This window comes from Camelus ferus, chromosome 11 (genome assembly GCF_009834535.1).
Source record: "Camelus ferus isolate YT-003-E chromosome 11, BCGSAC_Cfer_1.0, whole genome shotgun sequence".
NCBI lineage: Eukaryota > Metazoa > Chordata > Mammalia > Artiodactyla > Camelidae > Camelus > Camelus ferus.
The window spans coordinates 15,141,608-15,213,696 of NC_045706.1; the positions used below are offsets into that span (position 1 = coordinate 15,141,608).

The window sequence follows — 72,089 nt, forward strand, 5'->3', positions numbered from 1 at the left end:
CAGGAATTCTTACCCAGGGTTCAAACGACTGTGACACTGATCATGTATATGTATCTTTCTGGAGCGAAGATAATAACCCTTTTTTTTTCTTTTCTTTTTTCTTTTGTAATCTTCAAGGGGCTGATGACCTAAGAATAAGAAGATTCTTGTCCAGATGTGATTGGATGCCAGCGATTTTAAAGTAAGTCCAATCTTGAGATTCCCTGAAATCAGCCTTGTGTTAATTAAAGATATTTTCAGAGCTGGTGTGTTGCCTCTGATAAGCGATGGATTGGCTGTTCAACATGCTGGCTCTTGTTGATTGTTTCCAAAACAGTTGTCCACCAGTCACTCTCAAGCCTTTGGTCGTTCTTAATGTCTGCTAACAGGATATAGCCTACGATATCAGAATCTCCCTGTAATTGCCACTGTTTAAATAACTGTGTTTACTCCTCATTTTACAAGTATTTATTGAGTAATATTACTTGTAAATTAATTGATTTAACATATTTGGTAGATTTAAATATGTTGGCCTTACCTCCTCTAACCAGTAATGACCTTCTACAGAGAAATAGCCCACAGTACAGGTCCACAATTCCTAACTCTCAGTTCCCACATCTAGAAAGCTTTGAAGATGGAATTTTTTTCCATAATGCACTTGAGAGTAAATGTGACCTGACTTGAACTCATTTGGCAGCAAAATCTGACCTGAGCTGGTGTGAGGCTATTTATAGTCATTATTTATCGACTTAGTATGAATAATCATACATTTCACTGCAGAGACATTCATGTTTGATTATGGAATGCTGACCTGGACCCTGCTTAGGATGTTATGAACTATGTTGGAGATGCGCCATATTGCCTTCCTAAAATTACAAATTCTGAAACACATCTGCCCTTACGGGGCCTCAGATAAGAGTGTGTGGACCTATACCATATATTTTGCCTAAAAATGTTTTGGAAGTTGGTATATATGTTTCTAGGTGGTCCCTCTTAAAAGAAGAACAAAATACTTCTCTCATCTCTCCAAACTGGACTGACATACAGTAAGTTGTCTGTCTGATCTTTGAGAAACGGTCTTTAAGGAGCACTTGTTCACCCTGTTGCTGCTAATGCTTTGAAAGTTCAGGGAGAGGAAACATAAGCAAAAGTAGCTGCCTGGTTTGGAGACCTATATCTGTATTTTCTATACGGTAGAGGGCCCAGTACATAGTAGGTAAAAATAAATGAATATATGATTATAAATTGATTTGTGATACAGTCAAATGCCAATATATTATTTTATTGGTTGAAAACAAAATGTCTGAGAGTGCAATCATCTTTTATGACATAAATTTCAAACTTTGCTCTAAAATTGTAATCTAAAATGTGTTAGGTTGTGAACCCAATCCCTCAGTGCCATTGCAAAAATCATCACTTTTCTCCCACAATTCAACTCTTAGTCCAGAGTTCCAGCCTAGGATGATCTAAGAAAGTGGCATTTTCAGAGGCAAATTTAGCTAAGATGTTTCTGACATGTGGATCAGGAACCTGCACATAGAGTTCAAATTCCTCTGATAAGCAAATCAGAGAAAGAAATTTTGAATGGCTAGCTAGACATGCATTTAATGTATTTAAGGAAAAGGATTAGATCATTGAATGAAATAGAGACAATGCTATTGCTCTCAGAAGGATGAATAGAATCAAATACCTGGGTCCCCATAATGTAGACACAGAACCAGGAGCTCTTCTATGGGGAATATACTTTAATCTCAGTGTTGTAGGGGAGCCAGCAAAATCTCCTCCCCACCCCCACACTCCAGTAACTCAGACATCATGGACAAGAGTGGAGATATGCTGTCCTTGTAGAGAAATAGCCAGATCAACAAGACTTGACTGTGACTTGGTTAGATGTCCTAACTTCTACAAGGGAAGAATGTATCTGGGGCGGGGGCGGGGGCAGGGGGAAGTTGGGAGTGCAGAGGCTATTGGTGATAGAAAAAAGAGAGAGACAGAGTCAAATGTTAGCAGTGCTCATCCAAGCTCCACTTTTGGGAGAAAGGAGAGTTGATCTTAAAGCCAGAGACTTCCAGTATTCCAGCCCATGGCAGAAGTGGATGCACAGCTAAATCTTAGCCTGATGCCTTTAATGTTAAATGGTGCAACCAGCTTCCCTTGTTCTGACCCTGCGCTTACTAATCAACCTTTTGATGATAACTTTCTTCCCTGGGTGTAGACAGAGAAGATTTGATCATGCTCAAGGGAGTGTAATAGGCCTGTGACAGCAACCTTGTAAATTATTAAACTGGCTTTCTGATGCTATAGATTACTCGCAGGAGCTGACCCAGAGAAATGCATTCTTACCAAATAGGTTTCTGAGTGTTTAAGGCTAGGGATCTGTAAGTGCTGGAAGGTCATGGCCCCCAGAGGTGTCTCCCTATGTCAGACTCAACATTGCTCCCCAGCATCTCAGTTGGAAGCTACAAACAATAATCTGGGCAAGGTAATAAAACTGCAATGCTATTTTTAAAATGAATTCTATAACACAACATTGTAAACCGATTATACATCAATTCAAAAACAAAAAGAACCCTGCAGTGTTGAGTACATACATACGTAAAAAAAGAACACCAACTAAAATCCTAATGCTTTGTCAGAAAGCAAGAATCCAAATATTTTCCCTTGAAACAGCTAAAGATTCAACATGAACACTATTTCTTGTGTTAAGATGGAAAGATAATGACTATGGCGCTGTTGGAAAAGTTGGGAAAGACCTGGATGGGAAATGTAAACTTGGAGAGGGCTATGATATTTGTCTGCTCCAAATACATTTTTAATGGATATACTGTCATTTCTTATAGGACAGGAATGCAGAAGTAAAATTTAAAACTGAAATCTGTATGTTAGTGAAACAGAATCTGATTCTCTTAGCTATGCTGACTGCTGGGGCCCAGGGAGAAAACTTGGGGTGGGGAAGGGACTTTTCCCCTTGTAAAGTCTAGTAAGAAAAATGGCTGCAGACCTTTCCGTTAGAAAGGAGCGAACCCCATTTAGGATAGAATACAATAAGTGACAAATAAATCAAGTATTTTGCATGTTGACAACTGAACCTAAGAGCTGAGAACATGCAGTTCTGATTCAACAACTCTAGCGAAATGCCTATTTTTAAAGAATAATGATGTACACTTTCATCCAGTGCGTACCACTTTCATACTCATTGCAGTTATGTGGCTATATACATAACTCTAGCAATCTATGTGCCATTTCTAGAAATAAACTCATTTCTTAGAAATACTTGGGAAACAATCTCATTGTTTCCTATGACACTAGCAGAGAATGCTCCATATATGTTGCAATTTGAGGCTTAGCACCTTTTCCCGGAGAAACTATGATTTATGTCTGATTGTGAAGACCTGGATTTCAAAAGAAATAGAGGGGCTATGACACATCTTCTTGAGGTGCACTGCTCTAGTGAGGCCTATTATCACTATGTGCTTGGACTGTTGCAGAAGCCAGGGAACTTGGTTCTCTGCCTCTAGGTGAATTCAGTCAATGAAAATTCAGAGTGTATGCTTTATGCCAGGTGATGTTTTAGACATAGGAGAGTCAAAGATGCAAAGACAAGGCCTTATCCTAATGGAACGTCTCGTCTTGTCAGGAAACAGATAAGTAGTTTGGTGACATGACTAGAGATGGGTTTAGGAGTCAGGTACCGAGACTTGATCAAGACTGCTCACCTGTTGTCTTGAACAAACCACCTGAGCTCCTGTGCCCTCCCTCCAAAGGGGGCAGAACAACCTGCTGGCGTTTACCAGGTCCTCAACCTCATGCACCCAGAAACCTGCTTGGTAAGGATATATTTCTCTGGGTCAGCTCCTGAGGCTGATACATGAAAACCAGAAAGCCAATTAAATAATGAACTCATATTTGTTATAGGAAGATTACATAAATATTGGCCTTTTGATTTAGAAAATATGATTATTGAATTTACTTAACTCAGAATCATTTTGAAGATTAAGATGTGATGTCCACCAATCTGCCCCTGATGCCAGGTTAATCTTTCTAAAACACTGCTTTTATCATGACACTCATGCTCATAAATCTTCATGCTCCCGGGCAGGTTAGAGTTCAACACTTTTGCATTAAACTGTTGATCTGTTCCCAAACTACTTTTCCAATTTCATCTTCTAATTACTCCATCAACATGAACTGTCCGCAACTGGCTATTCATTGTCTAAAAATTCATCTCAGTTATCTGTACCTCTCTGCTTCTGTTCATGCCGTTTTCTTCCCCTTATGACTTCTCACGGAATGGCCTTTCACACAATTGTATCCCCTTATCCAAGATCTACAAGCTTCTAGCTTATGGCATCCCATCTATCCACTCCCTCCTCTGAACTCTAGGGCTGAATGTCAGTACGGCAGCCACCAGCCACACGGAGCTTTTGAGCACTTGAAATAGTGGTGAGTCTCGATCAGGAAGACTATACGTGTATGGTGTGTATCAGATTTCAGAGATGTAGTATTTTAAAAAAGCATCTCATTCGTAGGTTTTACATCAATTCCATGTTGAAATGATAACACCAGCTTCACCTGTTTATTTTTTACTTTAAGAAATGAGGCTTCTACAAGATGTAAAATTAAATATACAGCTTGCATTGTATTTCTATTAGATAGCGCTGGGCCAGATCCCTTACTTTTAGCCCACGTGCCTGGCACTCAGCCACACCTGCCTCATTCTTCGTCACTTTTCACTTGCGAATGTCTAATCTCCTCAGCCAGAGTGTGAGGGCCTTGGCTCAGAGTTTTTTCAGTTGTACCCCATACAGCACACTCAGTACACAGTCCCAAGTCTTTTAGGAATAAACACATGAATCACAAGTCAAAGACTAATCACAGAAATCTTCCAAATAGTTAGGTTCCCCTGGTGTCTTCTCAGCACTTCTAATGTGAACAAATTATTTACCCATATAGATAGATGTTCTAAATGTTCTAAAGAGACTTGTAAACATTCGCTGTTTGGGGAAGGAGCTCCATTGGTTGCCTGGTTTGAGTACCATTTATATTGCCTGTTTTGTCCTGAGCTGGCAAGGATGCTTTCTGCTGCAATGTAAGGGCTTATCATTTTCACATTACTGTTTGTCCCTTGGTACAGGATTTTTTTCAGATCCTCAGAGTTTTTTAGCTCTGGTGATGCTGAAAAAAATTAGTAGTACAACTAAAGGAAGGATGGGGTGCTGATGTCACCAGGCCAGGTGCCATGCTTAACACTGCACTGTCCTGTATTTCGTTTTAGTCTCCAGCCAGGAAATATCCCTGTAACTGGGATAATTCCCACTTGAACAGCAGAAAGAACGAAAGCATTTGAAGTTGTTTATAAGAGTGAATGGAATGAGCAACATAGAAGCTGGGGTGGGGGGGTGTCACTGTTTTTCATCTGTATCATCAGAAGGGTTTTAATACAAAAAATAGCAGCTCAGTCATCAGTTTTCAGATTCCATGGAGATTATTAATCATGAGTCAAAACAGCGAGAGGGATTTCGGTTAGCTATAAAGGAAACGTTTGCTGATAGGACCGGCAATAAATGATGGACCAAGCCTTTAAATCCACATTCAGTCTCATCAGTGTCAGTGGTCTGTGCTGAGCGAGGTGTACCCTTGCTTGAGTGTAGGACTATTGTCTACTAGACATACCAAAGCCCTTCCTATGTTGAAGATTCTGCAATTTTTCTGAGTGACTCAGTTTTATTTAGAGAGGCCTATTTTAAGGGGGAAAAAACACACATTATATCAGGATTGATCATAGAATCATTTAAGCACGAGGAATTCCTTAAAAAGAGTATCTTACTAAAATGTTACCTTTAATGGCTTCAGAAAAAAAATCCCTGCAGTGCAGAAAATGTCACTGGAACATCTATTAATGTTTACTCTTTAAACACATTTTTATCTAAGACCTCAAGATCGCAGGTGAGTTTCTTTAGTTAAGATAACAGGTATTTTAAGCCTGTGAAGTTCCTGTAGATTCGTCACTGTTTATTAAGTTGGGAACAAAGAACACCAATGCCCTGCAAGCCACAAAAGAGAGGTAAGCAAAAATACAATCTCCCATTACTCCCAGCACTTTCCATCTCTGAATTGCTATCCTGGGAAGAGGGGAACAATCCAAAGGGTTGGATTTAGTGTTTACAATTCAGTGCAAAGTCGTAGAGTTGAGTAACTTTCCAAATTGACTTGCTTTTCTCAAAGTGGCTGTGGGTTCAGAAATTAAACAACCGCTTTTGCTTAGCACAGAGCAAACAGGTTTTTTAATCCGATGTTTGGGAAGAAGATTATTTTATTCAGTTGTGGTTTTTGCGGAATTTTAAGCATAATAATACGTGAAGGACTGTTTGTTGGGATGCATGGTATTATATGTATTCTTGCCATTCTTGGTTGTTCTTTTCACTTAAAAAAAAAACAACGGATTTTTGTGGGTGGAGCTTGCAGGGAAAGGGAAAAGAAGTTCAGGAGGAAGTATTTGAAATGATAGACTTTGCAAAGCTCTAAGTGCCTCTTATCAGAGCATCTCAAAGGGATTTTACAAACAAAGGCTACAGATGGGGCTTTGTGGGAACTGAACCTGCATTAGGAGGGAGACCAGCTGACTTCCCCGAGGTCACTGGGCACAGCAGCCAACGCAGAGGAGCCAGAGCTGCTAAAGTCTTTGGACCATCTTCTTAAACAAGTTTTCTGCTCTCCTAGAGTAGAACTTGACCCACAATTCCCACAAATCAGCTAGCCTGGTAATTATGAGGAAAACGAATTTACAAATAGTTGCAGGCGGAACAGCTAATGTTAATTGTGCCTTCGTGGTTGGGATGCTGAAAAACTGACAAAGGTCATACAGTTAAGAACTGAAAAATAAAGAAAAAACAAAAATAAAGGCTGTTAAGAAAGCCCCACGCCCCAGATATTAAACTCAAAATGAGGACTTTTTATAGGAAAAGTACCAACAGTGGTTTAACATTTTTTTTCTACTCATAATTATGAGCAATGCTGAAATTCTCAGGAAGAAATCCAAACTTAAGATATTTAAAATGCATCATAGGTCAGCTTTGTATCATAAATAGGAATAAAACAGTGTGATCTCGCTGATACTAATTAACAGCTATGAGCCAGGGAACATGGAGAGAGAAGAAGACAGGAATTGTAAGCATTGAGAGATGTTGAAAATCTGAGTTTTAGGAAACCGTTCATGAGAAGTTAATTCTGCTATTAAGACAATTTATCTAGAACTAGATGTTCTAGATGTTTCTAGTTCCTGCAAGGAGAAATGAAGAAGTGCTTAAGAGAAGGGCTGGGATAGATGGTAAGTCCAAGATGAGAACTGGCTTCAGGTATAGAAAGTGGAGATGCCTTCGGAGTGAAGGCAATATGCAAATGAAGGCAAAGGTTTAAAGGGTGTTGACAGTTACTTCCCTTGCTTTCTTGGGTGCTGGTCTCTTCACTGCAAAGATTGTGCTCTAATATTGTCAGCACAGTGTAAGGTTCTCCTCGGGGCTGGTGTTTTCCTGTCTGTCATTAGAGCAATTGGATTTGGAAGCCTATAAACTGCTCCGTCAAAAGACCAAATCTTATTGATTCAGAATCTATCTCCCTCTTCCCACCAAAGGGTAAAAAGACTATTGAGGAGGTAAATTAATCCACAGAGTATCTATTTATAGTATTAACACTTCTTTGATTACATTATATGGACTATTTCGTAGAGACTCTTTAAATGAGAGCAGGATAAAAGTTGGAATTTCAGGAGACGTATTTCTCAGAAAGTTGGTGATGAAGTTTGTTTAAAAATGGTTGCAATGTAGCAGTGCCATTTGGGAAACACTGAATCACAAATTAGGAGACTCAGAAGCAATAGTCTAGATGGAAATTTAAGTAATGTGGAGGGTGTGTGTGAAGGGGAAGAAAGAAATTAATTTAATTCCATTTGCTAATGTGACTGCAGCACAACTATTTTTAGGTATAATCCAAACAGTGCATATCTTCTCCATTTTGATTAGTAGCAAATTGGCAGGGAGTCAAAAGAATTAGTATTTCTCAGCACATTATGCCAGAAATGTACAAATAAAACTAAATTATCTGTGCCAACGTGTTTAATTTGAATTACTGCTAAGGTTTTATTTTTTTTCCTTCCAAAGAACTAATGGGTCCAACTTTGTTTAAAAACATTTTTTTAAGCCTTTCACATATGGCAGCAAAACTTAATAATTTTCCTTTAGACCCTTGCTTAGAAGCTCTTGCTGAAAACTTGTATGCTAATATCATCCTGAGATTTTTGAGTGCAGAATTTCCGCCTGGCAATTTTACATATCACCAGAGGAAGTCAGCACGTTCAACAAAATGTGAAATTAAAATAAGCTAGGAAAATGTGCTTAACAAGGAAAGGTTTCACAATAGCCACTTAGAAGTTATTAATAATTCCAGTTCCAGAGAAAGCATGAACCAAAAAAATAAGCTCTATGTGCAAAGTTTCATATTGGCAAGTTCACCAAAGGATGAGGCTATCTGCGATACTAATTATGTGTTTCTATGCTGGAGGGAGAATTTATAGATGCTGGAATGTCTTGTTACACAGAGAACTTTACAGTGTGCAGCCTAAACATTATTTCAGATGCAGCAAATCAGTGAATCTTGATCATGTGTCCACTGTTTTAATTTTAAGGTTTATGTCTTTGGTATTTTGTTACACACAGACCCTCGGGATACGGCTGAATTTCTTCACATTCACTGCCCTCCTCCTGTCACTTCTGCTGTGCGTTATCTCGCCAGATTAAACAGGATGGGCAGTTTTCCCCTCCCACTGCCGGAGCTATTGCGATTGGCAGCCCATGTTCCCACATTTCTATTATAAATCAGTGTCTCTCTTCTTCAAAAACAACAAAAAGTTTTCTTGGGTTGTTGGTATCACTGACTTGGTCTGTTTCTGAATCCTTGTAATCCTCACTTAGAGAACTCAAGGAATCACAGAAAAATCTTTTTTATATTCCATACAAATTCGTATAAACTGGTCCCAAGATTATAGTGGTTTTCTTTAATTCACCAAAGAGTTCAGACCTGTCTACTAAGCAGTGAAATTATATATAGTTGTTATTAAAGTTTATAGGACTTTCATGATTTTAAGACCTAAAGTTTGATGGGTCTATATGTAAGTCTGGGGCTGGGAAATTTTCTTTTTATTTTAATGTGAAGGCTTAGCTAGACAAAATTGGCAAGTGAAGCATTAACCAGGTATTTGAGTGTTCTTCAGATGAAACTGTAGACATTATAATTTTCTAGTAGAATTTAAAATAAAGAGGAACAAAACTCCCGGCAAAATGCATCTTACATACTCAAAGTGGGGGCAGGGAGGACAGAAATGGTTGGTATCTGTTCCTAGGGGAAAGTATAGTGAGATTTCATCCCAAATTGATTTTACATTCTCCAAAATAAGCTTAAGTATTAACCTCTGTATTTTAAAATAACTTTGGCATTCTCTTGCCCCTTCCTCCACCTTTTCTTTCTTCTTTTTTTTGCTGGAGAAACGGGTTAAACTTCATAGTGACTTTTGTTGAAACTGATACGATTCATGCAAACTTCTGCTTGTCTCTGAAACTAAAACGTCTACAACATTAACTTTTCTCAGCAGACTCTCCTGGTCTTTAGAATATCCCACTGCAAAAATAATAATAATAATAATAATAATAATAACAACAAAAAAACGGAGAATCAGTCCTGGCTTTCCTTAATAGAGAATAATTTGTTCATGTTAAATTTCCTTATGAACCGAAACTTTATACTCTTCACTTTGGTTTCTTGTACGATCATGAAATGAAAAGTTTGTTTAAAAATACAAAGAGGAAAAGTTAAAATTATTTTGGAGAATGTAGTATTAATCCCAGGTTGGAATTTTACTATACTTTCCTTTAGGAAATAATTTTATGAAAGCCATCTTCTCCATTGGGGGTGTCATAATTTGTTAGAAAATTTTAAAACTTCATTTACTTTTACCTGTTACCTGCCCACCCAGAACATCTGATGAAACGGTCTATTTCGTGACACAAGAAAAAACAAATTTACTTATATGCTCTTTTATAAATTCGTGCTGAACCGCAAAAGCATTTTGCATTCTCGACAGCCACTGGGGAAATCTGCACACGCTGATCATCTGCAGGCTGTGACTTTCTATTGGAAAACAACCAGCCGTGGATGCCACTTACCGAATTCCGAATAGGCAATGATGGTTCCACGAGTGGGTCTTCTTTCCTGCGTTTCTGTGCAAAGTTGCAGCTGAGTTACCTGGCTCAATCACTTTTTTTTTTTAAGAAGATACACAATCCCAAATGTTACTTCTTAAGTCAAGTGCTGCAGATGGGATCTTGAAAACACCTACAAGTAGTCTAGAATACTCTGAATCTGGCTGTGAAAATTTAGGGCAAGTCTGCGGCTCTCAGTAGGTGCCTGCCTTATTTGGTCTAGAGACATTTTGCTATGCTATTGAGTCATGAAAAGCTATTAAAAGAGCTCTATGGGAAATCCAGCCTATATTTTGAACAAAACAAACTGTCTTTCCCATTATCACTGACCCCTTACAGACACACAGTATGTAATCTTTTTTGTGCTTCATGGGTATTTATTGCACATGGACCAATTCCTCACATAGTAGTTAGTTGCACCAGAGTATAAATACTTGGTAAAACACACAGAGGAAATAGTATTTACACACAAGTGCTAAATTTTACCAGCAGATTCACATGGGCCCTTGGACATAAAAAAATAATAAAAAATCCTTAAGATAATTATATTTATAATATGGATACAGTTACAGTACCATGATAAAAGCGTATAAAAAGGTATTTTTCCAATAAATCATTAGCTCAGTAACATAATAGACATCAGAAGTAGAATCTGAATTTTATTTGTTTTTAAGATCTGCCCCCACCCCATTAAAAATATTTAATTTCTTTTTGTGCAAGTAACATCTTCTGTGGACTTTACAATTCCTAATACTGTGCAAAAATGCCATTATGAATCACGCCTTTTTTTTTTGTTTTTTGCTTTTACTCACATGTGCAGTAATCTGAACTGTTTCCTCTTTCTTTTTTCTTTCTCTGTCCTGTCTTCAATGAACAGAGCCACATGCCACAGAGGCTCAGCGCCTGGTCCTTCCAACTAATATTGATACATAAATAAGCTGTTTAATATAAACAAGGCTTTCTATCTTGCCGTGCAATGTGCACAGTGTGAGGTAGGAACCCCTCAGCCTGACCACCGAGGCGCTCGGGGACAGCCGGCTTGCCCTACAAAAGGAAAGCAAGGTGAGGCTTGTTCCAAGAATAGCTTAAAATTTCCTGAAACGCGATTTTTGCACCCATCCTTTCCCTTTACTTTAAGAACAGGAGAAATAATTACTCAGGAGTTAAAATGAAATTTCTCTGGAAAGCAAAGGAAACGTCCTGACAAGCTCACTCCCTCCTCTCCCTGTCAGGTTGACGGCTCCTGTTCCCGGGATGGGATGGAAGCCAAGTTGAAAGACTTTTATCTTATAATGCTTCTCCCTTCCCTTCCCCGGTCTTCGCATAAAGTGCTAAAAACCACCGGGGGTTAAAAAAAAGACGTATATATATAAAGCTGCATCACAGGCACACACAAAAGAAGGCCGAATCACAAACAGAAAAAAGAATCCAAGAAAAATCAGCAAGCCACTCTTCCAAAGCCTCCCCAAACTTTCCTTTCTGTGCAACGGCCCGTGGCTTTTCTGTTTGCCTTGGACGATGCAGACGAGGTTTGCCGGCTTCGAGTTCACCTGCTTTCGGTCTTAAGTAAACACTGATCTCCTCTTTCTCCCGGGAAGCCATTCGGGGGCGCCCGGGCTCTCTTCCTCCCGGGGCGCAGAGCCCGCGTCCCGGCTGGGGAGGTGGGGAGGAGGCGCCGGGCCCTACACCTTGGATTCCGAGGAGCAGCCCGGGCGGCTCGGCTCGTCCAGGCTCGAGTCGCTGTCCGCCGCCGCCGCCCCACCGTTGTAACCCGCCCAGGGCTCCAGCAGGCGCGCGGGCGGCGCGGCCCCGACGTCGTCGTCTTCATCGTCGGAAGCGGCCCCGGGCGACGGCGGCGCCCCGGCCACCGCCAGGCAGCCCGAGGCGCGCGGCGGGTCTCCGGTGGCCGCGTGGCTCCCGCAGGGGGTCCGGCGCGCGCAGCAGAGCAGGCGCTGGAAGGCGCTGCGGAAGTCGGGGCTGCGGCAGTAGATGATGGGGTTGAAGGCCGAGTTGGCGTAGCCCAGCCAGTTGAAGAAGACGAAGAGGCGGTCGGGCACCAGGTCGCGGTGGAAAGCCTTCACCACGTTGACCAGAAAGAAGGGCAGCCAGCAGAGCGTGAACACGCCCATGATGATGCCCAGAGTCTTGAGCGCCTTCTGCTCGCGTAGGGCCACTAGGCGCGAGGGCCGCCGTTTAGTGGCGCGCCCGTTGGCCACCGGGGCGGCGGCGGCGGCCGGGAGCGGGGACCCGGGCGAGGGCGCGGGCGAGGGCGGCCGCGCGGAGCCGCCGAGGAAGCGGCGTTCGCAGCTGTCGATCTTCTTCACCTGCTTTTGGGCCTCGCGGAACACCCGCAGGTACACGAAGGCCATGATGCACAGGGGCACGTAGAAGGAGACGACGGACGAGGCGATGGCGTAGGCCCGGTTAGTGACGAAATCGCAGCACTTGGGGTCGTTGTAGCAGCGGCGCGCCTCGTCGCCCTCTGCTCGCCACCAGTGCATGAGGATGGGCAAGAAGGACACCAGGGCTGAGATAGCCCACACCGTGCACACCAGGGCCCGCGCCCGCGCGCGGGTCAGCAGGCTCTGGTAGCGAAAGGGCGACGTGATGGCGAGGTAGCGGTCCAGGGCGATAACACACAGGGTCTCGATGCTGGCCGTCACGCACAGCACGTCCACGGAGGTCCAGAGCTCGCAGAAGAAGGAGCCATACTCCCAGCGGCCCCACACCACGATGGTGGCCCCGAACGGCACCACCAGCAGCCCCATGACCAGGTCAGCGCTGGCCAGGGACATGATGAAGAGGTTGGTGAGGGTCTGTAGCCGCGGCGTCTTGGCGATGGCCACGATCACCAGCACGTTGCCCGCCACGATGAGCAGCACGATGAGCGCCATCAGAAGGCCCATGCCGGCCGTCCACTGCTGCGACAGCGGCGCGGGTCCCTCGCTGGCCGGGGTTAGCAGCGAGGCGGCAGGCGACGACGGCACCAGCAGCCGCGCCGCCGTGGCCGCGCCGTCGGGGAGCGGCGCGGCCGATGACAGGTTGCAGGGCTCGGAGGCGCCCAGGGCGAGCGCCCCCGCGCCCATGCCGAGCTACGGAGGCCGGGGGCGGGGGGTGTGGCGGAGTTGGGCCGCGGTGGGGGAATCCCCCAGAGGCCGGGGCGGCTGGGCGCGCGGAGGGAGGTCGCGGCCAGGTCAGGGCAGCCGCGGCGCGGGGCCGGAGGCATGGGCGCCAGGCGCCTTCCCCGCCGGAGCTGTGCGCTATCGCCGCCGCCGCCGCTGCTGCTGGAGCCGCTGTCGCTGCTGGAACAGCTGCCGGGACCTCAGCATGTTTCTGAGCGCGCGGAGCCCGCAGCCCCGGCACCCAGCACCCACCCAACCCTGCTCTCGCTCCCTCAAGCCAACCCCCAGGGCCTCGCGTCAGGCTCCTGCAGCCAATCGGGGGCAAGGCACGCCCCTATCTAATTCCCCCCCCCACCCCAGCTCCCCGCACCCCCTCCCACCGGCAGTTCCGCGGCTCAGTGTGGTCCGGGGCAGATCGCAGAGCGAGCGCTTCCCCGGCGCCCGCGGGTTGCTGCGCGCGCGCTCCTTCCTGAGCCAGCTAGCTCCAGCGCCCAGTTCGCCTCGGCTCGCTGCTGCGCCCGGCTCCCACTCCGCCCCCTCCCGCGGTCCCCAGTCTCTCCTGCGCCCCGCTTGCCTCCGGCGTTTGGCTCCCTCCTGTGTCCCCGCTCAGCGAGCCACCCCTCTACCTCCAGTGTCCAGGTTTCCTGCCGATCGGAGCGCGCGTTCTCTTTAGCGGGGAGAAGACCTTGGTGTTCCCGAGAAGCGCCAGAGCGCCTTGGACGGTCTGTCCGCTGGGGTTGGATGAGTCTGGCTGCAAGATTGTTTGTCGGGTTGGGCAGCCTAGCAGGGTGTGTGTAAAACCCTTCCCCCGTCAAGAGGGGACCCAGCCAGCCTGCGTCCTGCCAGCTCGGGGGATCGGAGGCGGGTGTTAGCGGTTAGAGGAAACTTTCCAGCAAGCGCCTTGCTAGAGCAAAACGCGCATCTGTCAGGAACGCTCTCTGGGAGCTATTCTTGCAAGAAGCTTCTGTTGTTGCAGTGCAGCAAATGCAGAAAGGGAATGTTTGTGCATCTGACAGCTAATGTTGAGGACCAGTTGGAAAATCACACAGTCCCCAGTCCCAGCTGATGGATGTGTGAGTATGATGCAGCAGTGTGTGTGGATAATGTAAAGAGAGAGGCTTAAGGAAGCACGAATGTTAACGTAGAGTAAATGACACCGCCACGAAGCAAGAACACATTTAGTTACATTTCCGACTTCTCACATTCAGTAATAACACCTGGGTTTTTGTCTTTTATTACTCACACGATTTTATAATTTGAGCTTGGTCAATGCAAACAAAAAGGTACATGAGTTCTGGTTGATGTAATCAGTTGCGATGTCAGATTTCTTGGTCTCTGGGTTGTTTTCTCTTTTGCCCAAGTTCCCGGATTCTCAAAACTCTAGGATTAGTTTTGGTGGGATGAGAGGAGAAAATATGTAAACACTCAAGATGATTAAAATCCGGTAGCATTTAAAGTTATGTCAGTGGCTTTTGAGTTGGCAACCAAGTGGGTGTGAAATTAATGAGTCGTTAGCTCAGCTGTCAGTGGATTATATGTGGGGACCCACCAACAAGACAGCCATCACAATCACACAATGCAGCAGGAGGTCTGCAAGCCCCCTGCCTAATTTCACCACAGTAAGGTCCTCAGCTCAGCCTTGAAGGTAAAAAGCCTATAGTTGAATCCTTGAGAAGTAAACAGCTTCTAATCACCCATATGAAGGTACATGAAAACATTATATAATGCTCACACATCTTCCTAGCATTGGAATAAAAAGAACAGCGTCTGGAAGATACATCAGCCTCTGGACCAAACTCATACTCTTACCTTGTAGAGAGAGACTGACTCCTGCAGCCGTCTAAGTCAAGAGCTAAAGGCAGTGCTAAATCAGCTTATAAAAAGCCAAGCAGTTTAACCACCTTCTCTATATCCAAACATATAAATTTGCTTTAGGCCCATACTTGATCATCAGAGTGTTAAGAGGTGGGTGGGTGCGGGTGATTTATTTGTTTATTCACCTCTGCCCTAGGACTTGTCAGCCGAATTCTGCCAACTTGGGGAGGTTGGAAAGGGGGAGCATGGAAAGGAGAGGCTTAAGAAAAGGCGCAGAGGAGAACTGCTCCCTGAGTCCCGTGTAGGGCCCTAGTTACCTCAGTCACTGCAAACCTGTCTCCCCTTCTGACTTTTTTCTGTTCCTGCCCTCAAGGGGCAGTCTTAAAATAGCCAAGGGGTTGGAAAGAGTTGGATTAGGCTGCCCAGGAAACAGATCCTGAGTGCTGGGCTGTGGAGAGGGGTGTAGGCAATGTGGGAGGAGGCTTTCTATCCGGCGCCATCTTTCTGTCAAGTGATGTTACCAGAATATTGTGTGCCAGGCGTAAGTGCCCCTGAAGGGCGAAGGGACTGCATTTCTTTGAGCGACAAGGCCCGAACTTGGTTGTAGACATTCAGTGCGGAAGCCTGGATGTCAATAACATTACCATAAGTGTAAATACGAATGTATTTGTATACATTATGTAGACACACATGTATTGGTATATGTATGTAGGTATATAAACACAGCATAAATGTCAGGGCGTGAGATTTGAATTGCTGAAAAGCTCTCCTGAAACTTTTTTCCCCTGCTCAGTCAGAGGTAAACCGAGTTTCCCAGAACTTCTGAATTATAAGTACGTTAAATCACAAACATCCCGGACCAGAAGGTGATTTGAATAGGCGTTCCAACATTGGGCTGCAGGCCTGAAGGGATCCCTGAGGACTCCTGGGGCTGTCCTTCAGTTGAATGGATGGAAAAGTTTGGAATAGTACATTCAACTTGAGTTAGCTTTCTTTTAAAATAAAATGTTCTCAGATCTTCCTTAATCCCTACATTTCATGACACTTTAAAAAAAATGTTTTTGAGCTAACAATTTTTTGGTCCTTAGACAGGACACAAGATTAAGAAGAAAATATTTCCACTTATACAGGTATTAGATGTTACAAGTTCAAAGTGAGTAACTCCTCTGTTTTTTCATTCCCCAATCCCAACTGTCACAATGAATCTGTTCTTAGGAACCTACACACTTGACACTGCTTTAGCAGGCAACAGAAAGCTCCAACAATAAATGCCAGTCAGCACCTTGAGAGGCAGTGGGCTTCCTCCTGGGTATTTCCTGCGCCTTCCTCTATCTCTCCCCATCCCACTACCTTGGCCCCACACCTGAGCCTGCTGTGGGTTCTCTCTGATCTCCCGGCCCCTGGTCCTCTCGATCCATTTAATCTGGCATGCCATGGCATAAGTAATATTTCTAAAATGCTGCTTTGACCAAGATCCTTTTCTGCTCAGAAACCTTAATGCCTCAACGTAGCCTTCAAAGCCTCCAGAGTCCAGTTCCGAATAGCCTTTCCAGCACTACCTCCTGCTGGACTCTCCATGTCTCCCTAACATGCAGTTCCGTATTCTTTTTCCTTTTTTTTTTTTTTTTTTTTTTTGCATCTATACCCTTTCTCATTGGGTTCTTTCCACCAAGAATCCCCTCTCCCATCTCTGTCTCATTGGATTCAGCTTTCAAGATCTGGCCAATATATTTTTTATTTTACAGTCATCCCTGCCCACTGTTTCTGTAAATTATCTCGCCTTCCCCTGCCTATAGTAGTTACTTTGTTAACTACGTTTCATGTGCCAATTAACGATATGTTGCCTGTTATTGTTATTTAACACCTCATATCGTTTCTTAACTTTTACAGGTTTTTTTCTCTTCTCGTATGGTTTGTAAGCTCACTGAGAGCCAGGACTATCCTGTACATTTTTATATCTCCCAGGTTTACTAATATTTACTTAACATTAACTTTGCCTCATAAATATTTAATGTTCAATTTATTAAAATTTCTCTTATTTACTGGTATGAGAAATAACTGATTGCTTTAGGAGTCAGAATCTTTCCTCATGCTTCAAATTTAGAGTAATAGTTCGTATTCCTATAGCCTAGTCGATATTTTCATATAAGCATTTCAAAATATAAAATTTACAAATACAAGGTAGGCTCATGATATAAATAAATTTGTATTACACCTACTCAGTAATAAATAAAGTGGGACCTAGGTAAGAGTTTTTGCAAGTCCATGCAAGTCCACATAACAAAAACCACTACCTAGTCTTCATAAATATTCAGGGCGAATGACCTTTCCCCTTCAGTTATGATACTATATATCCAGATATTTCTGCCCCAAGCTGACAACTCGAATCTGGTTTCAAATTCTAAATCAAGTTACAAGCCTGTACAGCAGTGATTAACGGACATCCAATCTACCCATGGTTGTAAGCCACAAGCTTGGCGAAGACATTTCCATTCTTTAGTTAACTTTGCTAGAAAATGAGGTTAAAATAATTGTGAGGAGCCTAACTAGACAACTGCTGGAAAGTTGGCCAGAGGAAGTCTGGGGGGAATTTCTAAGTAAAGCCCCATGAAGTGTATCAAATCAGTACATTAGCATAATTCGCCTTGAGGCTGATAATGGGTGGCAGCATTTGTTCATCAGAGCTCTGGTGGCTGTTTCTGAGGAAATACATACAACTGTTCCCATAAAGCAATGCTACCGTTGAAACATTCACTCAGTGCTAACTAACCAGAGAACAGCCTGCACCCCTGGCTGACACTTAAGGTCGTATACCGGTTCTGCAGCCACAGTTCACACAGGGACAAGCAACTCTATCCATTGTGATAAGAAAGAACACAGAAGACGGTGGTGTAATCACAGCAAAGTGTGGACTATTTGGAAAATTCAAAAGCTCTCCTCTCTCCTCCTCCTCCTTCTTTGCCTCCTCCTCCTCCTTCTTTGCCTCCTCCTCCTCCTCCTGATATGTCTGCAGAGTACATTGAACAATGCTAATGTTATTATTGGCTGGAGCCAATAATAATATTTTTCAAAATGTGGATGTGTTGGAAAGTGTTCAGACCTGGTAAGCAGATGATCCAGGTTTGTGTCCTGGTATTGTCACTTTTAAGTTTGACCTTTAGCAGCGGCTTCATCTTTAAAATGGACTCGGTACTCCCTCCCTCCCAGGGTTGCACATAGATTAAATGAGGTGATGTATGTGAAAGCTCCCTGATATCTCGTATAGCTCCCTAATTTGTAACTCATCAAATGCAATCTCATTCAATCATTATCATATTTCAAACCATGAAAAATGTCAGGATTTGCTTGTGTGGGAAGAGTCAATCCATTTAAATAAGCTCCTCTTTATCGGTCGACTCCTTTACTCTCACACTAGATCTTTCTTTAACTGAACTATAGTTGATTTACAATATTGTGTTAGTTTCAGGTGTACAGCAAAATGATTCAGTTTTATATATATATATATATATATATATATTCTTTTTCAGATTATTTTCTGTAATATGTTATTACAAGATACTGAATCTAGTCCCTTGTGCTGTACAGTAAATCCTTCTTGTTTAAACACACTGACTAATAATATGATTCAGAAGCTGGATAATAGTGAACAACTTTTAAATGCCTTTACCTTTGGCAAATCATCTTTTTAAAAAAGTTTTTGCCTCCATTTTTGTGCCCTTCCTTAGTATGTATCCTATTCTGTTTTTAACAAAGTGTTTGCTTATATGATTCTCTGACAAAAATTCCTTTAAAGTATTTCATTGGTGAAATATTAGCAGCAGAAAAAGGATTTTTTTCCCTTAACTATTTGATGCCAAAACTAGTAGCTTAAAAAAAAAAAAGGAAAGCTATACAAAATAAAATTTATCCAGCACTCAAGTTCTGTTCCTATTTAGTTGTATAATGAGTAAAAATTGATCTTTCATCAGCTGAGATCTCACCTTAAAGTCCTGGCGGCAATGGGAGTGTTATTGTTACCCATGGAAAGCACTGGACTGAGAGCTGTCCTTCAATCTGCCCAAGGCCAGAGCTTGTAGTGACAACAAGCTGTGCTAACTATTGAAAACTCACCGTGTTCCTGATAAAACGATTATATTGTAAAAAGCCGAGACGTTTGTAGCAACAAGAATTCCACAAGCCCTTGTTTGAAGATTCTAAAGGGTAGAAACGATACCTTTTAAATATTTTAGCACCTGTTTATTCTGGCCAGGTAGTTGGTACTTGGTAAATTCCTGTGGAATAGAGGAACCACTTAAAAGCTTAGGTATAGTACATTCTCTAAAATTTAAAAAAAAAAAGTGTTTTCCATTCATCCATGGGAGATGGCACCTGGGCCATCCAACTGAATGAAACTGCCAAAAGGAGCCAATGGTAGAAGCTGGTCATCCTGCCTCTGGGTGACAGACCAAGTCATCTGCATTTCTTTCTTTTCACTCATTACTTTGAGTGGACCCAACAGGTGTCTTCTTCCATATGTTTTTCCACTTCTTTGTATTGTATATATGTTTTTGTAGTTAACTTCCTCATTATTCACGTACTGTATAAAAGCTTATCCAGACCCAGTCAGCAGAGGCCTGGCAAGTCCTTTGCCTCGGAAGGGCAGTGTCTGAAGACCTTAGTGGGATAGTGTTGTTCCTACTTTGGTTTTGATCACCACTGTGGTCTGGCTTCTTGCTTTGAAAATAAATATCAAATCTTTGGCATGACATTTATTTTCCACAATGTCTCAGCTTTGCAGCTCCTTGAATGAAACCTGTTAGACATCTTTATCTTAGGAAAGCTTTCTGTTTCCAGAGCATTATCGCTTAGTTAAATGTTAAGGGGGCAATGACCTTCTTTGCAGAGACCTCTTCTAAATATAAATTACTTTTCACACTGGTGGAGAAATGGCTGGGTTTTACCCTTCCTGTTTTAATATGAAGAAACTGAAGCATAAGGAGAGAGACGTGCTTAAGGTTTCAAGGCAAGGGGAAGGGACTTCTTGATTTTCCTGTGTCCTGAGCTAATCTTTAATTATCAGAAACTGCACCCTTAACAGATTTTGACCTACCTATTACTGCTTGTCAGCATAATTTAATTGCATGATAGATTTAAAGGGCCTCGAACAAGTCATGGGGTCATTTTTTAAAATAAATAGACCAAATGAAGAGACCATCAAGCAATGTCTGTATTTTCCAATTGGTTTAAATATAATAGATCTAGAAGAATAATCATATTTATCCACACAAGTAAAGGTCTCATTGTTAGTACATTTTAGGGTGAATTTCTAAAAGTGCCACATGAATACTAACTCCAAAGACAAAAAGAACACCAAAGAAAAGAAAAGCAATTAAGTGATTTGGGTTTTTTTGTTTTGTTTTGTTTTAAAATCTATTACCAGAAAAAGATTTCACGAAAGACTCTTACTGAGAATCAAAGGCCCCAAAGTTGTGACAACCTTGCGGATTTTATTTAAGAGTCGAAATGAAACTGTTTGGGAGTTTGGAATGGAAAATTGAAAAGCAGGCTCAACTTGCTTGGTCATTTCCACGTCCTAATACCTTTTCCAAACCAGGTGGCTATGTCATGGACACATTGCACTTTGAGGCTCTCTGAAGAGCCTGGAAAATGCACTAAAATGGTATTGGCATAGCCCTGAAAATATTTTTATTTCTTATTCTGAAAATATCTAAAGTGATGATTTTACTCCGACTTGTCACCATTTCCATCCCACTCCTTACCTTTCTCCTCTCCTGCTGCCATTCACTCTGCAGGCATTTCTGACATCTCCCCCATTACTAATTAATAGAGATTACCTGCGTTTTCATAGCTCTATCTTGAGGATGAAAATCTTGGTTAAAAAAATTCCCACACATACATGCTCATATGTCCAGTTTTCATAAGTACTTATCTGAGAGATGACTTAGAATACAATTAATTTTTCAAGCAGATTAAAAACCCATAGTTAACCTTGCAGAAAATAATCAGTATTTTATAGCATAACCAGTCTTGACAGGAGAGTTTGAAAAAAATCACTGGCTTACGCATTCTTTAGATACTTTTTATTACATAATTTCAAATTTTGACATTTTAGCAAGATTACACTGATTTTAGTAATTAGTTTTGACATTGACCTCCCTCTGTACACCCTCATGATTAAGAATGTAGGCTCTGGAATCACACTGCCTGGGTTAAAACGCAGGTTTTGCCAGTTAGGAGCTGGATGACTCAACAGGTTATTTGCATGCCTCAGGCCTCTGTTTCATCATCCATTAAATGGGGATAATCATCCTACCTACCTCTGAAGAGTTGGGAGGATTCGAAAAGACACGTAAAGCATTTGGCATAGTGCCTGGCTCATCGTTAAGTACTTAATAAACATTATCTGTTCTTTTTTCCGTTTTTCTCCCCCGCTGCCCCCACCACGAAAGGATTGTGGCATAAAGCAGAAAAATCCTCATTCTTCACAAAACCAAGAGTGGTAAAGGAGGCAGCTCCTAATCAGTGGAAATTGAATAATTGAATTTTATTTTTAAGTGAGAAGATGTAATAATGAATCTAATTTGGTAGATACTCTTTTGCTTTCAAAGGCAAGTTTATTCCTTTGTGGTCACTTAATCTGATTATCATTCCTTTTGGGGAAGGAGAATTTCCCAAACTAATTTTACATCATGAAAAGGTCATTGAAGAGACTTCCATCCCATGGTATAACCATATTCCAAATATATGAAACAGAAACAATGACAGAACAAAGACCCACTAGGCTCTTAATAGAGAAGCTTATTTCCCGAGCTCTAATTGATCCAAGCTGCTGTTTTTTATGGGATAAATTCATAAGATCTCAAGGAGACCAAAGGATTCTCTAATAACTTGCTTTGTGTCAATAGAGCACAACCCTTCAGTTGTCCTGAGGACAAGGACTCTGGACCACCGCCCCCCCCCCCCCAAAACAGAGGGTGAAGAAGCAGGCAACAAAAGAAATTTTTCCAAGTCCATGCAGTTTAACTCCTGGGAGAATCAGACCCTAACTCAGAACTATTCATTTTCTTTCCAAAACAGTTTCAGTGTCTTATCTGGTCTCTTTTTTCGTAACAGTTTAGGAGAAGCAAATTGGAGTGAAGGAATGAGGATGATGCTGGGGGTGGAGGGGGCTTCTGGAACTTTCTATTAGAGGAGAAAACAGGGAAGCCAGTCACGCCATTTACTGCAGAGACAGTGTTCTGTACCCCACAGTCACTGAGAGTCCTGTGTCATTCAGATTAGCTTCAGCTTGTCCTCAGCTTGAGACTATGGAATGTGTGTTTTGGAAATATTTTCGTTGAAAAACAGTTGTATGAAAATTTGGGAACTTCTTATTTTTCCAAAACACCTCAGTTGTCTGGAAAGTGAATTTATATGGACTATTTTATTCTCCAATGGTGCTGGATCAGTGAGGTGTAAATTAATTTGTCAGAAGTCCAAAATCAGGGTGTCAGCAGAGCCGGTCCCTTCTGAGGGCTGTGAGGACAGGACCTGTTCCAGGTCTCTCTCCTTGGCTTGTAGGCGGCTGTCTTCCCTCCACTCCTGTCTGTCTCTGTGTTCAAATTTCCCTTTTTGATAAAGACACCATATTGGATTAGGACCCTCCTTGAAGACCCCGTTTTATCTTGATTACTTCTGTAAAGATCTTATTTGGAGATCCAAATAAGGCCACATTCTGAAGTACTAGGGGTTAAGTCTTACTGGGGGTTAAGACTTCAATATATATTTTTGTGGGGGGACACATTCAAACCATAACAAGGTGTTACTATAAGTAAGAAAACTTGACCCCGTATGCCCAGTCTTTAGTCACCCGCATCTTATCCATGCTGTATCTGTCATGTCTTCTAGGACAGAGAGCAAGCACGATGACCTCTCAAAACTCATACTAAAGATGGCTCTGCAAATAAATGGTACCCAGACCCCAGTGAGAACAGTCAAGTTTGTCGCAGAGTTGCAGTCTGTCACAAAGTCGTGAGTGCCACAGGTTGATTGTGATCTAGTTCCCAAGTTTTCTGAGTAAGTAACCGGGGTCTTAGATGGAGGGGCTTGGGGGGAAGGCAGAGGGAGCGTAAGGCATAGCCCTGTTAGGTCTGTACTGAAGGTAGGAAGGGGTGGTTGTGTAGACCCCTTTCAGCAGGTTGCTCTGACACTGTGTAGACACACTCAGAGTTGCTCTTCTCAGAGAGCAACATGCCTGTTATTTTTCCTGAGCTAGAATGAGTGTAACAGACAGCAAATAACTGGGTAGGAGAGATACAACAAACCTTTATAACCGAAGAACAAAGCTGGCCTTTGAGGCAAGGTAAACCAGGTACTCACTTATATAGCATCCATTGAAAAACAGGATTTTTATGACCTTGAAGTAGTGATTTTGATTGACAGAGTGATTCAGACCCTAAAATATTCGTGAGCAGAGATTTGACTACAAAATAACTCCCTTCAGTATATCGACTTAGATTTATTAAGGAATCTGAAATTCACAAACAGCCTAATTTTATGTCATTCCTAAGCTGTATGTCTCATTGTCCTTTGTGGATACCAGTGATGGAGCCAATAATGTCTTAACCTGCTCATGGCCACGGATCAGATCAACCTGACCTTCATGCCAAAAAACCAAAACTCCAAAATCCGTCTGATTAAGCCCCAAGAACTCAACCTGATAACTTGTCATTTGGTACAAAGGATGGCTCACCACTGTCCTGAATGCCTCTCCTGCTGGAGCTGAATGGGGAACTGGATGCCCAAGTAGGAAACTCTGGGGATCGTTCTAACATAATACTGCATCCCATGTGCAGTGATGCCAACTCCTCCTTACAGATCTGTCTGCTATGTGTGTGTTATGTCAACAGCATGGATTTAGATGTACATGAAACTATGTTTTTTTTTTTCAAATGTCACATCTAAGTGTGTTCAATGGCTGGGTTAGCTCAGGAGAACGACCTTGTGTAAGATGGTACTTAAAGAAAAGCTCAGATCTGTGGATCTGAGTATTATGTGGTCATCTGTTTGTGCAACTGTATTTTTAACTTAATTTATGATGAGCAAATAATTTTTCTGAACTCCCAAGCTGTCTTTCCATACTTCAGTTTGGTTTCTTTTCCTCTCAATTTCCTTCAGAACACATTACAGAGAACTTTCTTTGGAAACTTCATAATGCTTCCATGACAGTTAGCAGCACCCATCAGAAAGCACCACACTGAAGGACAAAAATTAAAGACTTGAAATAGAAACATTGCACATATGTGTTCTTTCCAACTTTGTATATAGTAGTTAGTATTTTCAGATCTCAGACTCCCAATTTATCCCTCCACCCCCCTCAACCCAGTAACCATAAGTTTGTTTTCTATGTCTGTGAGTCTGTTTCTGTTTTGCAGATACGTTCTGTTCATCTGTGTGTGTGTGTCTCTCTCTCTCTTTTTTTTTTTAAGATTCCACACATGAGAGATATCATATGGTATTTTTCTTTCTCTTTCTGCCTTGCTTCACTTAGAATGATGATCTCAGGTCCATTCATGTTGCTGCAGATGGCATTAGTTTATTTTTTTTTTATGGCTGAGTAGTATTTTACTGTATAAATATACCACAACTTCTTTATCCAGTCATCTATTGATGGATATTTAGGTTGTTTCCATGTCTTGGTTATGGTAAATAGTACTTCTATGAACATTGGGGTGCATGTATCTTTTCAAATTAGAGTTCCCTCTGGATATATGCCCAGGAAGGGGATTGCTGGATCATATAGTAAGTCTATTTTTAAGTTTTTTTCTTTTTTTGAGGAATTTCCATACAGTTTTCCATAATGGCTGCACCAAACTACATTTTCACCAGCAGTGTAGGAGGGTTCCCTTTTCTCCACACCCTTTCCAGCATTTATCGCTCATGGACTTCCGAATGATGGCCATTCTGACTGGTGTGAGGTGATACCTCATTATAGTTTTGATTTGCATTTCTCTGATAATTAGCAATATGGAGCATTTTTTTCATGTGCCTATTGGCCATTTGTATGTTTTCATTGGAGAATTGCTTGTTCAGGCCTTCTGTCTCACTGTGGTTTTGATTTGCATTTCCCTGTTGATTAGTGATGGATGTCACAGTCTCAAAACCAGTGACTAAATACCAGACATGTTGCTAAGGGTACCATTTATAATAGCTCACTTCCTTCTTGTTATAGACTCGTCAGGTATTACTTTTACACTCCAAAGGGGTAAATTGAGGCTTGGAGAAATTGAGTGATTTGCCGAAAGTTTCACGACTAAATGGCAGAGCAAGACTTCTAATCCAGGTCTGCGTGACTCCAAAGCAAGCCTTCTTTACTCCTCTAAGATAAGACCTCATTTAATTTTTCTCCTGTTTTGAAACAGCTTATTTATTTGGAAACTAAGATCTGAATTCAATTGATATCAAATGTGAATTTTTTTCTGTGCTTATCTTTTGTAAAAACTTCATTTGTATGGATCTTTTCCATGAATGCTTAGGGCTAGTCCGCCATGACTTACTGAATTCTGCCTACTTGGCATTTCTTCTCTAGGATGCTGATGGCAACTGTATAATAGGAACAGGATATTAAGATGCTCTGCTCTGGGGTGGGTGAGTCTAGCAACCTTTACCCACACCACACATGCAGACACTCCTTGATACAGATGGCCACTGTACCCGCCTTGAAACATGTTTTTCTTTGGGGTTCTAGACAGCAATTCCCATGGTTTTCCTCTTGTATCACAGTTTGCTCCTTTTGAACGTTCTTTATTGGCCATCCCTCCTCTGCTTGGCCTCTAAATGTTGGAATGCTCTGGGGCTCAATCTGGGGTCCTCTTCTCTGTCTATACCCTCTCCTTAGATTGTCTCGCCTAATCCCACTATATATATTTTTGAGTGTAGTAAAATACCATTAATACCCATTTTACCATTTCAAAGTGTACAACTTAGTGACATTTTATTCATTTACCTGTTTGTGGAACCACCACCTCTATCTAGTCCCAGAACATTTCCGTCACCCCAAAAGAAAACCCCATACCCATTAAGCAGTCACTCCCCATTTCTCCCTCTCCCTCCAGCCCCTGACAACCATTAATCTGCCTATGTCTTTGTGTATTTGCTTATTCTGCATGTTCCAAATAAATGGAATCATTCACTTAGCATCATATTTTCAGGGTTCATCTACGTTGTAACACATATCAGAACTGCATTCCTTTTTATGGCTGAATAATCCACATTTAGTTTATCTGTTCATCTGTTGATGGACATATGAGTTGTTTCTACCATTTGGCTCTTTTAAATAGTGCTGCTATGAATCTTTGTGTACAAGGTTTTGTTTCAACACCTGTTTTTAATTCTTTGGGGTCTATACCTAGGAGTGGAATTGCTGGGTCATATGGTAATTCTATGTTTAACTAATCCAACTTAAAAAAAAGAATCTACATGCTGATAACTCCAAAATCTGTATTGCTGGCCTGACTTCTCCCAGCTGTCTACTTCAAATCTCCTCTGGCATACTGGCATCTCAAAGTTAACTTCATTACTCAACGAAGTTGTTACTCTCAGCTCTGCCTAGACTCCTCCTCCCAGTCTTCCCGTCTCAGGAAGTAGCACCACTGTTCAGCCAAGGTGCTCGGCAAAGGTGCTAAGGCTCATTTGCAGTTCCTCTCTTACCAGCTCTCCCCATCCAGTCCATCAGCAAGTGCTGTCAACTCTGCATCCACAAAATTCTCACCTTCTCCTCTGCTGCCACCTTGGTAGCAGCATCTCCCGTGGAGACCTGGGCACAGATGCCAGTGACTTCCACTCCTGCCCCTGGAGTCCATTTTCCACCCTGTAGCCAAGGTCATCTTATAAAAATACATGCCACTTGGCCTTCCTGCTATAACCCTCGCAGTGGTTTCATAGTGCAATCAGAATTAAACCCAAATTCGCTTCCGTGGCCTGAAGTATACTGCATTCTGTTTGCTGCCTCCCCACTCCTTCCCCTTCCCCTGCTTCCTGTGTGTTACCACACTGGCCCTTTGGTCCCTTGAACTGGTACCTGCCACAGGGCCTCTGAACTTCCTGTCCCCTGAACTGCACAGCCAGTTCCTTTTCAGTATTGAGGCTTCCACTCAAATGTCACCTCCTTAGGGAAGCCTTTTCTGACCGCCCCTTCCTTCCCCCAGACTCAGCCAGCCTCTCTCTTACATACACCCATCTATTTTTTCATTGATGTATCATTGTCATTTTCACATCCTTGTCTAAAACTGCCTTATTTATATTTATGCGTTTATTTTCATGCTTGGTGTCTGTCTGCCCCGCCCCCCTTCCTAGTCCCTCCCCCAAACATAAGCTGCTGGGACAGGAATTCTGTTGGTCGTATTCATGGCTGTATCTCTGGAGTCTAGGACTGTGGCTGGCATGTACAAGGCACAGAAAACATATTTGAACGCTGTTGAAAAAGCAAGTTCATATGGCATCTGGCCTTAAGTCCCCCCCACCCCACAACCACCTCTCAGCGCTCTCCTCCTCCTTGTTGACAAACTTCTCGAAGGAATAGATCATACCTAACATATTTATTTAGTTTTCACTCCTTCCCTCCGGAATTCCAAGAAATCCAGCTTTTGCTGCCACTAACATTCAAAAGTGCTTCCTCAGAGACTCCCAGTAACTCCATAAGTGTTAGGACCAGTTGCCCTGGGCATGATGCCCCTTCTGAAGCATCTGACACTATTAGCCTTATTCACCCTCGTGAATCTTCCTAGGAAATGTTGTCCTTTCTTGGCATGAGAACTGGGTCTCAGGAAGGGGCATGGGAAGCCTGGCAATACATCCTAGAGTCTCAGGAATATGCTGGGGGTTCCGTCCACTCACACCGGGTAAGCAGGCCGGCTCTTAGCCAGATGGCCCAGAACATCTGTTGGAATGGATCAGTGCACAAACTCCTAATGAAAAGTGCAAAGGGAGATGCTTAAAGCACCTGGAGAGATCCTGACCTCATTCAGGTGGTACCTTGTCAGTATTGTGCCATGCTGGGTGCGTGATGGCAAGGGAAGCTATACCTGCTTTGTGTGGCTGTCTCTGGGCTATAAATTGGTCTTTTATCTATAAAGTGAATCGAATCCTTTTCCTGAGTCTATGGAATCTCTCAATCCATTTCACTGGGTCAAAGGCACACCTGCTGCAGCTCGACTCTTGATGTTCTAAGTCACAGTCCTGTCTTGTCCCTTTGTCTGAGAGGCCTGGGGTTTTGGAGTGCCCACCTCTCCCATGCACTAACTACATGACTTGGGCAATTTAACTGCACATCGTAAATCCTCCAGCTCTACCTCTGAAAATTGAGCAGAACTACTGCAACCTCACAGGGTTATTGTGAAGATGAAAAGAGGCCATGCCAGAACATTCAACCATCAATGGCTCCCCATTACCCTTCTAATTAGATCTGGCATTCAGGCCCCCACCTGATGTTCCTCCATAGTTTCTCAGGATCCCCCACAGTTTCTGCTGTCTTCCCCATGCCAGGTCCTGAACCTTTGCTCCAGTCTTCCACTGCTTACGTAAGATCATTTTCTCCTCTGTCTTTTCTTTGTTTTCAATATTTAAGAAAAACAAAAAACAAAAACAAAAGCCATGCACTAATTTTACAATCAGGGAGAAGACTTCGCCATTAATGTTGTTTTGAACACCCACCCTTATTTCAAAAGCCATGTCTCCATAAAATTTTCCTTGATCGCCCATCATCTGTCGTTGCTCAGGCCTTTGAATCACCACTGGAATTTTTAAACCTCTCTTAGGGCTTGCAGGATCGGGCCTTAACGTGTACAAAGTCAAGTCCCTATGGGGATATTATACAAATATACAACCAATTGTTATAGAAATCAAAATTGTAAACACTCTGAGGGCAGATCCTCCTTTGGGACTCACTGGGTATTTCCACCTTGGTGACTGGCGACTATCAGATTGCCTTGTCCTTGGTTTCAATAAATATTTGTTTAATTGAATTGTTAACCAACGCATGTAAGGCCAAGCAGGACCTACATGCCTCGTCTCCTATGAATAGAATAAAAATAACCCATGTAATTCACCAGATTAACTGATAAAAGGTTTTGTTCTTTTGCCTAGAAAGAGGGCTACAAAGAGACCATTTAGGAGCTTTTCTTTTCCAAATCCAGCAGCTTCGTGCCACGCAAATGGATGAGTAACAGCAGCAGTTCTAATGATAGATCGGCTCTTATCTATCTTTTGCTTTTCCACCCGTGAAAGATTCTCGAAGTACTTTACAAGGGCCAGATCCCGCGGGGGACGGCGTGCCGCCCTCATTCCCTGCCTCGCAGAACAGTAACTGCAAAGGAATGTTTATCCCGGCACAGACTTCACTCCGAGGGTCGCAGTCCTCAGGGCTGTGGGTGATTTCAGTCTACCTGCCTCTTGCCTTAGCTTGTGGGAGCAGTATCATTACGAGGCGACGGACTCTCTCCTTACAAATTTTCTGTTCCTCTGGGCCGTCAATAAAAGGCAGCTGAAGATTGTTGTTTTAATCTTACTGATTTGAACGGAAGGCTGAGGAAGACACATCATCCACTGTTTACTTGATCATCTGTTTAAATGTTCCGTTTGCTTTAGATGGGAGCCAAAAATTCTTGTTACATTTTTAGTGATAGTGAGCATCATTAAACAGCCTCTCTGAGCACCTTCCTGTTGTGAAGTCTGTACAAATTAGGTTAGTTCTGGTCCAAAAGGAACTTGCAGTTTAAAACAGCCTAAAGGCCAGTGTTTTTCAGCCGGGGACAATTTTGCCTCCCTGGAGGACATTTGGCAACGTTTAGCGATAGTTTGGTTGTTGTAAATTTGGAGGGGGTGTTATCAGCCAGCACTGGGTGGGTAGAGACCAGGGTCTTATTAACCATCCTATGATACACAGAACAGCCCCACAACAGAGACTGATCTGGCCCCCAATTTCAGTAGTGCTAAGGTCAAGAAACTCTGATATAAACATATGGGCTTAAATGCACAAATAGTTTTAAAATAGTGTTGGATTAAGAAATGTGTGTGTGCTCTATAGAAAGTATAGGCAAGAGACTGGAGGAGCAGCAGACATCCTGATGCCTGTGGAAATAGCCCCAGGTGGCAGAGCTAACTACCTTTCTGTTGGGGAGGCTTGGAGAAGGGGATACAGAGGGTGCAAGAGGTCTTTTGGGAGCCGAGAGATCTTCATGCGAGCCTGTGATGACTTGAAGTCATTCTGAGTTTTAACACTGAGGTCTACAGCTGATAAAAATGCCAGTCATTTAGGAGATGATCACTACCAGTCAAGCTTTTAAATTGAAAGACATTACGAAATGACTCATGAAGGCCAGAGACTACTTAAGGTTTAGAATCAGATTAATTCAAAGACCGAAAAAGAGGAACTATTCAGCTAGCTCAAAGAAATTATTGCATCATTTGCTTGTGTGGGGTTCAGGTTAAAAATAACCTTTAATCCTCATCAAAAGTAAACTGTCTTGTCAAAGAGAAATAGGAAGTTACCTCAGAGCGAGTTTGTAGGGTAGGGGAGAGAAAGAGCAATTCATCAAGGAAGAAACTGCTTGCTGCACCTTAAGAGGAACATTTCTGAATGGCTCAAGAAAATGTGAGGCTAAGGGGATGTGGACTGTGATGGGAGAAGGGAAGAAGGGGCCAGGGAAGGGTCTGTATGTTTGTGTTGGCGGGTTGGGCCGGGAATCACGTGAACGCCGGGGTAGAGGTGGCTGGCAAAGGTGTCTGGAACTGTCGGGCAGCTGGGTGTTCTTTTGTTCTCAGTCTTGGGCAGTCTGCCTCAGCCTTGAGTGCCCACAGGGACAGAGGGTGAACCACAAGCTCTGTGCCTATCAGGCCATGAAATGAAACATGGGAAAGAGTGACCTCAGACGGAGCCCCAAAGCCACCCCAGCATCCCTGCATCACCGCAACACGCCAGGGACAAGAGCAGACATGTTCCTCGCAGGGTCACTGCTGCTGCAGAGACTATAAAGGGATGGGGAGGGATGGCAGGTGTCAGACAAAAGAGGCTTTTTGACCTTTCTGATTACCTGTAGATTCCAGCCAGCTGGCAGTTACCTCCTATTTGCCACTGTGTTAAAAATTTCATAAAGCAAAAAACAAATGGAGGTGCTCTAAATGTGTCCTGAATTCTCATTACAGGCACTCAAATACAGGCAAAGATTGTTCGGGGTTGTGGTTGCAACATCCTTTCCCACTGTCCCTCAAGCCTTGTAATTTGGGACAAGTCTTACTGTTCTGGAGGTGGTCAACCAGACTCATTCTACCCAGTCATTTCGGAGTACATGTGAATATGCATATTGTGGAAATCTGTACTGGAAAGATTAAGGGGTTTTTTGTTTTTTGTGTTTTTTTGAGGTCAAACTGTACTGAAGTCAAAGTAAATCTACACATCTGATCTTGTGGTTTTTTTTTTAAACTCAAAACCACAGTAACTCTGAGCATAGTTTTTAGTAGATGAGCAGTACCACCATGTCCTGTGTAATAAGCAAAAGAAATGTGTTTTTCTTACAACTCTCTAACCTAGATGGTAGAGTAGAAGTAACACAGGCTGGTCTAGGTTTAAGTTTTACTTCACCACTTACTAGTTTTATGTCTTTGAGCAGTACTTGTCATTTTTCTGAGATTCAATTATTTCACCAGCAGAATAGGAACAATATTCTTTACTTCCTAGGACTTAATGTGAAATGGATAAGCTAATATGTGTAAGAGCCCTGCATAGTTGGTGCTTAATAGTGTTTATTATTTATTATCACAATTTTTGTGTGTGTTAAAAGTACTGTGTCTTTAAAAGACATCATTTCATCAGGGATTCCATGTCACCTTATAGAACATGCCAGAAAACTATACCATCACTGACAGTGCACTGAACAAATGCCAACATGTTTATCATTAGCTTTTTCACCAAAACCCTCTGTGAAGCACTCGCCAGGTAGAATTAAAACTTGCTCACCTGCTTGCAATTTCTGTAAGTAGTGGGAAGTCAAAGATAATGTGTGCGTGCATAGATGTAAGTCAACTGTTAGAAAAACGCACGATAAAGAATAAGAGATCACTTGGTTTGGTTAGCAGGAGCGCGTAATAGCTCAAGGGAGATGCCGGGACAGCAGCCAGTAACTTCTGACCTACAGACAGAGAAGAGACTCTGGGAACTGAAAGGCCGCTTATCATGTTTTAATTCAAAAAATAAAATCTTAGACTCTGGAGTCAGAATCTATACATGGAAGAAGATGTCAGGAAGAGTAGTGTTCAGGTGATAAACTGTGCATTTGGCAAAGAGCTTTCCATGTGTGGCATCAGTGAGGCACGGAAGTCTTTTTCTGTCTATTCCCACCATGCTTATCCTCAAAACAGATGAATGCCTGGAACTTAATGATAATGCCGTGCATTTATTTAACAGCGGAAATACCAGGGCACCTTGACATACAGGACCTCAAAAGTCTGCCTGTCTCTTCATCCATCCATCCATCCATCCCTCATCCATCCATCCACTTGCCTACCCACCTACCTACCCACCTGTCCACCCATTTCATCCACCATTTAACCAACATTAACTGAACTCACAGTCTTTGCCAGGCCCTGGGCTGGAGGCTGATGCTACATGGGGGAAAGGGTCAATCTTACTCGTCAAAACTCTTTCAAAGCACTGAGAGTCAGACATAGTCAAAAAGCAGAAATGTTCAAAATTCACTGAGTTACACATGCATTGGGCATAGAACAGAATTTCAATGAATACTGAATGAAAACAATACAAATCAGCCACAGGTGTGGCAAAAGATGCCCTTCCCAGCTCTCTCTACAATGTTGAATCTGAGAATAAGGGACTTTGAGCCTGACTTCTGACAATTTGGGTGGAGTCACTTTACCAAGCCTCTCTTTCAAGTCTACGTTCTTCCTCTCCAGTGAGAATGAACACTGCGGCTTGAAGCTTTCATGGAGCCAGCGCTCCCCCACGGGCTGTCGTCACTTCAAGCGAGGGAGGGCTATTTACTGCATGCTTCATCACTGACGCTCCCCGTGGAGAGGACTCAGGAATCACATTCACTTTCAGCCGCTGAGTGGGCTGGACCGGAGCCATCCGTGTTAGTCTCCCTTTATCTAATATGTGTGTATGGGGCAGCCAGGAATGTATTTTAAAAAGAAACACTCAGAAAAGTTCAAAAATGGCACAAGTGACACTCCGAGTTCAATATCAAGTTGTGATTTATTGTCCATTTTTCATTTGTATTTTGTATGTTTTGCCAAGGGCTTAGCCATGGATACTTTGGCTTTTATAAATTAGAATTTCCAGCCATGTGGAAACTCTGGTTTTAAACAAACAATCAAAAATTGAGTGCCATGCTTGTCTGTTTTAAACATTAGCAAAAACTGAAATTGATTTTCATATAATTGTGAGTTAAAATGACTTTCACCTACTTGGATTTGGTTTGCAGTTTTGGCATAAACTGGCGAGAGCTAAAATAGTGGTAAGCTTTCTTTTTTTTTTTTTTTTTTTTGAATTCTGGTTTGGATTTGAGAGATTCTGGAGGTTTGAGATTTGAAAGTCATCATTATAAAACATTTCATCATCAATCAAATTACAGAGACCGCGGTGTACATGGTGTTCCATTCCAGGCTTGTGGAAATCACCCCATCAATTCTAATCTGGCCATTGTCACTGAGTAGGCAAAGAATCAATCAAATCAACAAGTATTTATCTAGGACTTGTTACATACCAGCACAGTTCCAGGGGATTATTTGGAAGAGGAGCAGGAGAGTGTGGAAGAGGTGTAGATGTGTAACACACATTCCTTCATTATGTAAAAAGTTGGGGGAAGATGACAACGACTTCCTCAAAATGCGATCTTCCTTGATTGTCAGCTTTGAATAGCTGCATGATTTTAGGTTATAAGGTTGAACTTATTATAACTGCTTTGTACTCTCAATGTGAGATGAGTTATTTGGGGAAGAAAAAGCTGGCAAATTCATTATATTGGTTTGGTTCTTTTCTCTTTACAATTGCTGCTGATTTTGGCAGCAGCGAAAGGACGCTACATCCTGTCTGCTGAAAAGCACAGCAGTATAGAGAGAGCTTCAAGGGAATTCTTCCCTCCCTGGCATCCTCACTGTTGAGTGAGTGGGCACAGGACCAGCAAGGCATTATGTTCTCTCAAAGGCCCGCAAAACTGACCGGCAGGCAGATGGTTAGACACCGATGCTCTGTCTATATTCCTTGAAAAGGGGGAAGCGGCCAGGTTATATAATAGTCTGACTTTAAGAAACGGCCATACCCTTTTCCAATAAAGAAAGCCGCAACTGAGGAGCATAAGGGGCAGTTCCTCCTGTGCCGCCCAGCGAGGGACGGGTTTCACAGCACCTATGATCTCTCTAACAGCTTCACTGAGGTGTAATTTACGTAGCATAATTCACCCATTGTGAGTGCACAGTTCAATGAGTTCTAATACATTTATACAGTTGGGCAAGCAGCACTAGAATCCAGTTTTAGAATACTTCCAACACCCGCAAAGGTTCCCTCAGGCCCGTTTGCAGTCAACCCCTGCTCCTGCCCTCAGGCCCGGGCAACCACTGATCTGGGTTTTGTCTAGAAATTCCATACAATATGTTACCTTTTGAGTCTGGCTTCTTCCTCTTAGCATACTGTTTCTAACGTTTGTTCGTGCTGTTTCATGGATCCGTAATTTATTCCTTTTTATTCCTGAGTAGTGCTCCACTGTATGCAGAGACCATTTTGGTAAAGCTCTCCATCAATTGATGGACATTTGGGCCATTTCAGTTTTTGCTGTGGTATCACTTGGTCACTGACCATTTTAAGTCAGCTATGACACTAGTGTTGAAATGGCCATTTGACCCACCCCTGATTTGAGTTACTCATGTCACAGCACCAGCTCTAGATCCACACGCTATCAGGCACATTGGAAAGGAGGAAGTTAAAATGGGTATTTTGTCCAGTGAAGGCTTCAGTGATGCCACATGAAGCTGACCTTAGCAGCTTGGAAGGAGCCAGATCTTCTTGCAGAGCAGATTTGCCCCCAAATACTCTTATGTTTTTTCCCTCTTGTCCATTTTCTCATAGTTCAAGTACCTCCTCATTCTAGCTACCCTGCACTTCATTATTCATGCGTGCACTGATCCATTCATCTCTGCCTGCTCCACAGATGTTTAGTGGACATCCCCACTGTGTTAAAGCACGTGCTTGGTGCTAGAAGGTATAAAAAAGAATCAAACGTGAAGATTATAACCAGTTCTGCATAGACATCCAAGTCAGGGTTTTGAACGTGTTTGACCAAGGCCCACAGTCAGCGGTATATCTCACTTATAAGTGCAGACCTGACACAAAAGTTTCATAAAATGATACTTTACCACATGTAATGCACTATGTTATTTTCTATCTAATTTTTAAAAAAATGTTGATAGCAATCCAGTGAACTGAGTTTTACCAATATTAATGGGATGCAAGTTACAGTTTTAAAAAGCATCCCTGAAGTATTAGCACTTTAGGATGGGAGAATTGTAGGGAAGCTGACGGTGGCTGGGGCTGCGGGGGGCGTGGACAGAATAGAGACAGCGGGCACACGACATAACGCTGCTGGGAGCACTTGTCACTCTAGTTTCCATCAGGGCTTGGACCACAACCATCCCAGCAGTGAATCCTGGGTAATGGAGAAGCCGGGCCCCCCTGGCTTAGCAGAGGCGGGTGACAGAGGGGATGACGGTGAAAGGGATTTTCCCAACTCCTATAGCAAATGTGCCGTCACTTATTCTCAATGTACTGCCCTTGGATTGATAATGCTTCTCTGAGAGAAGCTAAAACTCACAAGAACTGAACAGACTTGATGATCTCCCTGGAAGACGGAACACTTCGACTGCCTTCCCCTCTCTTTCTGAATCAATAATTATCTTTGGCTCGTTTTTCTTTCCTCTTGGTCCAATCCTTTAAAAATTCCTTCTCCAGCCTGTTTTCTCTCAGTTGTCTTTCTTATGAAATAACTAAAACTGGGCACCATAACAAAACAGCTCCTTTTAATAAATGTCACCCAAATCTTTTATTTGGTGGTACTTCTCTCCTTCCCTAAGATTGGAGGGGGACAAGGACTGTGTCATAGGTGGCTTTTAAATAGGCAGGGGAGGGATTTAAAAAAAACACACACTTATTGAGAGTTTATTACTGACTAAGGATTTTACATACTTTGTCCCATTTGATTCTCAAAATAAGCCCATGAAGGAGGCACCCTCACTGCTATTTTCTGGTACAGAAAATGGAGCTCAGAGAGGTTCGTTAACTTCCCCAAGTTACTCGGTGGTGGTGCTGAAATTCCAGCTCAGATCTTCCGACTCAAAAGCATGTGAAGTTGGCAGTACTGACCCAGCAAACATTCATAGAGACTCTGTTAGGTACAGACATAATCCCTGTCCCGAGGGACTCACGGCATTGGATGGTATGATGCTGAAACAGAATGAGCTGGCCGTGGGAAACTGATTTGCGAGATCAGTGGGGGTGGGGGTGCAGGGGAGGGAGTGAGGAGTTGGAGGTCAGTTCAGTAGGAGGCGAGGAGCTCCTGGAGGTTTCTGAGCAGGGGAGTCACTTGGCAGATGTGAACTCCATCTGGCAGCAGGCGAGAGGGCCTGGGCATCTGGCTCAGGGAGGCAGCAGTGGGAGGCAGATGAGAACATTGCAGATGTGGAAGGGAGCCTGACCAGACTTGATGGTTGATTCTGTGCAGGGATCAAAGCATCACGTTTTTTTCTCCCAGTCACTGTGGCTGACTGGAGTGACCCCTTTCCCAGGCCATCCAAGATAATCCTTTCGGAAAAGGTCTAAGCTGTGCTGTTCCCAAATTCTGCCTTTGAAAGAAACCCTGTTGCTTTTTCACCTCTGGCTGCTGCGGGCTTTGGCTGGAGGTCTATTTCCCTGGGTATCCTGAACTCATTAGCGTGTATGACAAGTTTAGTTGCTCTCCACCACAACAAATTATTTCACATTTTCCCCAGTTGCACTCGAGCGATCTTGGAGCCTGTGATTTTCCTCGCCTTGGTCCAAGTTCCACGGTGCCAGCAGTTGTGCGGCCCCATTCCTGCAATATGTTCCCCCCATCTGCCACTACTTCCCACAGTGTTTAACTTGAAAAATCTTGAGTAAAGCCTTCCACGTTGGTGGATTCCCATTTTCAACATTTTCCTCCAGCTTCATAGTTTCCTCCACCCGAGGAGGAATCTCGTGTTGCAGACACGCAGGGCTCAGATCAGGACTGCCCATCCCTTTGACCTTGGTCCGTTTTGTCCCTCCCTTTGGCTGCTCAGCCCTCCCAGCCCTGGTTGCTTACCAGTCTCTTGGTCTGTGGGAAAGGAATGAAATGGTCAAAGGACTCCACAATTCGGAAGCATCAGGATCTAAAATTAAAAAAAAAAAAAAAATCAGAAACAGCTCTAGTAGTCGGGGCCAGTTCTGCCTCTGAGAAGTGGCATGATGCAGAGGACCCTGTATTTTCCAACTACGACAGCAACCAGGATGGGCAAGTTGGAATGAGGTTCAATGGCTGTGGGACCTCAGGTTCTTTGACTGCAAAATGGAACAGAAACCACAGCTGGTCCTACAGTGGGTGCCAGAGTTGAATGAACTACCATTCGCACCTGGCAAGGCTGGCCATGCCTCGACCTTCTCATCCCTTATTTTGCCTTCGTATTTTTGGTTTGTTGGCCTCTGACTCCTCCAGAGCAGAAGAGGAAGTGGTCAAGAACAGTCGGAAGTTGGGGTCAGGAGCGCAGGGGTCAGGTGCAATCACTGTGCTCTGTCTGAGTTCTGGGCCCAGTCCTACCCTCTCCAAGCTATGTAACCTAAAGAGCTTACCCAATTCTTTAAGCCTTAATTCCTCATCTTTAAAATGGGATAATAATGGCTTCTATGTTATTGTGAGAATCAGGTGAGCTCGTGGTTGTGCAGTGCTTGAGAGAGTCCCCGGCACAAAGTAAGGATGTGTTCATGATCCAAGGCCATCCCATCCTGACCAGTGTGCCCTACTGTTCCAGAAGTTTTTGGGAAAAAAGGCATAGTGGCAAAACCACAGAGATGGTAAAAAGATCAGTGGTTGCCAGTGTTCCAAGGAAGGGGCAGGAGTGAATCAATGGAGTACAGGGGATTTTTCCGGCAAGGAAACTGTTCTGTATGATAATGGTGGATATGTGACATTATGCATTTGTGCAAGCCCATAGAATGGACAACGCAAAACGTGAACCCTAATGTAAACTATGGAGCTCTGTTTATAATACTGGTTAATTCACTTTGGTTCATCGATTGTAACACACATACCACACTGATGCCGGATGGTAGTAATAGAGGACACTGCATGAGAGGGGAGAGGCTATATGGGGATTCTCTGTACTATCTGCTCATTTTTTCTGCCAGCCTGAAACTGCTCTAAAAAATAAAGCCTATTACATTTTTTTAAAGGCATGGTAATAAACAATACAGTGTGTTATTCCACCTTACTTCCCCCCATCCTGGAGGAAATGTGCTCCCAGTGTACCTGCCAACAGGTGCTGTTTTGAATTTCTCTCGTTGTTTGATTGTCCACCTCCCCCATCTCATCCTTTGCAAGGTTTCCCTCCGAAGGTGCCGTCTAATGGGAAAAGGGTTTTGATTGGATCTGTCGTCATCTGACAGAGAAAGACAGAACTGTCCTCTTTCTTGGGAGATTTCTCCTTTTACAGGGACTAATGGGAAGAGCATTCAAGCAGATGCCCCATCCAAAGATGGGAGGGGAGGGGCCGGGAGGCACAGTGAGAACATTCAGAACTTACCCTTGGATTGCATTTCAAACAGGCGAATTCTTCTGTAATAGGTTATTGTCCTAATTACAGGACATCATCTCTTATTAGCTGCTCTACTGGCCAGCAGTCAGCTGTAAATGATGATGAAAACCTCACGTTTCACAAGGGTATCTGGGTTCCCCCCTGGGCTGATTCTAGAGCCTCCTCTCTGCACTGCTCTGTTTGGCTTCTGCTCGTTCCAACTACTCTCAAGTAATATGATTGCCATTTTCCCTTTCAAATCAAATGAAAAGATAAGGAGAGAATATAGCTTGCATTTAACACCACGGAGACCAGCTGACGGCATATTCACATAGAAGTATTCTGGATCCAGTACGTTTGCCTTGCTGAGATCAATATTCAGCCTTTGGAACTGAAATGCAGCCACAAGCTTGTTAATTATTCTCAGCATGGGACACGCCACTATCACATCAACGCTGAAGGATGCCTTTGGAACGTTACAGCTGCGCTACCCTGACAGGCAAGTGCCTTAAGCCGAAGGCAAAAAATATCAAGTGTAGAATACCTGTAGGTGTTTAAGAAATGGGCATAAGTAATGTGATATTAGCTGTTGAAAAGCTTTGAAACTTACCTCTGGTTGCTAAGCACAGCCCTCACTGCCCACCCCCAAATGCCCTTCTTTGAAGTTACTCTCTGTCCAGAGCCCTCAATGAAGGCAAAGTCTGATTTTCTTTTTAATTGAAGTATAGTTGATTTACAATGTTGTGTTAGTTTCAGGTATACAGCATAGTGATTCAATTACACATATACATACATATATATATATATATATATATAAAATTTTTCAGATTCTTTTCCACTATAGGTTATTACAAGGTATTGAATATAGTTCCCTGTGCTATACAGTAGGACCTTGTTGTTTATCTATTTCATATATAGTAGTGTGTATATGTTAATCCCCAAATCCTAATTTATCACTCCCCTACCTTCCCCTTTGGTAACCATAATTTATTTTCTATGTCTGTGAATCTATTTCTGGTTTGCAAGTAAGTTCATTTATATCATTTTTTTTAGGTCCCACATATAAGTGATATCATATGGTATTTGTCTTTCTCTGTCTGACTTCATTTAATATGATGATCTTCATTGTGTTTCTGTAAATGGTATTATTTCATTCTTTTTTATGGCTGAGTAGTATTCCAGTGTGTGTGTGTGTGTGTGTGTGTGTGTGTGTGTGTGAATGTGTGTGTGTGTGTGTGTGTGTATGCAACATTTTCTTTATCCAGTCATCTGTTGGTGGACATTTAGGTTGCTTCCACTTCTTGGCTATTGTAAGTGGTGCTGCTGTGAACATTAGGGTGCATGTATCTTTTCGAATTAGAGTTTTCTCCAGACATATGCCCAGAAGTGAGATTGCTGGATCATATGGTAAGTCTATTTTTAGTTTTTTAGAGAACTTCAGTACTGTTCTCCATAGTAGCTGCACCAATTTACATTCTCACCAAGTGTAGGAGGGTTCCTTTTTCTCCACATCCTCTCTAGCATTTCACTTATTATTTGTAGACTTTTTGCAGATGGCCATTCTGACTGGTGTGAGGTGATCCTTCACTGTAGTTTTGATGTGCATTTCTCTAATAATGAGTGGGACTGAGCATCTTTTTATGTGCCTGATGGCCATCTGTATGTTTTCTATGGAGAAATGTCTATTTAGGTCTTAGGCAGGGGCTGGTTTGATAGTGTTTGCTTTATGTGACTGGCCCTCTGGCCACAGCTGATTGGGCCACAGAGACTCCTGACCTCAGAGGAGAAATATTGAATGAGGGGACAGAGAGATCGGAGTGTACTAGGGGCCCCTGGAGTTCTAAGGTCATGTGAAGATGATGCTTGGGCATGTATCCTGGGAAGCCAGCCACTTAGGTTGGGGGTGGGAAGAGGAGGTTAAGTGCCTCACACAGGGAGGAGTGGACGAGTGGGGAGAGCCAGAGGCAGGACTACACCATCCCCAGAGGAGGAACAGGGGCAGCCTAGTGGTCTGATGCCTTTCCAAGTCCCAAGGGGCCCACTGAACTTCCTGTACCAGGATCCCAGGAGGGGTCCCCTTTGCCTCATAATAACCCTCTTATTAATTGTGCTTTTTTGGGGACTCCATATCTGTTCCTTGCCACCAAATGCTCTGTGTGGAAAGCTCTCTGGTGCTGGGTGTCTGCCCATCAAAAGCAGATTTCTCCAGCAACTCATTTCAAAAATGCACAAGAGACTTGAATAGACATTTCTCCAAAGAAAATATACAAGTGACCAATGAGCACATGAAAAGATGCTCAGTGTCATTAGTCACTAGGCAAATGCAAATCACAACCACAGTGAGATACCACTTTATACCCATTAGGATGGCTATTGAAAAAAACACTCAAAAAGGGAAATAATAAGTGTTGATGAAGATGTGGAGAAATGGGAACTGCTTGTGTGTTGATGGTAGGAATATAAAATGGTGGAATACTGCGGGAAAGCTTGTTAGTTCCTTAAAAAATTAAACACAGAATTACCAATAGGACCCAGCAATTCCACTCCTAGGCATCTACCCAAAAGAACAGAAAGCAAAGTCTCAAACAGTTACTTTCACACGAATGTTCAAGTATGTGAATAATTGCTCTGTTATTCACAGTCGTCAAAAGGTGGACACAACCCCAGTGTCCATCAAAACATTTTTTTGTAGGAATAAACAAAAGGTGGCATATCCACTTGATGGACTAAAACTGACACACACTACAACATGAATGAGCCTGGAAAACATTATGCCTAGTGAAAGAAACCAGACCCCAAAGGACAAATACTGTCGGATTCCACTTACGGGAGGTGCTTAGAGAAGTCAGATTAACAGACACAGAAAGTAAGATGGTGATTTCCAGGGGCTGGGAGGAGAGGGAAATGAGAAGTTATTGTTTAATGGGTGCAGAGTTTAAGTTTTGCAAGATGAAAGAATTCTGGGACAGCTGGCATTCTGGGAATGACGACAGTTACACAACAAAGTGACAGCATTTAATGCCACTGGATTGTACACTTAAAAGTGGTTAAAATGGTAAATTTTGTTATGTGTGTTTTGCTACAGTAAAAACAAACAAACAAATTAAGTAAATAAAAGGCAGTGGAGAGCCAACTCGTTTCCCTCCTTCTTCATCTTGTCACGGTCGCCGAGCCCTTGGCAAATGCTGCCTGATGCTTCATCATCAGGGGGGCTTTTGCTGCCACACGTAGGTGAGACTTGGCATCCTGATATGAGGGAGATTGTCGCGTCTGTGTCGCAAGCAAAGTGTTTTTCAAGAGCAGTTGGAGTCTCGAGTGCTAACATGACAAGCAAAGGAAGGATGATTTTGTGCATATTCAGTGGAACTGCTCACTTAGGAGCACACTGGTCTCAATCTTTAATGGACATTCTTTGCGACTTCTTCCTAGTTATGTGATGCTGTATTTTTTCTTACCATGTGAGTAATTCTACCCACACAGGACGCAAAGATTCCCCCAGGTTGTTAAAAAATGTGTTAGGAGGAGGAATGTTCATCACAGAACTGTGTGATGAGCAATGAAGAGTTGAAAACAATCTCAATGTCTAAGTAGGAGTATAGCTAATTCTGATATATCCATATGATAGAATACTATGGAGCCATTAAAAACCATGTTTTTAAAGATATTGAATGATGTGAAGACATGCTTACAATATAATGCTAAGTGAAAAAGCGAGATGCCAAACTGGGTATTCATCATGGTTCCAATTGTGTTATGACCTTATGACCATGCCTGTATAGAAAACTACTTTAAGAAAAAACACTAAAATGTTAACAGTGATGATTTCAGAGTAAAATGCAAACAGGTGATTTGATTTTTTTCTTTACACTTTACCGGGTTTATTTCTATAGGGCATAATTGAAGTTATTTTTGTATTAGGAAAATTAAATATTATTAATTTTTTTTAAAAGAAAATAAGATGGGTCAGTTTTGATGTTTAGAGGGAGTCTAGCACAGCACCCCCAGGACAGTTTCAAGAGCCCTTGACCACTGGCCCTTGACCCTTGGCCTTTGACCTTTGGCCTGGGTCTGCAGCTGTCATGTGTGTCAAGAGTGTTGATAAACAGTGATTTCCAACCCATTATTCCTCCTGGAGACATCACTTTGGTGCATCATTTGTTCTGTTTGTCAATGATTGGAGGTGGAATCACAGCCAACCACCTGCTCCTTCTCCTAGAATTTGTGTCTGAGTTTAATCACTCACTGTCCCATTGACACCTTTCCTCTCTCTGATGCTGTCACTACCTGTCCCCTGCACTGTACCCAAAGTTGCACGGCCCCCACCTTCCACTCCAGTGTCCCACAGCGGCCCCTAGTCTCCAGGGCTTTAGAGTTCCTGGTCGCTTACTCAAAGAGATGAGAGATTCATGCTTGGAATTCCAGTGCTTGTTTATAATCTACCAAAAAGTTATTTTGGGGAACTTTGAATTCATCTTGGTTTGAGTTTTGCGGAAAAGAATAGATTACTCTTCTTCCCCAATAAAATACGTTCCCAGATGGCCATTGTATGGAATATGTAAACTATAAACAAAATAAAAGCCAGTGACATACTTCCTGGCGCTAGCAACACAGGCTTTATTACGCAAAGAAAATTAAGTCAGCAATTCAATCCAAGTGGCATTTTATCTCACTTATTATTGCCATTTTTCTTGATGACCCCAGTACTTACGATTCCGTGCAAATTAATACATTTGTGCTTTATAAGTCCTGTAAACCCTGCGATTGGCCTAAGTGTCTTCTCTTTTGGAATATTTAAAACATTGAGTATGATTTGTGTGTCTTTCAAAGTACATGGACCGATGTGGAATTGTGTGATAATAATTTTACTCACAGTTATTAAATCTATAACCATGAAGTGGAATACATGCCTGCAATGGCTCTGAGGAACAGTGTGGTTTTGTTTTGTTTTATCTTAAAATAATAATGGCAGTATATTCTTTGGCATTCGTTTCAAAAGCTACCATGTCTAGGCAAAAGCACCGTATTCTTTGAAGTCTTTGGAAACAAATCACTTTCTTTAGCCAAAAAATGGAAGCAACCAGGCCATTAAAATGATTATCTACTTCAAAAACGGAGACTCTAGAACACTGGAGTGTAAAATACTCCTACACCTCGAAGAGCACAATCTCAAAATAAAAACTAACCTAGAACACTTGCTAGAAAGAGCAGCAGGTGTCGTCAAACTCAGTTACAGCAGCACAATGCACCCTTGAGAGTCTTGTTTGACACTGTTGAATATTAAGACTATTTGGACACAATTATGGCTATTGTTTGTCACAACTCTGGCATGGCATTAAACTAACAACATGCTCTGGCTGTTGTTGTCTCAAGGTCAAGTTCAGACCATACCAGAGAGCTTAGCTACAGCTGAGGGGGTGGTAAGAAGCAAGTACAAGATCAAGACCGTTTGCTATGGCAATTGAACACCATCATAGCAAAAGCATAATTTTTAATCAAAGGAATGTTTTATCCGTAAGTGGAGAATAATTCTAAATATTAAAAAACTTGAAAGAAAAGGATACCCAGAGGGGAGAGGCTGTGAAATTCCTCTAACAAGCAGCGCTCTGTTTTCTGAAGGGCACAGCCAGGGAAAACCCCAAAGGCACAGAAAATGTCTAGCCTTGAAATGGCAAACTCCTTGACTCACGTTAAGAGTCCATCCTAGAGGCTGGCCAATAAAGACAATTACAAATGAACATGTGGATTAAAAAAAAAAAAATCTTAGGAATGTAATGCACCAGGTTAAAAACATCAACTTTGAGTCAACTTTTGTTAACTGATTTTCATGTTGTTTAAAAAAAAGTCTAAATATATAATAGCATTTATCAAGACAGTATTGATTTATTGATTTTCATTTAACTTGCTGAATCCGCTGCTAAAAATAGGAAGAAGAAATAATTTAGGAAAAGTAGCATATGATTATTATTTTTAACAGCTTTATTTAGATGTAATGCACATACCATCCACTTCATCTATTTAAATGTGCCAATCAGTGGCTTTTACTATATTCAGAGTTGTGCACCCATCACCACAATCAATTATAGAACACTGTCATCACTCCCCAAAGAAACCCTTTATCCTTTAGCCATCAGTCTCTAATCCCCCTACCCCACCTCCATCACCTCCAGCCTTATGTGGCCATCAGTCTACTTTCTGTCGCAATAGATTTGCCTATTCTGGACAAAATGTGATCCTTCGTGACAGGCTTCTTGCACTTGGCATAATGTTTTCAAGGTTCAACCGTGTTACAGCATGTATCAGGACTTCATTTCTTCTTATGCCAAAACCATTCCATTGTATGAATATACCACCTTTTATTTATCCATTCATTAGTCGATGGGCATGTGGGCCTTTTTGATGGACATGTTTTGTTCACTTTTTGACTATTATGAATAATGCTGCTATGGACGTCTGCATATAGATGAAGATTTGTTTTCAGTTCTCTTGGTAAACCCCTAGGAGGAGAATCGCTGGGTCATATGCCAACTCTATGTTTAACCTTTTGAGTAATAGTAACTTATAATTATGGCATTAGGTTTTCTGAAATATTTGATCCAGCATGTATTTTTTTTGTGACTTAAGCAGATAACCCCTGATGTCCTTATTATTAGCTATAGTTCACCCTATTAAGGCAATTGATTCAGATACTCCCTAGGGCATGCAAGTCTCTCATTGCTCCAAATGATTATAGTACTGAAGTTTTCTATATTGACTTGGTTTTATATATGTGACTCTTTAAAATAACATAATATGACATCTTGGAAATTATCCTGCTAATTGCAATAACAGCTCGAGGGGAAGAGAGACAAAGTTAGAGGCACTGAGATGTTGAGCTGCTTGTAAAAAAATCACAGTAAGTTTGTGGTGGCCTGAAATTAAAATCTTGGACCACCTGATCACCATGCCTATACCTAAAAGATGCAGCCCATGGTTGTCTTCTAACTTATAAGGGATTTCTCTTTATGGGCATAGGTCCCTCTTATTTTTCCAATATTCCTAGGACTATTGGCAGTGTTTTCAGGTTTTGTGTGTGTGTGTGTGTGTGTATGAAAAAATTAACTTGAAAAGAGGCGTGAAGTCTCTCCTTAAGTAGGCCAGTGTGAATACTCTTTCAAACAAGGAATTCTGCAGTTCTCAGGGATGGATATGTATGTCACCCAAGCACCTTTGGGGAAATTTTAAATGAATCCTTTTCATTAGTTCTAGGATTACACTCTTATTTTTATATGTATTTTTCTCTGTAAAAGCCTATAATTCTTCTAAAAACTTTTAATCTGATAATCTTGTATCAAGATTTACTTTCCTGTAAGTCTTGGCATTCTATTCATTCATTCGTTCATAGCCATTCATTTATTGAAAGCCAATGGGGGTTTTCAAGGTAGTAGGAGAGAGATCACAGAGAGACATTTGACAAGATGGGCAAAGGTAGATCTGGAAGGGCTCTGTAGGTCTGATAGTGAGGAGTTTTGAGTTTCATTCTGTGTTCAGTGGGAAGCCACATATGGGTTTCAAAGGAAGAAGTGATACGATATGTTTAAAGAGGATGCCGCTAGAATATTGGAAATATAGGGCCATAGCAACAATCCAGAAAAGAGATGATGGTGGCCTGGGTTAGGGAGGTGACAGTGCAGATGGAGAGAAGAAGACAGATTGGAGGTATATTTTGAGAGTAACCATAGGAGTGGAATTGAGAGAAGGAGAGAGAATCAAGCATTACTTCAGGTTTCTGGTTCAGGCCATGGGGTGTATGGTGGGACCCTTCACTTGTATGAGTTAGACTAGGGAAAAGGGGGAATCACAAGTCCATTTTGGATAGAGAAAGTCTAAGATGCTTGTCAGACATCAAAATGCCAAATGGAGGTCATAAATGGGCATCTGTATGCCAGGGAGAGCTCAAAGGTGTGACTCAAGCCCGAGAGACAATTGCGGGCATTCATAGCCTGTGGATGATACAGCTGTGGGAATAGTAAAGTCCCTTTGGGAGAGAGTGGGGAGGGAGGAGAGGAGAGGGCTTGAGGCCAAGCCCTGGCAGACACTGAGAGGTTGGATAGAGGAAGAGGGTCTTGCAAAGGAGACTCAGAAGAGTCAGAGATAGAGTAGGAGGCAAGCCAAGAATGTGGGTGCCACAGAAGTCAAGAAAGAAGAATGTCTTGTGAGGGAGGGATGGAGTACGAAGATGGAGGTCTTGAGCAGGGCAATTCTAGTGGAATGACAGGGAGACAAGAGTAAAAGTTGGGTTCTGGTAGGTTAAGTAGTGAAAAGGAGATGGATCCAGTGGGTGTGTGGACAATTCCTTTGAGACGTTTAGATGCAAGAAAGAGTGGAGAAATGGGGAAAAAGCTGGAGATGGATGAAAGGAGAGGCTTCCTTTAAGATTAAAGAGAATGTACTCATTCGCTGATGGGGATTAATGAGAGTAGAGCGAGAGCGATTTCTGGCTAATCGTTTTTAGTTTTTAAAAATATTCCAGAGGGTCGGTCACACTGTAAGACTCATGGAGGTCTGTATTAGTTTTTATTTTTTTTAAAAAATGGAAAGCTGGGGGGGGTGGATGGAGAAGCAGAGAGGAAAATGTTTGGAATTCTTATCTTGTTCAGGGGAAAAACACACTTAGTAGGGAGAGTAAGAATCGGAATTTCAGGCTGTGTTGAGGACCATTGGAGATAATTCATTTAAAGTGAAATTAAATTATCCAGTGATTGTGAGGTAATTTTCACTGGTGCAATACACAAAGTTAAGTAACAGCAGACCTTAGAGTGGGAACATTATTCTCTTTTCCAATTCTCTCTCCGTTAACCAAGGAGAAATGCTCAGTGTGGTGTGAGCCCATCCAAAGCACTTGTCTAACTTCTGCTGAAGCCACCTGTTAATCAAGAGAGAGTGGGCCTCAGGCTGGAGCTTTCCATCTGCAACTCCATCAGGCAGGAATTGAATCACACGACTTTACTTGCATTGTACTTAACTTTTTATGATTGTTATAGTTTTGTCACATGACACCGGTTTTCCATCCGTGTCAGTGATATGCTATTTCTTTAAAAGCGGAATTGAGTTTGAAAAGGGAGGCAATATAAAGAAAAATCTACAGTAAGTAATAACATTGGAAGTATGGGATGTGACCAAAATGGTGACAGTGGCATCGGAAAGGCAGAATTGGGAAACTCCCCAGTCCCTCATGTTGCCTGACCTGATTTTCCTTAAGGTGAGAGTTAGCTTCATCCACTTGTGTAAGTTAGCATCAAAGAGATGAGTCCCAGGGTCCTGGGGGCAGGGTGGGCAGCACTGTGGGATGGGAACCACATGGAGCAATGAGTAACCCAACATCCCAGGAACCACCACACAGGCCAACCTAATGGCAAGTGTGCGTGAGTTAGCAGGGTGATGGGAAACCCCAGGGCAGAGTTGCAGATGGTTGCACTGCAGAGCTCTATGCTATCCCCCTCCACCCTCCACCCCAGCTGCTGCCTCCTGCTACCAAGTCCCTCCTCGCGTCCAACGGCAGCCACCTCCCCTCTGTATTAGCACTCTGCTTCAGGAATGTTCTCACAGCATTGAGTGGCAGCTGCTTGCCCTGCTGTGCAGGAAAGAGAGACACAGAAGTCGTGGACATGTTTCCAACCTGTCTAACTTGAGAATTGGCCTTTGGTCTTGGGAGGGCAAGGGCAAAACCATTGGATGAATCAGAGATTTTGGAATTTTCCCAGTCAATGATGCCTTAAAGGAACATATCATTTCCTAAATTGAGAGTATGCCCTTCCTGGTAGCAGGAGGAAAAAAGTCCCTTTTCTTTGTTGTTTCTGGATTTCCAGCCATATATGTAGACTTGCGTCTAGCAAAATAGGACCTTGTAGGGTGACCAGCTCTTTCCAATTTGCCTGCAACTGTTCCGGTTTTAAAACCAAAAGTCCCATATACCAGGAATCCCCTCAGTCTCGGGCAAACTGGGATGGCTGATCGCCCTAATCTTAGGTCCAGAGACAAGTGTACACTCGTAGGGTGGTGTTTCTCTTGGACACTAAAGAGTGTCTGAACGGTTGTGTCCAGAAAACCGTGTTTTGACAAAGTCAAAGGGTATTAAGTGATTTCCTCATTCAGATTTAGCCCACAGTGAAAGTATTAAAACCATGCTGTTTTTGTGAATACTAGTTATGTAATGCATTAAGAGACGAGTTTGTTGCATCAGCAGTGGCTTTAATTGGGCTGAGCCAGGAAAACCTGAAAAGAACCATTCTTCAAGGCATGTTTATAAAACCTGCTGTGTTCACAGTGACACGTAAGCCCCAATCAGCTTCTTACAGTTGGCTCTGATCCCACGGTGTGCCTGTCTGCAAAACAGGCTGTGCTTACCCCAGATATTTGGGATTTGCATTGTGTGTTTCCTTAAAGTAATGCTAGCTGCTATGATAAACAACCCCCAAATATATAATTGCTCAACACAATAGAAGTTAATTTCGCATTCACATAAAGGCCAAAACAGATGTTCCTGATTGGCTGGTAGTTCTCCTCCAAGCGGTGATTCAGGGACCCAGTCCCCTTCCATTGGGTGGTATATCCAACATAGGGCTTCCAAGTTTTGCCCTGATTATCTGCATCCAGCCAGGGGAAGCGTAGAGAGCGTAGGATAACTTGCATGAGGGTTTTGGTGGAGGGCCAGCTTGGGTGTGGCCCTCACCATCCATTCACATTCCGTTGGCTAGACTTCAGCCACAGGTCACGGCCAGCTGCAAGATGGTCTGGGAAATGCCGTCTCACTAGCGCCCACGAAGAGGAGGAAATGGGTTTGGCGAAAGCTAGCAGTCTGTATCACAGGAGAGTATCTTCATCTTCCTCCCTATAAACCAGAGGCAGATTTCATCTTGAAGACAAGAAACCTGGGAGTGTAGATGCAGTGGGATTGAATTCTGTTTGATTCTTCTCTTCTTTCTGAACATACTCCCTCTTCACACATAAGTTGTCACACCTTTTTTTTTTTTTTAACTCTAAAACCATAGCTTCTTTGGATCAAATAAAAATAGAGTCTGTTTCCTCATGTGCCATCTCAAACTCTTTAGGAAAAGAGATGAAGTCCCAGTTATAAACAAATTCACCTTTCTATAATATGTAAATGACCTTTCTGGTTGAGCAGGGCTGGAAAACTCCCCTCTCCCTAAGACTCTGTAAGACTCACGAAGGTCTGTATTCGTTTCCTACTGCTGCAGCAAATTTCCACAAACTTAGTGGCTTACAGCAACACAGATTTATTGTCTCTGGAGGTCAGAAGTCCAGGGTCAGCCTCAGTGCGCCAAAATCGAGCTGTCGGCAGGGCTGCTTTCTGTCTGGAGGCTCTCGGGGAGAATCCACTTCCTGACTTGGCTGGTTTCTGAAGAGAGGCTGCTCACCATCCTTGGCTCATGGTCTCACATCATTGCTGACCTTTGCTTCCATCACCACATCTCCACCTCTCTGACTCTCCTGTCTCCCTTTTATAAGGACCCTTGTGATTCTGTTGGGCCCACCTGGATAATTTAGTATCACCTCTCCATCCAGAGATCCTTGACTTAGTCATACCTGCAAAATCCCTTTTGCCATGTAAGGTAATGTATTCAAAGGTTCCAAGGATTAGGACGGTGAGAAGTTCTTGGGGTGAGCGGGAAGCTATTACTCAGCCAACCATAAGATCCTATGCCTTGACTTTGAATGATGATTAGCAGATCTAAGCATACATTAAGAGGAGGAACAGGTATGCTGTATCATTGACCTGCCTCAAGGGGTGTGGGCTAGATAGTCATCTGTGGAACACAGGGGAATGGAATCCTCGGGGACTGTAACAACCATGAACTAATAGCATAGGCACATAAGAGGAGAAACATGGAAACAAGAGAAACATGAAAACAAGGAAATGCAAATAATAATCTGTGAACATCTTCATGGAAATTCATGAACATATGAGTGGAAGCACATCAGAATCCTTGCGTAAGGAAAAAAATGGAAGGAAAAACAGAAGTGGTTGTTGTGGAATGTATTACAAGTAAATTAAAGAAAGATTCCCAAAGTCGATCACAGAATTGGCACAGGCCATGAGAATGAGCAGGGAGGTGACTTCTGCTCTCCAGTTCTTTCTTTGCTATCAGTTTAATCTCCCAGGAGTTCAAGAAAGCATTTGGGGGAACCAGCTGACACCCTCAGGATTCAGTTCTGGCCAATAAAGAGAAATTAGTCTGCAGAAAGGAAAGGAGTCTTGGGGAAAAGAAACCATGAGCTGTCATGTGCTTGCATAGATGATTTTGTGTGTAGGTTGAGGGAGAGGGACGAATTATATTTGTTCCAAGTGCTATGCTAGGTGCTTTACTATCTTATCTTCTTTAAACAATGCAATAATTCTAAGAAGTAGGTAATTGTATTAGTTATTTATTGCTGTGTAACAAGTTACTCCCAAATTTAGTGGCTTAAAACAATAACAGTCATCTATCATTATCGTCCCTTATAGTTCTGAAGATTGACTGGGTTTATCTAGGGGTCTGGCTTGGGGTATCTGCATGTCTGCAGGCAGACAGTAGCTGGGGCAGGAATGATCCTGAAGGTTTCCTTGCACACATGTTTGATATCTGGGCTGGCAACACTCAAACACTGACCAACTAGAAGAGCTCTTGGCTTCAGGGCAGCCAAACTTTTTACATGGTGGCTCTGGGCCCCAAAATGGGGGTTCCCATACAAAATGTAGGACATTCAGGTAAAATTTAAATTTTAGAGAAACAACAAAGAGCTTTTTAGTATAAGTATGTCCTGTGCAATATTTGGGACATACTTGCATTAAAAAAATTACTTGTTGTTTTTCTGCAATTCAGATTTAGCTGGGTGTCCTGTATGTTTAAATGCTGAATCTGGCAACTGTATTCCAAAAGCACATGTCCTGAGAGAAAGCCAGGCAGTGGCTCTGTTGCCCTTTATGGCTTAGTCTCAGAGAAGTCGCACAGTATTCCTCTGCCTGCCTGGATAGGGGGATGCCAGCGTCACATGGTGAGAAAAGCATGTGGGATCTGGTACATATATATGTCTACTGGAAAGCAGCATCTTTAGAGTACCTTCCTTTGGTACAGGTTAGGAAACTTAGGTACAAGCAAATTCAGTGACTCAGTGAGGTGATGTTGCCAATAAGTGGTAGAGCCAGGATTCAAGTTCATGGCTGCCTGGATCCAAAATCCATTTCTAAGGTCATGATTGCCAAGGACAGGGAAAGTTTTACAGTTAAAATACACAATCTAGACCTTGGGGAAGCAGATTTCCCAAAGGTTAGAGGAGAGATAAGCCAGATGTCACCGACAGAGACTTTGAAATGACTAATGTCTCCAGGGGGCTGGGACGCTCTCAGAAATGTCACTCTGAATCTGCAATCGCAAGTGATCCTTTTGCAGAAGGAAAGGGAAGGGAGCTAGTAAAATCAGAGGCTGTGCAGGAAATCCTCTGATGCTCTCAGACTTTAAAAGGGCAGTAACAAATATGGGAAGGAAGAGCACTTAAGCAAGGACAAATAGAAATCAGTGGCGGAGAATTGTTGGACTAGCCACAGGAAGCGTTACACCCCAAATGGTTTCAGGGAGAATGTTTGGGAAAACAAGACAGGGCTACACTTGCTGCTTTGGGTCAACGATGTAACATTTATGGGTCAGAAAAGGAAGGAACTCTTCCAAGACAATGACCTTGAAGCTAAAATAACCTCTGGGACACAGGAGAGGATCAATACATATTGGTTCAATGCATGAATGAACAAGCAAATATATTTAGGAGGGGAATGAAGTTATGTCTGGACTGGCCACAGTAAGAAAGCACTGAATTCTTTTAAACGGGGCTTTGGTGCAGAATATCTATTGCCTGGTGAGGAAGGGCTAAGAGTAGAGACGATAAAGAAAGAAAAGTCAGATGAGCAAACATCTGTCTAATGTCTATAAAGAATACTTAATAACAATTAAAATGGATTTCTTGGCGAAAATTAGGACCACTATATTCCACTGAAGAATTGACAAAAGAAATTCTGACTCAGAAGTATCTTTGGTTTTAAATGGTTAAAATGTAAAACATTGACATTTGTTTTAAAGGATTGTCTTCTTTTAGTATACTATAATTTAAAAAATCTTCTAATTCTGTATTTTCTTGCTAGGGAAAAACCTTAAGTTTAATTTCTTGCTTAAGAGGTACCAAACTTTAACTTTTACTCAGACCCCCTAGCTTTGAGTGTAATTTACTAACAAAAGACACTGTCTTGTAACTATTTCAATATTTAGTTCTCAGAAAAGCAGGGGACTTCTTTGTGAATTTGGATATTGGATACACGATACACTTCTTTGGATATTACGATACAATCAAAGATTTGCTTTTGGTTTGATTGTGTTGTTTTAAAATGTGTTGATAAAAGTAATTTGACTAAAGTGATCAATAAAATGCTTTGTCTATTCATTTATAGACTTTATGAATGAATGCTAGAGTTTTCCCATTAAACCCTTGTGAGAATTGCATTCAAAAAGCCTATAGTTGAAACCATTTTAGCTTATTTTGGTATTCAGAAATCTGTTGTGGAAAGGTATAGCTCAGTGGTAGAGTGTGTGCTTAGCATGCATGAGGTCCTGGGTTTAATCCTTCATACCTCCGTTAAAAATAAATAAACCTAATTGTCTCCCCTGACAAACAAACAAACAAAAAGTTTTAAAAAATCTGTTGATAGACACCAAAAATAAAAAAACATCAGATACATTTATTCAATCATTATTTTTTTGAATTCCTACCATGTGCAGTCCACACTGGAGACAGAGCAATGAATAGGACAAGCCCTAGCAAGCAGGTAATCAAATAAATTAAAAAAAAAAAATAACTTCAGAGAGTAATATATGCCATTAAGAAAAAATCAAACAGGTGAGGAGACATGGAGTGACTGCAGAAGCTTTGATTTTACATATTTAGGTAAGTTTTTATAAGATGGTGACATATGAATATAGCTTAAAAGATAAGCCAGCCATTATGTATGTAAGTATAATAAAAATATATTATCCTTATAATAAATCCTATTAAAAAACCTTATTTATTTAGTTCGTTCGTTCGTCATTTAGGATTTAGCCTCACAGAACTCTGGCAGCTGGCCAACTAGCCAACTTGAGGCTGTTTTTTCTGTGTCTTCTGCCTCATTCTGAAGTCAGCAGGGCAGGCGTTGGCAATGATGTGATGTGATGTGATATGAGGGAAGGAAGGACAAGCTGGGAGTTGCAAGGATGAGCTGGAACCTGATTGGTCTCTCAACATCTTCAAGCCTCCATCCTTGGCACCCTTGGTCACAGGGCTAAGTGCACACCTGGCCAGGAGCTGGAGTTGCTGAAGGAATAGATCCCATGAGAACTGAAGGAGCTACAGCTCAGCTGATGGCCAAGAAGACGAGCCAGTAGAGAAGGATCAATGGGCACGAGCTGTGACCATACCTGGTGCCCACACTGCCTTCCTGGCAAAAAAGCAGTAACACCGTGGCTTCGTTTCTGCCTTCCAAACCTCATACGTGATTGTGGGCGGTGCTAACCTGGAACTATGCATAGAAGGGTCTAAGCCATAGACCTCAGCTTAGCTGAGTTGACACAATACGAGCCCACCCCAGCCGGTTTTAGGAACAGCAAGATGACCATGGTGGCTTGCCTTCCTCATCTTTGCTCTGGTCTTGTGCCTTTATTGTGGCTCTCGATGGGCCAAACTCAACACTTCCAACTCCTCTCTAATGTCTCCGCTTCCCATAGCACTCGTCTGCTTCTGTACACCCTATTATTAGCTATCATCATGTTTATTGTTTGCCATTTGTTTCCCATCCATAGAAGCTCCACAAAACATAAATATTTTTCCATTTTGTCCATGATGTGTCCCAAACACCTTGGACAGCCTTGTCCCAGAGTGAGCACTTAGTACCTGCTGTGGAAGGAAAGGAAACAATGGGGAGAGTGTGGGAGATGAGTCTGGAAAAGTGAGCAGTGGCCAGGTCGGGTAGCCTGGGTTTTATTTTACGTGTGGTGAGAAGCCCTTGGGAGGTTTTCCATGGAGGAGTCATGTGTTCTGTTTGACGTTTTTAAAAGCCCACTCTGGCAATGTGTGTGTGTGTGTGTGTGTGTGTGTGTGTGTGTGTGTGTGTTTGTGTGTGTGTGTATGTGTGTGAAGGGCTGGGCATGAGGGATATGGAGAGCCTAGAAGCAGAAGACCAAACAGGGAATGACTGCAGTTGTCCAGCTGGGCTAAGAGTGACTTGGACTATGGTGTTGGCAGAGAAATGGAGGCAAGTGGTCAGTTTCAAGCTATATTTTGATGGTTGATCTGTCAGTACTTGCCATTGGTTGTGACGTACAGGATGAGGACAGCTCAGGGTTTTATCCTGAAATACTGGGTGACGTGGTGGGCCCCTTAGCAGGCGTGGAGACTGGGAGAGGAGCAGATTTGAGGAGAGAGACGAAGATTTTCACTTGTTTATTCAACAAGTATTTACTGAGCCCCTACTATGTGCTGGATGCTGTGCTGAGTCTTAGGGATACAACAGTGAACAAACAAACTAGACTAAAATCCTTGCCCTCAGGGAGCTTACATTCTAGGAGGAATAAACAATAATCAGGAAAGTCAGTAAGATATTGTATGTTGAGAGGTGATAGGAGGTAGGGGTTGGGGAGGGAGTAGGGAGTGTGAAGGAAGGTTTTAATTTAAAATAAGGTGGTCAGAGAAGGCCTGTTTAACAAGGTAAAGACTTGGGGAGGCGAGGAAGAAAGCCATGTGGACACCTGGTGAAAGAACTTCCCAGGCAGTTGGAAGGGCAAGTCGTCCTAAGGTGAAGTCTGTCTGTCATGTTTCTGAAACAGCAAAGAGACCAGCATGGTGGTGGGGAGAGCAGCGAGCGAGGAGGACAGGGAAGTGATGGGCTTCCTGGGAACATAGATTGGACCATTTCACCAATTTGTATTTGGCATGACATGAGAAACCATTGGAAGGGGAGCAGAGCAGTGACAGGGGCCAATTTAACCTCTTGAAAGGTATGAGGCACCCATCGGACAGCCTAGCGGAGATGTCAAGGAGGAAGCTGGACGTGAGTCTGGAGCTCAGGGGAGAAATCTTAGCTGGATGTGGATGCAATCAGTGTGCAACAGTATTTAATGCATGGGATTAAGATCGGGTCAACCAGGGAAACAGTAAAGATGGGGAAGAGCAAATAAAAGGCAGCAAAAATCCAAGAAGAAAGTGTCACACACGGAGACTCAGCCGATCTGTAGTTGTTCATGGTTCTGCTTCCTTCACACTGGGGGACCACTACTAGGAACCATGCTTGATCTAAGTCATATGCAGTGCTCTGGGTGTCCACAATAAAAGAAACTTACAGATTTTATATTGCAATCCTTTGTAAGAAAAGCTGTGACTCTAAGTGGTTTCTGGTGGGCAGATGTAGCTAACAAGACCCACAAGTGACCAAGATTCTCAGCTACAGGTACTGTCCAACCTTTGTTCCAGGGACATAGACTGCTGTTGGCAGAGGCAGGTGCTTTGTGCAATAAGGTCTGTTAAGGTCACCGTCAGCTTGAAGCTTTCGCTCAAAACTTACTCTTGCCTGTGCACAGATGGTCAGATGTTGGCTGTAGTGTTCCTGTAAACCAGCTCTCCTAGAAGGGAGGGGGTGGGAGGAACCCAATTTGTAGTGTTTGCTGATTTCTGTCTTACCATAGCTGATGTCAAGTTACCAGTGATTTAACTGACTCTCAAAATTCCTGCAATTTTCCTGAATTCCTGGCTCCAGTGTACTAACTTTGTTCCCTCCATAACCCATGGCTAGGCTATACTTTTAAAGCCCCAATTCCCGTAGCTTCTCATATATTCTACACATCCTGTATCCCTGCATATTGTTCACTCTGACGATGGCCAGGTGGCCAGCACAATGGCATTTACCTCTGGAATTCGGGGCTCCTTTTCTGTGACAGTCACTTTTAGCCATAACCCCAGGAAGACATCAGCGGCTGTTTTCTGAATTGAATTGCTGTCCTTGTCATTTCCAGCTACAGGATTCTTGTCCTCACTTGGGATGGGCCATATATCCAGACATAAATGACTCTTTCTGCATTAAGTTATTTTGAGACCTTTTGTAGGGAGGGCCCTGAACTTGATGCTAGGGATATAATAGGCACAAATCTGCCCTCCAGGGCCTTATTGGAGAATCAAGAAGAATGGAAAGAATATCTAGGAAGGTTGTTGTTGTTGTTGTTGTTGTTGTTGTTGTTGTTGTTGTTGTTGTTAGAGTTAGCAAACGTTCCATGCAAAGTGGGGATAGAGATGGTGGATGCTGGGGGAGTTCACAGTAGGCAAACTCAGGCAAGCTTCCGTGGGGGATGTCGGGCTGAGCATCACATGGAGCTTGGGACTGAGAGTCCATCTGCTTTTCTCATTTTCAGTTATCGCTTTGCATCCAACACCACTTCCCAAAGCACTTTAATGATACACCTAATGCTGTGGACCTCAGGATTGATCGTACTTTGGAACAAAGACAGGCTATATATATATATATATATATATATATATATATATATATACACACACATATATATATAATTTAATTCTATGCACAGCTCTCCCCCTTCCCCCAAATTCCACCCCATTTCTAAAAGTCATATATGGAAAGTTCAACATCCTTTGGGACTCATTGCTACTTAGGGGTGGATAAGGATCTCTTTACTAAGCGGATTCACCACAGTTAGAGCCCAGTGACCTTTCTCTCATACACACGTTGTTTGGAGAAATGATTCAAGCTCAGTTAGATGGTCAGCCGGTTCCCTACTGGTCATTGCCGCCTCTTTTTTTTCCATGCTCATCAGCTCACTTTCCATGAAACATCGCAGGTGGGTCATGTGGCTGCGAGAAGAAGGGAGACACAGCCACCCCAGAGTGCCACCACATCCAAGTCTCCAGGACAGGAGGAGTTTTGTGGTCCATGGAAAGGGTGACTGTCTCCCATCACTGTTTTTGTATTTGTGATGGTGATCCAGACAAAAACGCACAAACCAGAAAACATCCAGACAGTGGGCTGTTGTCACTGGCGACATTTGTGCTGCATTCTTCCTCGCCCCTGGTGTGTATTGCAACACCCAGACTGGTGGCTTAGGGAGCCAAGTGGCTGATTGGGAGCCCCAGGAGGCAGCAAATACAAATTAATCGTCAGGCCCACCAGTTCCCCTGAAACACACCACTTGCTAAACTGTGAATTTCAAGCCAACAGCAGCTATTTTCCACAGCTCAAGTCTGGAAAAGGCTATGAAATCACATGCGTCAGAAAACCAAAGTTGGTTTTTTTGCTATTTTGCATGGAGAACCAGAAGGACAACTCCAGCATTCCAGATGTGCAGCAGCTGGAGAAAAGCATGTGTCTACAAATCAGCATAGCAGCTGCAGAGAGGCAACTGCTGGCGGCTTTTAAAAACAGACCCTTGACATTCTTCTTTTCTCTTGTCTTCTTTTTCTCTGAACCTCTGGACTTGTTTGGAAAGAAGTAAAGGAAAAAAAACTGGCACTCATTGTTTTGTTTTCTCAATTTTCTCGTCAACTGACTCATGATAAAAGAATGTCAATTTCAATCAATTTCAATTCCACAGAACAGGAAAAAAAGAGAATTTATAGGCAACTATTGGAAACAAAGGAAACATCTGTTTTTTTAAGTATAATATTTCTCTGAAATAGTTCCCCCCAAGTACTCGGATCATTTACTTTTCCTCCCTGTATCACTGTGAATATTCCGATTTTTCCAAGAGCCGCAGAGCCCAACTCAGGTGGATTTATTTGAAAAGACCCCTCCTCCTCTGGGTGGGGGGCCTTCTGGAGCAAAAGGCATGTGGGGTAATCAGGACTTCTGTCTGTTGTGGGGAGGGCTTTATTATCATGGGAAGCAGCCCGGGCGACTGGTGGAGGTCATCCAACCCTGGTTATTCTGGTTCATTTATCATTTTACAGTGACAGTTTTCACTTTCGCCCAGGAACCTCCAGGGACATTTTTTACAACATTGTGACTAAAACTTAAGTCATGTGCTGGTGGCTTCCATAGACTAAAGATTTACTAGCCCCAAAGCCAGAGGTGGCTCCGTCGGTGGGGATAAGACTTCTGTAACCTGTGTGATGGCAACCAGTTGTCTCGAAATCTTCCAGCCTTGGGATCCGCTGTCCTTTCCTTTCTATAGGATGCTCACTGGCTTGCAGCCCCATCCCACACTGAGGAACCACCTTGCATCCACTACAAAGTTTCTGTAGGTTCCTGATGGAGCCCTTGCGTTCTGCTCACCAGCCTCAGTGATTTCCCTGATACGGAGTTGCCCCGCTCAGAAGCGTGCCCTTCCTGGACCCTTCTCTCTGCTTCTCTCTCTCTCATCCACCCAAATGCTGAACGCAGCTCCCTTTCCATAAAACATGCTATCACGAAATTGTGACCGACTTGGCCGGCTTTCCTGCAGGCTTGGGAGTGATGGGGTGGAGTTCCAATAGAACATTACCCGGTCCCGACCTATGCCCGACTTTGCTTCTTCAGGCCCTTGGTTTCCTGCTCTGCCTCCTACAAATTCTCACTACATACAGAAGACTGGTCAAGACTGGTGTGTCCCTGAACGTGTGAGGCTGACTTGAGGACTGCGGAGAACCCCAGGATGTGTTTCGGCCCGTCATTCCAGCCACATTCTGCTTTACCTCTGGGAATTCGAGCTGGACTCCCAGGTTAAGCCTAGAGAAGAGACACAGGCTGGGAGACCACACTGCTCAGAACATCCTTGTGGGCTCTGGAGTCCCAGAAGCCAAGGAAAAGTCTTGGGGGGACTGCCCTGTGTTCACTCCGGCTCTGACTCTGACTCTGGCTCTGGCCAGGGGTTGGTGGCCAGAGCTGGGGATATACATTTATAGGGTGGGTGATGGCTGGAGAAAGGGTGAGGGAGGACCTGGGGCCCAGAGGGAGGAGAAAATTTCAATGAGTGGGAAATCGAATGTGCCTCATGTAGCGAAGGCTTAAAAGAGAATTTGGAGGAGGCTTGGGTGTGAGAAGAGGCTATTTGGCTTGGGGGTCATTGGTGTCTGGTCAAAGAGGAGTTTCAGTTCATGGCATAGATAAGAGACCAGGCCTGCGATTGTCCAATGTGGTGGCCACACATGACTGTCAAGTGCTTGAAATGTGGCAAGCTCGAGTTGAGATGGGCTTCAAGGGCAAAAAGCACACTGAACTATGAAGATTTAGAAAAGTTAGGGGTAAAAAATGAATGCAATATGTCTTAATTTTTACATTGATCACATGTCAAAATGATCTGTTCATTTCAAATATAGGTGAAGTTTGGTTATATTAAGTTAAATAAAATATGATATTAAAAGTAGTTTCAACTATTTTTTTGGTTTTTTACTTTGTCAATATGATTGCCAGATACTTTCAAATTACACATGTGGTTCATGTTATATTTCTTTTTTTCTGGGTGGTATTATTTTGAACACAAATATTTCTCATAATTTTGTGTGTGTCTTTGTCCATCTCTTTCTCTCCGACAGATTAGTGGACTTTCTGAAGGGATGAGGAAATGCATCAACCAAGAGTCCAGCTGCATCTGGAAGTTGAGTGAGAAAGAATGGTCCTAAGGTCTAGTGATAAGAGCCATCATAAAAAACAAACAAAAAAATCAAAATTTTCTAGGCAAAAGGCAGGGTGTTTAGTTGATTTAAAACAAATATTTTAGTGAGGGTGGATTTGTTCCAGCATACTGAAAATGCTAAATACCGTGACACCCCATTATGTATTATAAGTAGATCATAAGGGAATGGTGGATCTGATCTCATTCCTTCATTCACTCATTTATTTACTCAAAAAATGTTTACATTTCTTCAATGTTTACTGTAATGCTTAGTGTAATATAGTAGATACTCAGTGACTATGACTTGAATTAATTCGTGCATGCATTGTTGCATTATTATTTACAGAACAGTCACCTCAGACCAGACCCTGAAGTCTTAGGGATATATTGGTGATTAGTTAAGATAGTCTGTGCCATCCTATTTCCATTGGATGCAGCTGGCAACTCTGCTGGGGTTAAAATCCAACAGCGTGTATATATTTTTCCTCCTTCCTTCCTTCCCTCCCTCCTTCCTTCTTTCCTTCTTTCCTTCCTCCCCCCCTTCCCTTCTTTCATCCTCTTACTTCCTCTCCACCCACCCCCCCCATTGCCACCTCCGTACCTCAACAAATGCCTTTTAGCAACTACATTATTTTCTGAATGGAAGTCTGAATAGTTGATCTTGCATTCTCAATAAAAATGGATGCTTTTTATAAGAGCAAATCATTGCATTGCTTTAGCGTTAAGTTGCCTGGAACTATATTAAAGCCAGTGGTACGTGGTCCATTAGCTGTACTGAGCTCTTAACCTCCCTGGGAGAAAAAGAAATGACATAAATGAGGTTTCTTTTACATCAAGCAGCAAATAAATGAAGGCCTTTGAAGAAACCGCCTACATGAAGTCTTGGAATTGTAACCACCCAACTCTCCAATTTGGCAAACAGAGGTTTTCTTACAATATAACCGCTTCCCAGACAATAGTCCCTCCAGGTGGAAAGACTGTGGGTTGCATGGGCCCAAGACAAAGGTGTTACTGATGTGGACACTTGAAATGCTGCTTAAGAAGGAACTTCCCAATGTTCATCTTGGCTGGGGTCAGGAATTGTTCTTGGAAGCTGTGAGGTCAGCCTTTAGTCTTTATGGATCCACTTGAAGTGCAATGAATTTGCTTACTTCTCAGAAAAGTAAAAGGACACTTAATAAAATAAATTGCTTCTCCTTCCCTCTGGTTTCTATGAAATAAAAAATTTGTATTAAAATTCAGTGCTCTATAGCGGTGTGGGCATCCTTCCCAGAGGAGACAGAGCACTTTGGAGCTGGAAAGAACCTAGGAGGCAGTCATTACGATGGTTGGGGAAGTGGACTCAGAGAGGTCCTAGGGCCCCAGGATGGCTTCCCTCGTCCGACAGCAGCTGGGTGGAAAGGAGACCACCTCTCTGTCCTGCCGTCTGCTCCCCACTGCTTGCCTCTCTGCTTTGTGTCCACCACCTCCCCTTCTCCAGGAAACCCTATGGGCACCAGAGCCGCCCAGATGCTCCTGTGCCTCAGGGTACTGCTCTCCATTACAGTGTTTTGTTTTGTTTTTTTTTCAAGTTAATGAGAGGAAAGGGTTTTCTTCCTCAAATATTTATTTAGGAACTTGGGGTTTCAGTGGACACATCTAGTGACCACTAGTATTTTCTTATCAAGGAGCAGTGAAAATAAAGCCAAGACTAATTGATGCTCTCTTAGGTCTGCGTGACTGTGATCTGAGTAGAAGGACAAAGAAGGAAGTACAGAAATTCCCCATGGAATGATCTCTCTCTAAAATGGAGGAGACCATCTGGCATCCAGAACCCTAACTCAAAAGTGGGACTCACCTCAATATCAACCATGTCATGTTCCAAGTGAGTCCAAGTAGAGGCTGGGGTTCTCATTGGCTGTGAACACCTCTGGCCATTTCAATATGTCTGGGTTTCTTGAAAGCAGACCCAGAGATGAGGATTTGTGTGCAAATGATTTATTAAAGGTCTTCCCCAGGGACTAGGGGAGCAGGACAAGGAGGGGTAGAGGCCAAGTACAGGTGTGCTCTCAGGTCCAGTCCCAGCCTCAGCCTGATCCCACAGGGAGCCCTGCAGTGTCAGCTACACCTTGGGGCCAGTCCACACCTGGGGCAGGAGAGCCGGCCTTTCATCCCCCCGCACCAGCCGGCCATTCGTCAAGGGCCAACCTGGCCAAGGTGAGCTCCCAGGTAGCCCCAGCTCTGTGGCAGTGCAGGCTCACAGGGTAGTCTTCTGGTGCAGGCCAGAAGCAGGGAACACAGGTCCTGGGGATGGACACAGGAAACAGGGAAGGGATGGAGGACATCTCGGTGTGGGGCTTCTAGGCTCTTTATCTGGACATCTGAGCTGGAATGTGTAGTGGATATTTGTCGTTTTTTGGTTGCCCAATCTCCATTCTCCTTTTCCCTTGATAATTGTAATTTAATTATTATTAGAATAATTTAGCAATATTAAAGTAATAGTAATTTCAGGAAATTACTCTTCTTAGTCTGTATCTTTTGGCAGACGTGGCTAACCAGACTCCGCGGGTGGGCATGTGCCCAAGGCCCAGGCAATTTACGCATTCCTTTCCCTCTGGCCCAGTGACTAGTTCAGGGATGGTGCCCTCGCCAGGAGTCAGACACGGGGAACAGGAATGACTTCGGCATTTTTTAAACAGAAAGATACTCAGTGCAGGGAAACAACTGCTCATGAAATTGCTAGAAAGGCTGGAGGAGCAGACTGTGGCTGAATCTCCAGGAAAGATGCCTTTTGCCCACCAGGGGTCAAGGTGGAGAGGGAGGAGCTCCCCACCTGGCCCTGTTCCAGAACCATCCCATTCAAGAATATACCCAAGTGCAATCCAGGCTTCAGAAGCTTCTAGACACCCATGAAGCTACAGACTGCACCAGGCAAGGAACCACAGTCAAAGCAGCAAGAGAGTAGTGCCCGTCTCATTTCTGCCTTCCAGATCTCACGCTACAACATCTGACGAATGGCACCTAATTTGCATGCAGAATCCTAGCTGAGCATGGGGGTCTGGTGGGGGCGGGAGGCACTGAGGGTGTAGATTTCCATTTTGCATCCTTTGCAGCACAGGGAGGCGTCCTGAAGGGGTCAGAAAGGGCTGTAAGGGTTGGTTCACCGTGACTCCCATAGATGGGTGCAGCGCCCCTCAGGTGACGAGAGTCAGCACTTTGGTTTGGCCAGTGATGGGGAAGAAAAGCCCTCTCTGTTTCCTGCCGGAAATGAGCTTGAGAAGAAGGCTGAGAGCTACTGGAAACCATCTTGCCATCGTATAAGGTCTGAGAAGGAAGCCACTGCGAGGTGGAGAACAGAGCCCGTTTGGGAGATCTAGAGAGATCCAGTCTTGAAGATGCCAGCTGAGGGCCCAGGGAGAGGAGGCAACTTCTTCAAGTTCACGTGAACAGTGAAGAGTGGAGCTGGGTCTAGACCACCCGCCACCTGATGCTCGTGCAGGCTTTTCCCCGTCCTGTGACCCTTGGCCTTCTTAGAACCTGCCGTCCCGGCCCTGCCCAGCAGCACTCCTGCTGGCAGCTGGAGGGCTCCACAGCCCCTGTCTATCAGTCTATTAAAGGAGCTGATTGGTCTGACCCCTCGGAGCTGGGCAGAAAAGCACTCAGAACACACTTCCGTGGCAGACCTGGTGGAGCCCGGGTGTGTATGAGTAACCCATAACTGGAGCCTGGCTTTGAAAACACCCTAGGGCTTCTGTTTGAGTGGCACACTGCAATGTGGCCACACCGGTTCAGGCTATTTCAAGCTTCAGAAACCAAGGGGGGTTAGGCGGGGTGAACCCGAGGGCTCTCAGGGCAGATGCGTTCCAGGCTCACTTTCTCGGTGCCTCCTAGGTCACCTTGGGCCCTTCCTCTGTCACCTGTGATCTTGCTTTCCTCTCCCGTCTTCCACCTGGAAGGATGGGAAGGAAGGACCCTTCTGACCTGGGGGGTGGGGTGGGGGTGAGCTGAGCCAGGAGCGGGAGTCGGGGCAGGAGCGCCTCAGTTAGTAAGATGGGCAGGGGTGTTTTTGGCCAGACCCCGAGTGCTTCCCCTACACTGATTCCTTTACACAGATTTTTATAAAAACCCTTTTAGGTATGTAAACCGTTCTCTGCATTTGTCACAGGAAGAAACAGAGGCTCAGAAAGTAAAGCGCTTGCCCAGGGTGACAGAGCAGAACTGGGATTTGAACCAGCTGGGCCTGCGTCCCTAACTACTATGCCCTGTGGCCTCAAACCCCAATGATAATCAGAGCTACCCTTGGCGACACGTAGACTACATTCTCTTCCTCCCAACAGCTCTAGAAGTTTCATTTCATAAGCCCCACTTTTCAGATGGAGAAACTGAGGCTCCACAAGCTTCAGGAATCTACGCAAAGACACGCAGTCCTATGTAGCAGGGCCAGGACTGAACCCAGGCTTCTCCCTCTGTGATCTTTCTACTATGCCAGACTTTAGTTCTCTGAGACAATTGCGCAGGACTCCTCTTCTGGTCCCTCCTCATTTTACGCTGAGGAAACCGAGGTTCTCAAAGTTTGGGTGACTTGCCCCAGACCCGCAGCAAACGGCTGGGTGGACTTGAACCCAGACTCTGGACTCTTCGTCTGTGTGTTTGCAAACTTGTATTTCCCGACTCATGTTATAATTTCAGGGATGTTTTGTCCCCATTTCTAGCTAATCTTCATTGGGCAGTGGCTTCTACCACTTTGGCTTAGGTTTTACCTTACCCTCTGTCATGGAGTTAATGATCTGTGATGGCGTGAAGAGGAAATTGGGTTAGGGCTTCTGAACTGCAATGGATATGGGGAGACTCGTTTTCAAAACACAAACCCTCCAGTAATACAGCGTTGAAGCCTATAATCTTTTGCCAGTGAGGTCCTGAGCGCAGCTACACTAAAACTCAAACAGCAAAATTCCTCTAGTTACCCCCTTGTATTTTCCTTACAGAAACAATTGTTGAAAGGTGGGAGGGGGCCTGGGAGGGTGAGCAGTGGGAGAGAGAAAAATCTGGGAATCAATAGGCATTTGATGTGATTTGGCTTTTCTTGAGGATTTTAGATGATTCAGGGTTTTTAAAAATTATTTAAAGTATTTTATTTTATTTTTATTGCACTATTGTCAGGTTACAATGTTGTGTCATTTTCTAGTGTACAGCATATTTCAGTCACCCATATATATACATATATTTGTTTTTATATTCTTTTTCATTATAGATTACTACAAGATACTAAAGATAGTTCCCTGTGCTCTACAGTAGAAACTTGTTGTTTATCTATTTTATATATAGTAGTTGGTATCTGCAAATCTCAAACTTCCAATTTATCCCTTCCCACCCCCTTCCCTTCCTGGTAACCACAAGTTTGTTTTCTATGTCTGTGATTCTGTTTCTGTTTTGTAAATAAGTTCATTAATGTATTATTATTATTATTTTTTTAGATTCCACATATGAGTGATATCATATGGTATTTTTCTTTCTCTTTCGGGCTTACTTCACTTAGAATGACAATCTCCAGATCCATCCACGTTGCTACAAATGGCATTATTTTATTTTCCTTTGGTAAATTTTATTTTATTTATTTTATTTTTTTAACTTTTTTATTGATTTATAATCATTTTACAATGTTGTGTCAAATTCCAGTGTTCAGCACAATTTTTCAGTTATTCATGGACATATACACATTGTCACATTTTTTTCTCTGTGAGTTATCATAACATTTTGTGTATATTTCCCTGTGCTATACAGTGTAGTCTATTCTACAATTTTGAAATCCCAGTCTATCCCTTCCCACCCTCTACCCCCCTGGTAACCACAAGTCTGTATTCTCTGTCTGTGAGTCTATTTCTGTCCTTTATTTATGCTTTGTTTTTGTTTGTTTGTTTGTTTTTATTTTTGTTTTTTAGATTCCACATATGAGCGATCTCATATGGTATTTTTCTTTCTCTTTCTGGCTTACTTCACTTAGAATGACATTCTCCAGGAGCATCCATGTTGCTGCAAATGGCATTATGTTGTCAGTTTTTATGGCTGAGTAGTATTCCATTGTATAAATATACCACTTCTTCTTTATCCAGTCACCTGTTGATGGACATTTAGGCTGTTTCCATGTTTTGGCTATTGTAAATAGTGCTGCTATGAACATTGGGGTGCAGGTGTCATCCTGAAGTAGATTTCCTTCTGGATACAAGCCCAGGAGTGGGATTCCTGGGTCATATGGTAAGTCTATTCCTAGTCTTTTGAGGAATCTCCACACTGTTTTCCATAGTGGCTGTACCAAACTGCATTCCCACCAGCAGTGTAGGAGGGTTCCCCTTTCTCCACAGCCTCTCCAGCATTTGTCATTTGTGGATTTTTGAATGACGGCCATTCTGACTGGTGTGAGGTGATACCTCATTGTAGTTTTGATTTGCATTTCTCTGATAATTAGTGATATTGAGCATTTTTTCATGTGCTTTTTGATCATTTGTATGTCTTCCTTGGAGAATTGCTTGTTTAGGTCTTCTGCCCATTTTTGGATTGGGTTGTTTATTTTTTTCTTATTGAGTCGTATGAGCTGCTTATATATTCTGGAGATCAAGCCTTTGTCGGTTTCACTTGCAAAAATTTTCTCCCATTCCGTAGGTTTTCTTCTTGTTTTACTTCTGGTTTCCTTTGCTGTGCAGAAGCTTGTAAGTTTCATTAGGTCCCATTTGTTTATTCTTGCTTTTATTTCTTCTAGGAGAAAATTTTTGAAATGTATGTCAGATAATGTTTTGCCTATGTTTTCCTCTAGGAGGTTTATTTTATCTTGTCTTATGTTTAAGTCTTTAATCCATTTTGAGTTGATTTTTGTATATGGTGTAAGGGAGTGTTCTAGCTTCATTGTTTTACATGCTGCTGTCCAGTTTTCCCAACACCATTTGCTGAAGAGACTGTCTTTATTCCAATGTATATTCTTGCCTCCTTTGTCAAAGATGAGTTGACCAAAAGTTTGTGGGTTCATTTCTGGGCTCTCTATTCTGTTCCATTGGTCTATATGTCTGTTTTGGTACCAATACCATGCTGTCTTGATGACTGTAGCTCTATAGTATTGTCTGAAGTCTGGGAGAGTTATTCCTCCAGCCTCTTTCTTTCTCTTCAGTAATGCTTTGGCAATGGTAAATTTTATTTTTAAAGTAGATGATACAGTTCTAAATAATATGACAAATATGGTGGAAAGCCACATTTTAATTCCTTGGTTTACGCCTCCTTTTCTGAGATCAACAATTTCTTACTGAACACCTCCCCTGCGCTGGACACTGCAGAAGCCAGGTGCTGAGGATCCAGAAATGAATCAAACCAGGTCCCTGCCCTGCCCTGGAGTCCACAGTCTAGTGAGAGAGACGAATACAGGGCTGACCCTGTTCATATCACAGCTCCAAAGCCGCGCGCACAGTGCTGTGAGGTGAACAGGGTCAGTGTCGGGACAGAGCATGTAAAACAATGGCCAGTGGCCAGCGGCGTCTCCTTGGGCCGGGAAGTGTAGGATGCTGGGGCTTCATGGAGGCTGGGAGGCTGTGCTGGTGGGAGGAGGGGGCATTGCAGGCAAAGGGAGTGGCTTGAATAAAGGGCTGTAGCTGGAATGAGTGACCTGGGGGCCTGTGAGTGCGGAGGGCAGTGGGGGAAGGAGGGATGAAGTTAAAGAGCTTGGCAGGTTTGGTTTTGAAGAGTCCTGCGTGTTATGGAAAGGAATTTAAATTGTCTCCTGGAGGCAACGGGGAGCTATTGAAGAGGTTGAGCAGGAATGTGACATGACAGGGTTTCTATTTTTGAAAGTCACCCTGGCTGCCGTTGGAGGATGGACTGGACGATTAGCGAGACCAGCAACGGGTAAGCCATTTAGGGGAGGATGTCCGTGCTCAGAGGAGGGTCTGAAGCGGCACCACGTGTCCGCACCAAAGACCAGAAGGTGGAGATAGAGAAGAGAGGACGAATGAACTGAGATGTTTAAGGAGAAGAAAAGACAGGCATCAAGAATGAGCGCTAAATTTTTTAATTCGGTGTTTGGGTTGCTGACATGCTACAAAAAGGGATGGAGGGGTATCTTTTTTTTATGGTATACAAGAAGTTAGGAAAATAGAGAAAAGGAAAAAATACCCAGTAATCCGCTCATCATAGCATAACAAGTCTGCATATTTTGATTTAGCCCTGTTATCCCCTCAAGTTTGTAACTCAAAATCAAATTCTTACATGACACCTTCTCTTCAGTGTTGGATGGTAATGAGAATGCTTCCTCAAGCCTGTGGAAGACACACTTTTAGACCCAGTGCTGGAGGCTCCATCCTCATTTCTTATTTTAAGGCAGGCCAAATTGCTTGCATATCTAAGAACCAGTCACTTTGACCCAGGACTGGACCGGGAGCATTTTATCGTTTTCATCTGTTCCATAGCTTGGTGCATCCAATTATTTGTTCTCTTCTACCTCCCCACCAGCCATAAAAATGATCAAGTTGATGGAACATGCCTTTGTGTCCTAGAAAATTTATCCTGAGATGCCAAGAAATGATAGTGTCCAAATTAATCCTTGCCGTGGCCAGTGAGGCCCACTTGTTGGAGAAGCTGGTGGGGAGATTGGAGATTTTTTTTCACTTAACGCTCTGGTGTTTTCACTGCCAGGATATCCTCTGAGCACAGTTCTGCTGCCAGCCTTGTGCCACGGGGAGTGTCCAGAGTGGAAAATAAAAAGTAATTGACGATGAGAAGCCTACGGAAAAGTTGTCTTGGCTCTAGCGGGCTCTTGTGGGTCAGAACAATTCACCGTGAGCAAGCTCTGTGTTTTGCAGAGGCTGGGAGAGAAAGCTTCAGGCGTTATGTAGACGAAGGTATTATGCAGGGGAAGGTATTAGCAGAATGTCAGCAGACTTGGCCTTGAATGAAAGGCCTCGGCAACAACCAGACAGTGGCCTTATTCTGTATTATCAGGCTGGAGGGTGATCTTGGGCAAAGCAGACATTTGATGGAGACAGCCAAGCCTGGAAGGGGAGCCAAATTAGCTGGCTAACTCGGAGCAAAGATGTGGTTCCAGTGGAGCCTTGGCAAATACGAGGCCACTGGCTTCATTCCTCGGCTTCTCCCTGCTCTCCATGGCCACCAGGAGACTTCCCTCTCCGGAACAGCCTCTGGGAGGAAATTCAGTGATCAATGGATCCAGGGCAGGAGGGAGATTAGAAGTAGGAGAGGGGAAGTGAGAACTGGGAAGACATTGTTGACCAGTGCAGGGGTTGGAACCGTTTTTATCTGTCACATGCCCTTGTGCAGGGAGAGTGGGATGGCATCCAATGGTATGTCCCCTGGGGCTTTGCCCAGGCTAATTTTACATGACAATGGCTGCTCTGTGTTCTTTCATGGAGCCTTGGAACGATTTCGCAGGCCCCATGTGGCCTGGTGGCCAGAGTTGGAAGCGACTCCCTCTTGGACTTCCGGTGGCAGGCACAGGACAAGGGTCTGTGAGTGACCTGGGAGTTCAAATGAGCCTTTTCCCTGGCTGCTCCTGCTGTTCTTCCAGTAGGGGGCCTTTACCTGTCACCGGAAGGGCTCTCCAGGACATGGTGGGCCACTGTCCCTGACCACTGGGGTCTTTCATGCAGGCTGGAATGAAGGTTGGACTTTTCACTCCATGTGGCCTCACCAGGAGATTTTGCAAGACAATGTGTCAGAATGTTTGTGTGGCTTCCTGAGGGCCTAGCCCTTCACTCTTTGTCCACGTGAAGAGGCCCATTGTGGCCAGGGAGAGAAAGATGCCGGGGAGCCAAGACGAGGCTTGGGCCAGGCTTTGTGGTCACCCAATTTGCAAGCCGGTTTTGAAATTTGACTGGTGTCTTTAAAAATAGATAAAGAAAACCGAATAACTTTTTCTTTTCTTTTTTTTGAAAGGAAACCACTGATAAAAAAAATTGTGACATCAACAACGAAAAATGTAAGCACTCTGTTCTTTTGAGAGCAGTAAAGGCAGCGAACAGGGAAATGCCAGAAGCTGTGACCCATAGTGAGTGCTCTTGTCTCATATCTCATTTCCATTTGCACACAAAGGGGAGATTCTTGTTTTCAAGTTGCCTTCGTAAAAAGATATAACTCAGTGAAGGAAATGAGCTAGAATTATTATTATTATTATTTTTACCTTGTTCTTGAAATCAGAATAGTATTCCAGTGCATCTTAATCTCTTACGTCAACACATGGCCCGGAGAGCCTGCCTAGGCCCACACTCACACCAAGGGCATAGGTGTCCAGGTAGGAATCTCTCCATAAGGAAGTTAATCTCCATTAACCCCATGGGCTCCTCCACTTACAGGGCCCCTGGGCTTCCTTTGTGCTATGTTCCTGGAGTGTGTGATTCCTGAAGCCAGAGACAGAACTAAGTAAGGCCTTCCTGACTCTTCTGGTAGCAAGTGACAGAAACCAAACTAACATTCCTTTCTAATCACACAAAGAGGACAGGAAGGAGGGGGGTTGAAAGTGCTTAGCTGGGAAGAAGTCATTCCTTTCACCCAGTTTTTGCTTCTAGAAGAAAGGGAAGAGGAGCAATGTGGGTAGAAATAAGAGACTGCCACCACAGCCTCTGCCTTAGAACCCAAAGGACACAGTAGCATCTGCCTCCTTCATCCCCACAGCCTCGGATGCTACTGCTTGTCTGTGATCACGGGGTGTCTCCCACTCGGGAGCTTTTCTTTCATCTTAACTCATCTTTCCCCCACTTTGAGCACATGGCATACATCCCAGTGAAAATCCTCATCTTTCTAATGCTTATTATAGGAAGACCAAAGTCCACAAAATAGCCTTGGGCTTGTGATAACCCAAGAGTACTGAATGGGTAGGATGCTGCAGTCTTAGACTCTTGCATCAGGGCTGACGCTGGTGCAGCATGAAGATGCAACTCAAAGTTCTTCCCTTCTCATCTCAGTCAGATCACCTGTTCCCACAATTTCAAGGCCGGGGGCTTTTGACTATAGTTACTTTGAACTGCTTCAAATCATTCCAGACTCAATAATTACTGACTTCTTCCTGAGCTAAGGGATGGAAGAGGAGACTGGGTTTTGCTTTGATTCTTCATTGCATAGAACAGAGACCTTCTCAAGTGAGCTCATATAAAGATTCCTACGGTACAATTTAGTGGAGATTCAAGAGTCAGGGCTGTCTGAGCACTGGGCATTACAGAGAATGGAGATGGGAGATGACTCTATATTCATGCGAGGCATGTCAGTGGTGGGTTTCTTCCTTTTCATACTACTCACTGGAAATGTATGGGATCTTTTGGCTTTTGTTTTCAGCTCTAAACTCCTGTTAGGCTGCAAGAAAGATATTCATATCATTCATAGCTATGTCCCCCCAAGACCAGCCCAGAGTGAAGACATACAAGGAAGTGTCTCTTGTATGTTTGTTCAATGAGTTTATGAATCTTCACCGTGTGCTCCACCATGTCAGT

At 43.2% G+C, this 72,089-nt stretch overlaps 2 protein-coding genes across 2 annotated transcripts; one reads left to right on the forward strand and one right to left on the reverse strand.

The window, feature by feature from the left end:
- Nucleotides 1-10,585: 10,585 nt before the first annotated feature.
- On the reverse strand, nucleotides 10,586-13,598 carry ADRB1 (adrenoceptor beta 1). The gene has a single exon (XM_032490867.1). The coding sequence runs from the start codon at nucleotides 13,313-13,315 to the stop codon at nucleotides 11,912-11,914; it is 1,404 nt and encodes a 467-aa protein (XP_032346758.1). The 5' UTR covers nucleotides 13,316-13,598; the 3' UTR covers nucleotides 10,586-11,911.
- On the forward strand, nucleotides 13,314-31,119 carry LOC116667354. The gene is made up of 2 exons (XM_032492064.1): nucleotides 13,314-13,990; nucleotides 29,288-31,119. The coding sequence occupies exons 1-2, from the start codon at nucleotides 13,314-13,316 to the stop codon at nucleotides 29,361-29,363; spliced, it is 753 nt and encodes a 250-aa protein (XP_032347955.1). The 3' UTR covers nucleotides 29,364-31,119.
- Nucleotides 31,120-72,089: the final 40,970 nt, after the last annotated feature.

What these genes read in the sequence shown, in the direction of transcription:
- ADRB1 (XM_032490867.1), bottom strand. Translation starts at nt 13,315, where the DNA reads ATGGGCGCGGGGGCGCTCGCCCTGGGCGCCTCCGAGCCCTGCAACCTG.
- LOC116667354 (XM_032492064.1), top strand. Translation starts at nt 13,314, where the DNA reads ATGCCGAGCTACGGAGGCCGGGGGCGGGGGGTGTGGCGGAGTTGGGCC. An exon ending in CCTCTACCTCCAGTGTCCAG is followed by an intron (nt 13,991 to 29,287) that starts GTTTCCTGCCGA and finishes TCTTTTGCCTAG; the next exon opens with AAAGAGGGCTACAAAGAGAC.